The sequence below is a fragment of the Danio rerio genome, chromosome 18 (assembly GCF_049306965.1).
Source record: "Danio rerio strain Tuebingen ecotype United States chromosome 18, GRCz12tu, whole genome shotgun sequence".
In the NCBI taxonomy this organism is placed as follows: Eukaryota; Metazoa; Chordata; class Actinopteri; order Cypriniformes; family Danionidae; genus Danio; species Danio rerio.
In genome coordinates this window covers 31,667,974-31,740,062 of record NC_133193.1, presented here as the reverse complement: position 1 = coordinate 31,740,062, position 72,089 = coordinate 31,667,974, and the positions used below count along the sequence as shown (strand labels likewise).

At 39.6% G+C, this 72,089-nt stretch overlaps 1 protein-coding gene and 1 long non-coding RNA gene across 4 annotated transcripts in view; one reads left to right on the top strand and one right to left on the bottom strand.

The window, feature by feature from the left end:
• Positions 1–27,916, bottom strand: part of gse1b (Gse1 coiled-coil protein b) — a 321,762-nt gene extending 293,846 nt beyond the window's left edge. For 2 of the 3 annotated variants that reach the window (XM_009293638.5, XM_068214812.2), the window contains exon 1: positions 25,429–27,916. In XM_009293638.5, the coding sequence (XP_009291913.2) occupies positions 25,429–27,585 (2,157 nt within the window). In that variant the 5' untranslated portion in view covers positions 27,586–27,916. The remainder of the gene's footprint in view (positions 1–25,428) is intronic. The other variant, NM_001430859.1, reaches the window with a different exon arrangement.
• Positions 27,917–39,182: 11,266 nt separating this feature from the next.
• Positions 39,183–42,093, top strand: LOC101883985 (uncharacterized). Its single transcript, XR_002456087.3, has 5 exons — positions 39,183–39,216; positions 40,171–40,366; positions 40,928–40,982; positions 41,098–41,158; positions 41,267–42,093. It is a non-coding gene; the product is annotated as an uncharacterized lncRNA (long non-coding RNA).
• Positions 42,094–72,089: the final 29,996 nt, after the last annotated feature.

The following is a 72,089-nucleotide window of genomic DNA, read 5'->3' as shown; positions in this document are numbered from 1 at the left end:
GCATTTTTCCTTTAGAGCTCAAGTTGTATTTAAAGAATTATTTAACCAAAACATGTAATGAATTAGGCTGCTTTATTCATGTCATCCACTAGTCAAGTGTTCTGCCATGTAAGTTAAGAGTGTGCCTCCGCCACCGTGTGCGCATTTATATGGGCACACCTTAACCTAGTGTGGGGACCTGGGGCCTCATGTATCAACGCTGCGTACGCACAAAAACTTTGTGTACGCCAGATTTCACGCTCAGAATCGCTCACGTTTGGATTTACTAACGATGAAATGAACGTGGGAATGTGCGCAGCTTTATTTCCATTGGCGACTCCTAGAGGCAGTTGTGTTAAATTGCACTCTACAAAGTGTCTTTGAGCCTTGCAATGGCAGCTGTATGAGACGGGTTCATCTAGCAGGTATATAAAATTTCCATACCATACAGTTGACCAGCCAAACATTAAAGCGCAATTTGCAGCAGTCGCCTGTTTTCCCATTGTAATTCGAGCGATCTACCGCACGCACATTGCTATAAAGGCACCACCTGAAGATGAATTTGCATGCGTGAATCAGAAACATTTCCATTAAATAAATGTGCAAATAAAATATGATGCACAGACTTATTAATGATTCCTACTTGATTCGGCGTACGCAGTGTTACATACATTTGAATTTTTTTCTGCGTACGCACATTTACAGCTTTGTGCATACGCAATGTTTTGGTATGATTTCCACGCAAGTCTTCGTAGATGAGGCCCCTGAACTCTGGTCTATTTAATTACTTTTTCACAATATGAAATTTCGAAAATTGTGTTCTGAAGGTTGGAATGACGGGATGAATTTTCAGTTTTGAGTGAACTAATGCTTTATGAAAACTGAGGGGGCACAAATTCTTTCTGAGGGGGCAATTTTGCATCAGCTAATCAATGACAGAGTTTAGTGTTTATATTTACATCAATTGCAGAGAATATTTTCTCCCAAAAACCTGTGCTTATATACAGTACACAGCAAAAATGCAGGTTTGTCAGAAAGATAGATGTATTTGTGTGTGAATAAACCATAAGACCCTGGATCACTTTTTAGTGGACTGTGTGCTCTTACTAATGCAGCTCTGAGGATTGTCAGATGTGATGGGAATACACTGCCTAATCAATTGGAAAGAATTTCAGGGATCCTAAGACTATTTGATCCCTTATTTATGACTCATAGCACACTGATTCACTCATACACTGAATGTGAGGTGAAGAAAATGCAATGCATGTTTATATTACATTTAAAATTTGAATGAAAGTTTGGATTTTACTAAATTTTGATCATATGTAAGTTTATTCATTTAATCATTTGGACTCTCGAAAAAAGTGAAATAATGGATATTTCCACAAGACAGAACATACAGTTTAATTGAAATGTCAGGAAGAAGAGTTTCACATGGCATCATGCAGCATTCTAAGACATTTTGTTATTTGAATGATGGTAGTAAACAGTCAGTGTTGTATAAAGTATCCAATTATCATAGTTCAGCAGATAAAGATACTTATAGAAACTGAGTCATTTACATTGTCATTTAGCAGACACTTTTGTCCAAAATGACTTACAATTGAAAAGGCATTTAGCGACTCAACAAGAAGATGCAAAGGAACTGTTAGTGCTCAGATAATTAAGGGTGAGAAGAGGGTTTCGACAGGTGGTTTGTCAAACCCACTCACCCCTTTATAAATCCACTTTTTATGAGATGTGGAGTGATTGTAAGAAAATGTTTTGGGCAAATGTGCAAAACTGGTGCAAGTGTCAGTTAAAAAAGACAGGGAGACGAAAGAGTGTGTTTTCAACAGTTGGTGTGTCAAGCCCACTCACCAGTGTGAGGGACACTCAGGCCCCGTTTACACTAGTGCGTTTTAGTTTTAAAACGGCGTTGTAGAATGAAAACGATCCGCATCCACACTCGCGTTTTACCCAGCGTTTCTGAACTGCTCTCCGTCCACACCAAAACGCTGAAAACGCACATCACGTGACCACACAGACACTCTCGGGCAAGCGCTCCAGCATTTCTACCCAGATGAGAGCTCTGCTTGTCGGACTGCTCATCTAGCATCTCCCGCTGGATCTAATCTCACTATATTTGCTAAACGTGATATTTCATTCATGTTGTTGTCTTTATCTAACGACATAGGCCAATTCCCTGACTTTGGTCATTGGAATCTATTAAGTTACTTGTTCACGGGTAACATGTTTTGGTTAAGCGCAAAGATAAGTTAATGATTAATCCAGGTACATTGACTGATCGCTTGCCTTTATTTCCTACAATGTATAAAATTATTGTATGTTATATTTTTATAATTATCGATTATTAAAACTGATATTCAGCAAGAGAGAGGGTGTGTTTCATATTTTCACTGAAATTGAAAGGAGGCAGTTGTTATCGGCTCCGTTTTGTTATAAATATCCACACAGTGAAGATGACGCTCATATATGCAGCACGACGCCTCAACATTTCTGCTGTCGGTTAAGTTGCTAATATTAAAATGAAAATAGGCAGTTCCTTATATCATGTTTACATTTTATTGTTGAGAAAGTGAAACAACGTAGCCAAGGTGATGTGAATGAAGTTATAAAGTACACTGTTCCCTTTGAAGATTTACGCGTCCTCGGTATGTTTTCCATATCAAACTGAGACGGGGGGGGGCTGCAGCCTTGATCAAACTTGCGAAGTCTTAACTTACAAGAAGAGGATGCGAGACTGAACTGTGTGTGGGCTACTTAATATTGAGGAAAAGCCCCAATCAGATAGGCTGTACAGTCTCAACCAATTACTGGAAAATACCCATAAACTCTCGCATTCACACACACACACTTATACACTATGCCTAATTTACTCCATCCAATTCACTTATAGTGCATGTCTTTGGACTATGGGGGAAACCCAAGCACTCATGTGCACCATGCGAACACAAGGAGAACATGCAAACTACACACAGAAATGCCATCTCGCCCAGCTGGAACCCAGCTGGGACCAGCAACCTTGCTGTGAGGCAGCAGTGTTAACCACTTAGCCACCATGCTGCCCTGTTTTTTTTTTTAAAAATACATAGCATAATTTTCAAAATATGACTAAAAAGAACATTTATTTTATGCTGTACTTGGTAATATTTACAATCCTGCATACAAAGCAAAACTTTGGATCAATTATGTTACACTGTGTACCAAACAAAATGAACTGTGTGGTTGAATTAGTTAAGGTGAGAGAGGCTGCAAATGGTTGTCCACTTGCTGGGTAAAGAAAGAAACTAGTTTTCACAGGGTCCATCTTTCATTCAGCAAGAAGGGGACACAGAATACAGTTTTTTTTTCTGGGCATTCTGCCACTAATATGTTCAGTGGGGGTTTCACACAATTACACTGGAGCTGTACAAAAGATCCTAGGCAGGATCTGTGTTTAGAGGCCAAGAGGAACCAGTCAAGATCCTAAATCAGTGTAAAAAAGTAACACAGAACATCTCACTATTTTATTAAGAAAAAAAAGTTTTTTAGAAACAAAAAAGAAGGAGGAGAAAGATGTTCATGATGTTCATGATGCTGCACACTGGTAGTGGTGTGGAGAGACCCCCCTTAAGATTGTGAAGAGCTTTGGGCATATGGCCATACACAATAAATGCGCTATATGAATACACATTACATTACATTACATGTTGCCCACATTCACAAAACACATATTAGATTGTTCCTAGTTACTTGTTAACATACATAAATACATAATTCACAGTTCATGTTTATAACCTTACTGTAAAAAGAGAAAATAACTAACAGCTGATGTGACCAATTCTAAAAGAGCATAAGTGGGTAAGTATTTTTAAAAACATGACTGGTTTTGTTGTCCAGGGTCACAAATATTAATTGTTATCTTCATTTTAAGTTTTAAATTTTTCATTATGATCAACATTCATTTAATTTATTTTGCTTGATCTCTTTTTTATTTTAAATTCAGGAAAACGCAATGCAGAAAAAGCAAAACTTTAATGTACTCTTCAATTTTGGCAATAAAAAAATATAAATACTGACTTAAAATTAAACTAATGTAAAAATTTCCATGGCTCAAAAAAACTAACATGGGGCACATTAGCATGAGACCACAATCCATAAAAACTGGCTATGACAGTGGAAAGTTCATTTGGATGATCTACTGACAATGTGCAAATTAAAGAGCAGGGACATTTCCATGATGAGCAACATCAACTGCCAAATAGCAACAAATTGAAAGTAATGTGGCTTAGTAATTATGAAGTTTAGATAACATTTTCTTTTGGCGTTCCAAATAAATCAACCCTTCTACTACTGTATATCTGTTCTCTGTTGAGCCTCTCCTCATAGCATGCATTACAAAGCGCAAGATGGGTTAAGACATCCTTTTTTGTTCAATAAATAAAGACTTAAATACCAATAAATTGACAACTTCAAAACCCTATTAAACAATGTTTCATGAATTATAAAACAAATATGTCATCTGAAAGAGAAGCTACTATAAATGCATCAGCCACATAAATAACAAATAAGTTTTCTTTGCAATGTGTCATAGTAAATCAGCAGAAGCTTTTAACGCCTAAAGAAGAATATGATTATGGCAGTATTAAAACCTAATATATAATTAATGTTCTGTGATAAATTATGTCTAAAACATGGCAATAGTGTTATTGTTCCATAAAAAAAGCTAATAAAGGGCTTAAAAGCAGTCATGAATGTCTATGAATCACCAAATGCTTATGTACAAATGCCGTTGTGAGATCAATAAAACATATTTCACTTCTTTTTTAATCTTGACTTTAGCTGTGTTAGATATATTATTTTCTGTGTTGTTTAGATATTTAAATGTGTCATGTGAAGATTGTCACCCTGATGTTTTTTATTATTATTTTTTACTTTTTTACCTAATAAAAACAATAAGCAATGAAGTTGCCCCCCAAAAAACTCAAGATTTGTACTGTTTCAGCTAATTTTAAATAAGTAGCATGAACAAACGGCAAACATTGTTTTTTGAGTGTACATGGAATATGATAAACTGTCATTACAGTCAGCAGTGCAACACAGTAAACACGTCTACTCTGACCTAACAAGGAAGACATTGGTAAACAAAGTCATTTTTACAGTTTAGCAAACAGAAGTGTTCTTGGAGCTTCATAAGATCAATTGAACACTGAATTCTTGTGGAATCTTTTGACAATGTTTTTGATTCCTTTTCTACACTTGCATATCAGGAGGGACCATTCCTGTTTAGAGAATAGAGGATGAGGGGTGTTTTGAAGACTAAAACAATCAATGTCCACACTGGCATTTCATCTAGCATTTTTGAAAAGAAGAGTCCACATTGTACTGCTGAAAATGCACATCACGTGACCACAAACACACTTTGTCAAGCGTTGCAGCGTATGCACACGTCTGAGCTCCAGACAGTCAGCAGGTGTTTTGATCACACCACTCCATGCAGGTGAGAAAAGTGCAAGTTGGACAGTTCATCAAGGATCTACTGTTGGACCCTCATCTCACTATAGTTGTTAAACATGATATTTAATTTATCTAGTCTCTAACGACTCTTTGGTATTTTAAATCTTGTGTTCTCAGGTAACATGCTTTGGCTGAGCGCAAAGTTAATATATTTATTTATTAAACTACAATGTGTACTAGACGGATTCTGCACACTGAGTGATTGCTTGCCTTTATTTCCTCTATTTTATAAACTTATAGTATTATTATTTGCCATTGTTGATTATTAAAATTGATATTCAGCAAAACAGAAAGATATTTTTTTAAGGAAAATGAAAGGAGGCAGTTATGTTATAGGTTCTGTCTTGTTATGAAAATGCAAACAGTGAAGATGGCGGTCAAATAAATATGTAGCTACATAAACATTTTGCTGTCTTTAAGGCTCTTAACATCAAAATGAAAATAGGCAGTTTCTTATATCGTGTTTTAATTTTATTGTTGAGATAGTGAAACAACGTAGCCAGAGTGATGCGGATGACATTATAATGTACACTATTCCCTTTGAAGATTTACCTAATGTGTCCTCTGGAGTTTGACTAAACTTTGTTTACTTAATATTGAGAAAAAGCCCCAATCAGATGAATGTCTGCAGCCACACCTCCATTTTCAGATGTCTCCATTTTCCCCCCATCCACACTGACATAGAGCAGCAGTGTTTTAAAAACCAAAACTTTTCTGTGTTTTCAAAATGCTCTGTTTTCAGCGTTTAAAAACTCATGGGTAGTGTGGATGGAAGGAGCAGCAAAACTTATGCATTTTAAAACTAAAACATTAGTACATATATAAACAGGGCCTTATGGTGGGGAAAGCAATGCATCGTCTCCAGCTGGGTCACCTCAGTATATGATGACTCGTCTGACAGCTGATCCACAGAGCCTCTGATACACAACACATAATCAAATTTAGATGTTTTTTAGATGACTTTCTTATCTACATTATCTTATGTTTGTAACATACAGTATGTCTGCCTGCATTTTCTAGGTCAATTCAACACTACGGGTCAGTATGATGCAAACCTTTTGTTCCTTTTCACACTAATGATAGTTAAAGGGACATATCATTGATTAAAAAAAAGATCATTTAAAACTGTTTTTGCACAACATCAAATAAACACCACAGTACTTTCAGAGTGCAGTGAAGCACTCTTCCACAAAAAAGATAAAATTGAGGCAAAATTAAGGTAAAGCTATGTGGTTGCAGGGCACTTTGCAGGGCACAAGAACGCACACAATAGATGTCTGTACCTACAAATGTTTGAAAACTGAATTAGCAAAGTCTATAATACCTCTTGGCTTTTAAAACATTTTTTATTTTCATTTTTTTTTATTTTGCAACAAAAATAATACCAAAAACTTACAATTATGACATACACATCTTAAAAAAAAAAAAAAACAGAAAAAGAATAATAATTCAATAACAAATCAAAAAGAGTATAGGCTACATTAATATTTGCAACAGAAAAAAAAAAGAGTTGTTTGAGTATTCATAGTATATTCAAGTACAGTACATTCTGGTTGCTTTTTATCTTGATCGTCCTTTAAGTGTCCTATCTGTCTATTTATATTTGTGTATAATCACCCTATTAAATTAAAAGGTTTAGCATAAAATAGTTCTTATCTATTTAATATTTTATATAACACACTTTCATTATTTAACAGAATTAATACCTCTATTAATCAAATTCTTTCTATTTCATCAGTTTTGCAATAACCAGATTCCTGATAAATATGTTTGTGAGTTTTGTTTTGTAAGTTTGCTTGAGTGCTATACCAGCATGCAGCAAGTCTGCGTGTGTGTGAGTGTGTGTGTGTGTGTGTGTGTGTGTGTGTGTGTGTGTGTGTGTGTGTGTGTGTGCGTGTGTGTGTGTGCGTGTGTGTGTTAATTTGGGTGTTTATGCGAGGATCAAGTATATGCAATGATCGAGTTTATATGTACTTGCGTGTATTGATGTGGAAGTGTATGCAAGGATCGAATTTATATGTATGTGCGTGTGTATGTGGGTGTATGCAGTATGCATGCATCAAGTATGTACATATATATATCATATACATATATATATACATACATATATACATATGTATATATGTATGTATGTATATATATATATATATATATATATATATATATATATATATATATATATATATATATATATGTATATATATATATATATATATATGTGTATGTTTGTATATATATATATATATATATATATATATATATATATATATATATGTATGTATGTATGTATATATATATATATATATATATATATATATATATATATATATATATATGTATGTATGTATGTATGTATGTATGTATGTATGTATGTATGTATGTATGTATGTATGTATGTATATATATATATATATATATATATATATATATATATATATATATATATATATATATATATATATATATATATATATATATRTRTATATATATATATATATATATATATATATGTATATATATATATATATATATATATATATATATATATATATATATATATATATATATATATATATATATATATATATATATATATATATATATATATATATATATATATATATATATATTAGGGATGCCACGGTTCTCAATATAATATTGAACCGTTCGCTACGACCTCCACGGTTCAATACGCGCTTGTGAATTGCGGTTTTCTTGGTTTCGTGTGTGAATAATTTATGTAAGTTTTATATCTCCCCAAAATGTCTGTGTGTGCCTGTAAGTCCATGAGCTAAGATGAGGAAACTCTTCCCTGCAAGTAAATATCTATTCACTATGCTCTAAAGTTAGGGGGCACTTGACCATCATTCCACACTTTAATATTGTGAGCTGCAGTGAAGTGAGGCTGAGGCAACAGTACAAGAAAGCGGTGGAGAAGTGAGGCAACAGTACGACTAAGCATCAGCATCTTTCAAATCTGCGGTGTGAGGACATTTTGATTTTGCCGATAAGTATAATGCCAATAAAAAAAACGGTGAGCAAAAAATAACTGTGTGCAAGCATTGTTTTACACGTATAACCATGACTGCACATCTGCAGCGCCATCACCCAGCAATATCACTGTCTAAAGGCAGGATAGCAGAGAAGGTAATAAAGTCCTTCTTTCAAGCAAACATACCCAACTGGTTCCGAGAGACACATAAAATAACAAAGGCAGTGCGGGTGTTTATTGCTAAAGATTTGCAGCCGTTTTCAGTGATTGGAGATGCAGACTTTTGTCATCTTATAAAAGCACTCAATCCGTGTTACAGACTACAGTCTGGCATTTTTTCAGCGCTGAGATAATTAAGATGGTTTATTTATGTTTACTTAAGTACAAATATGTTTATTTGAAATGGCCAATTTATCTTTATTAACTTCACATGTGTGTTTGTTTTCAAAATGTAGGATTTTATGTGTTCCCCAGTTTGTACATGGGCTACCAGCAGCAAGGTTATTATAGTTATAGCACGCAGGGGAGAAAGTGTGTTTAATGACGGTGGAATGTTTGATACCGCATGTCGTATAAGAAAAAAAAAAAGCCTCTGCATTTCTCTGTCCCTCAGATGCACTTGGTAGGTCAGAAAGCCGTGTGTGTGTGTAGACTATCCTGTCACAAAATGCAGCAAAAATTCAACACGACAGTCGGCACTGGTTTGCTTACAGTGTTTACGTGTTTACACACAGAGAGCAGCATTTACAGAGGATCTTTCAATATTGTAGTGATATTGTCACCGACTCGGTCCCAGTCATTCCCCTCGTTGGTCAGCAGAGGTACACTGATTGCAGACACATCTGACACGCATTCAGCAATCACGCTCCACACACATATAAGCAGCACACACACACGCCACTTCATTGCGAAGTCTTGTTTAGCCCCGGCTAACACTACTGAGTGTTCTCATCCTTTCTCTCATGTTCTCTCATACTGAGTGTTCTCATCCCGTTGTGATCCTGCTTCGTTTACTGACCCAGTCTTGCCTGCCGCCTGCCTCATACTCCAGCCTGAATCCTCACTTTGATCCTAGCCGCCTGCCTTTGAACTCTAGCCTGATTACGGACTCTGATACTAGCCGCCTGCCTCTGACCCATGCCTGCTAACTCATCCTGTGTTTACCTGCCGCCAGCCAAACGACTACATACTACAGTGTTTGATGTGAGTTTGCGCACGCACAAAGTCTGTGAGCTATTGTTTATTAAACTGTGTTTAATAAAAATACTGCAAATGGATCCCTCTATGTCAGCCACTTCGTTACAGATATTAACATACTGTAAACTAAGTAACTTAGAAATCATTTTGACTAAGGTCTGTCTTTAAACACTAAAAGAGTACTGCTGACCATACGAACTTAAACTTTGCCATCTGAATAAACAAAGAAAGGGCACACTTACCGAATCTGTAGACAGAAAAATCAGCTCATACTGGCCATTGATGAGAGATGCTCTCGAGTGAAATAATGTTTAAAACAAACGCATTTCTGCCGCGAGTCGCGAGCACTGATCCACACGAGTCTAGCAGTGCTCTCACAGAGAGAAAATGAAACAAAACCTGCACATTATGAAAGCAACACTGGCGACTCGTATCTTCAAACAATTCTTATTCTTTTCAAACAACTTTTGCCAACACTACGTGTGCTGTCTCTCTGCCGTCTGAACACTGTTTCAGGTACGGTCTAAGAAAGCTAGCATGCATATTAATAAAGTTGCAGCGCATACATAATGGAGCGCGCTGATTGGTTTGAACCAAGCCTTACTCATGAATGAATGCAACACACTCAGAGACGTAATACGGGACACCCAGGTACAGACGTACAGTCTACACACTGGAATACACGCTAAGATCTCATGGCCGTGACGCAGCTTCAAAAATTTGTTTCAAACCGGAAGTACGAATTTGCTCGAAATAATGCAAAAACAACCAATTTTCACTTTTTAGTGAGATATGTGTCCTAATAGTGTTTTTAGCAGTGTGGGACACATATACGACTGTCAACAGCTCAAAAAAGTGTTTTGGTGTTTTGTGACCCTTTAAACACAAAAAAGATGCACAAAAGGAAGCTGTAAACCTGTAACCACTGACTTTCATTGTATTTGTTTTTTCATACTACGGGTTACTGGCTTTCAGCTCTCCTCAAAATATCTTCCATAGTGTATAAAGAAATACGGAAACTCATAAAGATTTGAAAGTGAGTAAACAGTGAGTAAATTGTTATTTTGAGTGATCTCTTTTACGTCTAATTTTATAATAATTAAAAAAGGAATTTGTATAAGTGATTTTGTTTTTGGGAAATAAAATGTATTTGATAATTAATAAAGTTATAAATCGAACCATAAATATATTTTGAGTCAAAATTAATATGTTTGTCAGTGACCAATTACAATGTTTTTTTATTATTTATCAAGTATTAGATTGTTTTTTCAGTAAAGAGTTTTCTTGTTACATGATATAACTTTAAGAGTAATTAAGAAAAATAAAAAAATAAAACAATAAGCCCTGGTTTGCTGGTGTTAATGAACACTTCCCCAAGGACTCCTGGGTCAATGAGCCCTTCAATTAAAAGCTTAAGAATGTGGAGTATCTGTGAACAGGAGCTCACTGAACTTCAAATAGATGCAAGCAGATAAAACCTAAGAAATATTTCCCAGAGCATGGAATCAAGGGTTTTTGGATACTGTTGCATATGATAAATATGACGCACTGGCCAAATATGCAGCATTCATATCTAGAAGCAGTTTGCTTTGAAAGGTGCTTAAAGAGCCATGTTGCCACATTGACCTCCACCTGCATGATCTTTGACCTCATATGACCCCTCATCTGTTGCCACTTACTAATCCAGTCACACACTATGCTACAGACTCAGTGACTCTAGCATGAAAATACATTACATAGAAGTGTATCAGTTCTTATAACAAACCATTTTACAACCATTCCATACAATGTTTCCTTTCAAAGTTGCAAATTTAACTGGAATACTGATAAATTATGTGTGAATAAAGATACATTGCTTATTTCCTTGGAAACTGGCACAAATTCTTAATAATAAAAATAAAAGTCATTTCATGCATATGCCAAATGCTTTCATTCATTCATTTTCTTGTCGGCTCAGTCCCTTTATTAACTGCCAACTTATCCAGCAAGTTTTTACACAGCAGATGCCCTTCCAGCCGCAACCTATCTCTGGGAAACATCCACACACACTCATTCACACACACTCATACACTACGGACAATTTAGCCTACCAATTCACCTGTACCGCATGTGGGGGAAAGCAGAGCACCCAGAGGAAACCCACGCGAACACAGGGAGAACATGCAAACTCCACACAGAAACGCCAACTGAGCCAAGGCTCGAACCAGTGACCCAGCAACCTTCTTGCTGTGAGGCGACAGCACTACCTACTGCGCCACTGCTTCGCCCTGCCAAATGCATTAGTCTCTTATTTATCAGGGGCGGCCACAGCAGAATGAACCACCAACTATTCCAGCATACAGTATGTTTAATACAGAGGATGCCCTTCCAGCCACAATCCAGTACTGGGAACATCCATGCACCTATTCACACACACACAGTTACTCATTCACTACGGCCAATTTAGTTTATCCAATTCACATTTACCACATGTCTTTGGACTGATAGGGAAACTGAAGGCCCTGGAGGAAACCCACGGGGAGAACATGCAAACTCCACACAGAAATGCCAACTGGCACAGCCGGGACTCAAACCAGTAATTGCTTTGAGGCCACAGTGTTAACCATATAGACCCAATGTGGTGTGCTTGTATGTGATGGCCACAATTTAAACATACTTCTTAGTGATGAGGGAATATAAAAGTTTTGAGGATAAACGTGATGATTACTTTTTTGAAAATTAAATATCATTAGCCTGTTAAATAGTTAAATATTAACCACAATATTTAGAAATGTACAGTTAATCTTCTGTCATGCAAAAATAGCCTGATCAATGCTACGTATCTACATGGTCATAGTTAATTTTTTTTAGGCTACTTAACCTTTATTGATATCTGATTTATTGAAGTGCTTGAAAAAATCAGTTTGTTTTGTTTATCATAGCCACAAAACATTTAATGTTTGTTTTATGTTGTTGCTATCCTGTCAACCTATGAATAGTAGACATGAGTTGATAAGACATAATCATTTGTCAGCACTATTAAGGAGCACTAAACTCTAAATTAGAGATGCGCAAACTAGGGCCCACGGGCCAAAGTTGGCCCATGATAAACTTTGATTTGACCCGTCATCCCATCTGAGAAGGCAAGGCAAGGCAAGTTTATTTATATAGCACATTTCATACACAATGGCAAGAAGAAAGAAAAATGAAGGGGAGGGTTGGGGGAATGCCTTTAGTAGAGATTGCCATTTCTGATTTAATGTAATCTTTTGTTTGTTTATTCTTACGAAAAAGCAAGCATGAAATAAATGTTTTAATTATATGTTGCGAATGAATCAGTTTTATTTAAATGCAGTTTTAATGTGTTTTAAATAAAATTGTTCGCTTTCATTGTAATAAGTTAATTATAAAATGTAAAATATATGTATATTGCATTAGTTTTATGATTTATGTAATTCTTCTATTTATTTTTAAATAACATTTTAAAAATTATCCATGGCAACTTTATAATACAGTTTGATATAATTATTTTTGGCCCACATCCGTCAATTATGTTTGTATTTTGGCCCTTTGTAAGGAAAAGTTTGGGCACCCCTGCTCTAAATAGATATGTAATTTACGTGTCATTCATTCTCAGTACTGGCGGCCAGACAGAAAGTTCACATCCATGACTCAGCGAGTAATACAATGAGTAATATTCAGCGACTAAAACTAAGTCAATGAGTTCATAAAGATCATGTATATTTGTAATGAAATGATAGTCAACATAATATTGCAGAACATACTTCAAAGTATACAACGTAAAATCATATCTGCCTTATTATGTAATATAAGTTATGAACAGAGAGTATTATTTTAAATATCAGATTTATGCAATACTGTGAGTTTGCAGAAAACAATATATATCCTGGGGTCCGTTCTTTGTACCTCGCTTAAATGATCTAAGATGATTTGGCAGATCCTAAATTTTTTAATCGTGTTAACTGATCTCTCGCTAATTTGGTTCTTCAAACAAGTTTTTGAATTGGATTAAAATGTCTGGATAAACTGATCTGAGATCGCTGCGCGTGTTGTGAAGGACAGCTCTATCGATCCTCTAAATCTTGATCAGCAATGAAACGACTGGCTGACAGCACAGAAGCGTGATGACATCATCTGATTAATATTCAATTATCCATGTGAGCAAAATTATATAAAATTTGAAGTAAACGTTTTGTTAAATATGATACGCAGTAACTTTCCACTTTTGTTGTGGGCTCCGGGGCTTTACCCTTTCATGTGTCAAGAGTATTTAGAAATTTATTTAGTTTTACAGTTAGAGCGGATTTTCTTTATTATAGTAGTATTAATATGTAATAGTAGCTACCATACTACCATAGTAGTACTATTGTGGCCGGTTTCTTAATCGATGTAAAGAATAACTGTTGTTTACAAAAGCATTTTAATATTGGTAAAGGCATCTACAACTTTTATGAAGCATCATATCACCGTTATATTAACTGTCAAAACATATTAATGACTGCATAAATGTTTTATTGCTTTTTTTAAAAAGTTACATATTGTGCATGTCTCTTATACACACATTGTAAAGCAATCTGAAAAGTTCATATAAATAAATTTGGCAGTCTGGCAGTCTAATCCTGTTTACATTAAATGAGCCTGCTGCCTAGCAGGTTTGAGCTACCAAAACCATTGCTATGACAACATCTCTCGGATCAGTTTTAAAGAACGAAATGATCCTTGATCGTGTCAAATCTTTAATAACCAAATCCAGCTAACTGAGTGATCCACGTACAAAGAATGGACCCCCGGGGTCCGTTCTTCGTACATGGATTACTCAGTTAGCTGGATTTGGATGTTGACGATTTGACACGATCCAGGATCATTTCGTTCTTCAAAGCTGATCCAAGACTTGTTGTCATAGCAACAGTTCTGGTAGCTCAAACCTGATCGGAAGCAGGTTCAATTCATATAAACAGGATTGGATTGGGTCAGTTCATGCAAAGAAAATACTGAAAGTATGTACCAAATGCTGATATTTTTCTTACAGTAGTAGTTATATACACTTGGGAAAATAGTAACTATTTTTAACTATATATAAAATTATATATTTATAAAACTTAGGCAATCTGCACTCCGAAATGAAAGTACAAAGACTGCCACCTGGTGGTGCAAAGAGAAAACTTATTGATATGAACTTTTTAGATCGCTTTAGTATAATTTGTGTATAATAGAAATGCACAATATGTCACTTTTCATTTAAAAGCAATAATACATATGCAGTCATAAACATGTTTTGACAGCTAATATTACAGTGATTTTATGCTTCACAAAAGTTGCAGACACCTTTACCAAAATCAAAATGCTTTTGTAAACAACCAGTTATTCTTTACACCGATTAAAAAACGGCTACTATAATAAAGAAAATCTTTTCTAAATGTAGAACTAAATACATTGATATTCATTGAAATACATGATAAATACTCTTGACACATGAAAAGCCTGCAGCTCACAACAGATATGGAAAGTTATTGCGTATCATATTTAACAAACCGTTTACTGCTAATTTGATGTAATTTTGCTCGCATGGATAATTAAATATTAATCAGATGATGTCATTACGCTGCTGTGCAGTGAGCCAATCTTTGCATTGCTGATCATGATTTCGAGGATCGATAGATCTGTCCTTCACAACACACGCAGCGATCTCAGATCAGTTTATCCAGACATTCTAATCTGATTTGTGAACTTGTTTGAATAACCAATTTATCGAGAGATCAGTTATCAAGATGAAAAGATCCAGGATCTGCCAAATCATCTTAGATCATTTAAGCGAGGTACGAAGAACGGACCCCTGGGCTTAGGTAAACATGGTTTGCCCTATTCAGTGTAAATGTTTCCTTTTTGATTGTATTGGTGTTATCCATTGACTACGAACAAGCAAGTCAATCAATCCCAAAATAAAGATGAATTTAACATGCATTATTAAATAAAAACTACATTTTTGTAAATTCTTGCATTATTGAAGACATTTTTAGCAACAAAAAACAAAACTATTTGAATGTTAACTGTGCAGGAAGCATGCAGGCTTATTCTACAGTAATTGATATGACAATTAGTGAGAATGACATGTAGAATATGCATTTATATGTGTAGTATATGTGAGGGGATTATATATATATATAAATGTCACGCTGGTAGACAAGGAAGACAGATATGGTTATCTTTTCACTGTATTTATTTAAAACTAAGACCCTAATCACAAAGGGAATTCAGAGGGTTTATATATATATATATATTGTAGTGATCTTACAATGCTCTTAGTAAATGTTATCGATCTCACTTGAAGTTCCCTCGTAGGAGACACAGTAGGTGAGCATACAGATGCACAGTTCATATCAATACTACACAAGTGTAAACATTCCTCATAATCAGTGAGAAAGATCAGAAAGCATGTAATGGTCATCCGTTGATGAGTATACAAGCACAGTTCATCAGAGTGATAGCAGATCTTCTAGTAAACATAAAATAAGATTAATCACTTCCCTTGATCAGTATGAAGGACTCGAAGACTTATAATGAACATCCATGGATAAAGGGGAGAAGACGAAGGAGCAAAGATAAAGACAACCATCCAACTTCAATACCAGCCACCGACTATTAGGAGAAGTTAGGCTTTTATGTTGTCCTTGATTAGGAGGGAAAGCTGCAGGTGATTGGAGAGGGAGAACGGTGATTGGGAGAGTATGAACAAGCCGTGGGTGTGACAATATCAATAATCATGTTTCAGCCTGTGGCATTTTAACAGATTTTTTTATTTTTATTGAATGGAACCACCACTTTGTTATTGAGCAGAAACAATATAGAAATATCAATTGGGCATTATTATATTTTCTATTTATGTCGGATTCTTATTTTGAAAACTGGAAGAAGTCAGCCATGCATGGCCAAGGAGAACACTGTCTCATCTTTTTACAGCTCATCATTATAAAAAATATAAGAAATATTGATTACACATTTTTTCAACGACACCCAAGATAGACATAGGGTCTATTGTTTAACTTTCTCTTTTGTTAGTTTAGCATGCATATTGTTAACTTTGCAGCATGCATTTGTAATGAGGCAACAGAAACATGTAAGTTTGTAATGAGGCAACAAGCACAAGTAAACTGTGCAAATATGTTTTGACAACTGAAGAAATGTTTTTGTTTGCATGTGTATTCTGGAGTATAAAATGCTGTGTGACCATCAGAGACATGAGCTCAGAGCAACATTAGAGCAAAGCTCATTAATATTCATGATTCTTCCAAATAAGGTAATAACTGAGTTTTTATTTTAAAGGCATATTCTAAAGGATATGAATGTGCTTGTAAAACCATTTCTGAATATGTTTTACTTTTACCTTAGCCACATACCTTCCATGTAGATATTGGAGAACAATTTAACATAACGTATCAATATATTTAACTGTGAAGTGTATTTTTAATGTAACCAATTACTAGTAATTGTTGCCTTACATAAAATAAAAAAACTCTATATAGCCATGTGCCTATGCATATAAAATGGACTTGCAATGTATGCTTTTATTCTTATAACTTGTGCATTAACAATTTTTTCTCAACTTGCTTCAGAATTGGAGTGTGGCATTATGTTTTGAAGTGAATCTTTAATTTGTGCTGCTGAATGAATATACAGTGTATTTCATTTGTAACTTTAATAAAGCTACATTTTAATTGATTATATTATACAATGAAGTATATATAAATATAAATACAATGAAACACAATGCTGTGTTGTTTTACATTTGATTATTCAATTTCTGTACATAAATAGGGTATATGCAGAGGTATGTGGAATGACTTAATTTTCAGTAACCTGGATCAAGGGCTTCTGGTGAACTGTATCCTGTTACAAAATTGGCCCGTTTAAAGTCTGTTTTCCCTTAAATCTGTTTTCCGATCTTCATTGTCTGCTTGATATATAATATAAAGTGGATCTCAGAATGTACAGGAAGAACTGCGTTAAATTGCATTTTTTCCACACCATGACTTTAAAATAAGAATAAGGTATTTTCAATGGTGTTTCTGCACTCACCTGCTCATACTTTTCATCTAATTTTTATGCATAAATGAATGAATCAGATTATTCATGAATTTGAATGAATGAATGAATGAATGAATGAATGAATGAATGAATCTAAAGGAATTAACTCTTTATAAATAAAGCTATTCAAGCCATCTGGTAAAACTGTATTTGTATTGCAATATATATCTCAGAAAAACAAAATATCGCAATGTCAGATTTGTCCAATATCATGCAGCCCTAGCCTGAAGCAACTGGCTTGTTGTTTGCTGGATAACAATCTTATCTGCACTGGATGAAGTACTAAAGCTAGGTCTGTTGGGACTCAGTGATGCTGTCTTATGCTGGTCTGATGTGTTTCTGATAATATTAGAACAGAGCTCAGGTCTAAACATAGACAGAGTCTGTCACCCAAGAGGCAGGTCCTGATACAGCTCGCATTACACTAGCGCTATTTTAGACATACGCAATTCTGCATTTTAGCTCATCTCTTAGTTCCAGAGACAGGGAAAAAAAAAAGTTGTGGTTAGAAAAAAAACAGAAACACTATTAAGAACACCTGATAGTAAGAAGTCCACCTCCTTCAAAGGCATATTATTCTTGACAAAAACAAATAAAAAAGCAACATTTGTACTATTCTGCTCTATGCTTTTCAGTGGAGACGAGTCGTATACTTATATAACTGTATACAGATCCCTAATAAGCAATATTGTGAGAAACTGGAAGATATATCTCACATTCCTTAAAAGCATGCCTGAAAAAAGCTGTTTATCACCAAAGCCCTTAATGGAACTGTGACAATAATTGTTTATCTGGGTAAACTAAATGCTGGACTGAAAAAGATTCACAACATTCACTAATCCGAAGCACTCAATGTAAATGTATAATACTGGTCAAACATTGGTCTATTATTGTAGTTGCACTGAATAAAAAACTACTATGAATGAACTATAGACTTTCTGCCATTAGTCTGAAGTTCTAGCTACAAAAGACTTGCGCTTCACCTAAAGATGCCAAAACTTTTTACACAAAACTGTCATCCAACAACTAGCAGGCTTAATTTTTGGCCATGTTGTCACCTTACATCACCTGTGTCTGGGCCAAAAGTTTGCACTAGAAAAGACAGCAATGACTGTCGCTATTGGCAAACTAACATAAGTTGGACATTGGACAATGTTAGACTGTCAGGCTAGTTTGTTTGGTGTGTTAAACACGTCTCCTCTAATCGGGCTCATGTTGGATGGAGTTTGCCTGATTCAGCATGTAGAATCGACATCAGCATTTGATGATAGAGAGCACTCGGATTGTTGTTTAGCAAAAATACAAGTAAAACCAAGGAAAGGATGCAAGTCAATAGAGAACACAAAGAAGTGGGCTGCCATATTAGCTCATCAGCATAGCATTTCATAAGTATTTGCAAACAATATGAATTCTTAGGGGCAACGCAGTGGCTCAGTAGGTAGTGCTGTCGCCTCAGAGCTAGAAGGTCGCTGGTTCGAGCCTTGGCTGGGTCAGTTGGCGTTTCTGTGTGGAGTTTGCATATTCTCCCTGCGTTTATACTGATGTATGGATCACTGTCTATTAATTATCCTGTTAAGCATGGCAATGTGCTTTTGGAAACAACTTTTAAAGCAATTGAAAAATATATATTTTCAAAAGACAGCTGGTGTGAATTGTTCTTGCACATCTGACAGCATTTGGTGAGTGTGTTTATTGATACTTTATGAATTTTACACAAAAAGGAAGAAAAGTCAATCTACCTCACAGTCTCGATCATAATTTTGGCTTGGGTCACTATATAAAACAGCTGCTATCTTTGAAATCATTCTCTCTATCGTACACTTTTGCATGTGCACTCTCTGGCTCGTGTATACACAGATGTTCGCTCTGACATTATATCCAGCACTCTAACACCTGCTCGACCATAATCACTACCATACTACCACAAGTCAAAAATCTTCCATGGCTCAGATGACCACAGGCTCTCCATCTGTTTTTTTCTTACAAGGCCGCCTTCTGACCACAGTTGACCTTCGCCATATAAATACTGTATTGCCTTTTAATGCATATATGCATAATAGATAAATACACACACATTTTAGAAAATTTCATCCTCACCAAGTGTCTGCGTTTGTCTCCAAAAGTGAAATGGTTTGGTTTAACGTAAAGAAAAACATCTTTTAATCCCTAATACAAGACCTCATCAATGCTAAAGCAGTCTATAGTTCAGCTCTTTTGTTAATCTCGTAATGTTTTGTCTGTTTCTTTACCGATTATGAAACAGCAACAAACAAGGTTGACACATTGTAGACAAACTAAGTAGCGCAAAATGCCACACGAGATCTGTAAAATCTCTATTTAAAGATTGAGTATTTTATTAGGGATGATCTGATCAGGTTTTTCAGCCCTTGAGTCTGAGTCATTTATTTTGGGCATCTACAAATACCGAAACCCTATCCAATACTTCTATAATACATAAAAAAGAATAAAGATGAGAAAAGAAACAGACCCAGGATGTTCCTTATATTTTATTTTATTTACCTTATTTTAACATTCAACAACTCTATAAACAAACAGAGCACTTTTGTTAGGTAGCCTGAACAATCAAGTAATAAATAACTTAAATCCTTCACTTTTGGGCCACAGTAAATATTTTTTTAAAATCTAATATAAAAACAAATATCACCTCAACATAAAATACCCAGCAGGCAATCCCAGGTTTACAAATCTGACTGTTTGCTATGGCAATGTTGTTGTCATCAACTTTATAATACCTCTAGACCGCAGACATACTCATGCTCCGCTTCAAGCTGTTTCTGTTCTACTTTGCTGGCATTTAACCAATAGTGACACTGCAACAAAGTGGTGTCATGCTGAAATCATGCCACCACATAACTATAGATGTGTTAAAAAATAATGAGAATATATATATATATATATATATATAGTATTGATCGGGCGGTAACTTCCGATTTCGATCGAGTCTGAAACTGCATGATCGGGCCTGAATCTGGACAACCCTAGCAAATATCTGTACATTAATATACTAGACATGAGTTTTATTCAAAATGAGGGAAACCCACTTCTAAAAAAGTTTAGATGGTGTTTTTTATATATTATCTTTGTATAATGCATGGGTAGTGCTGTCGCCTCAGCAAGAAGATCGCTGACTCGAACCTCGTCTGGGTCAGTTGCCATTTTTGTGTGGAGTTTGCATGTTCTCCCCGAATTCATGTGGGTTTCTCCGGGTGCTCCGGTTTCCCCCACACTCCAAAGACATGCGGTACAGGTGAATTTGGTAGGCTAAATTGTCCGTAGTGTATGTGCTTCAATAAGTGTGTATGGATGTTTCCCAGAGATAGATTGCAGCTGGAAGGGCATCCGCTGCGTAAAACATATGTTGGATATGGAGCATATTGGAGGCTCGATTTTGTTATCGTTTGTAATATCTGGCTATAAAAATCTACAGTGAGCTGTGATAACATGATGGATTTTGCTGGATGTAATATCTTGTTGTTTTCTGTATCCAGACTTGATTTTTGCATGATCATACATTCAAGAAGCATGATTCCAGCAAGCAGTTTAAATGAAAGTTTCAGTTTATAAATTTGACTGCTTGTATTTAATGATGTCATCAGGGATGGGCAGTATGTATGATACAAGTATTTCAAATACAAAACAAGATTTTGTCATTTGTATTTGATAGGGATAATGAAAATGGCCTAATATTTTGTATAAAAATACTTTAGTGTCTTGTATTTTTAAAATACTGTAAAATACTATGTAAGAAGTCTACATCATGACATCATAAAAATGCGTGCTCTGATTTGCGTTTTCTCAGTTATTTACCAAGGCTTGAGATCAGAACAGAAAATTCACTGGCTTTTTAAATTGCCAGTAGTATAGTTAATGAAGAGGAAATATGTCTGCCTAAAGATGTCAAGTGGGACAATATATAAAACACAAACATTTATTAATACATCAATTCAGTTTCTACAGACTATTCAGAAATAGCTGACTCGGGTTATACAGCATCAGCAGGATATATATGAAGAATTCATATACATCCTGAATGACAACTTAATTTTTAGTAATTTCATGTTTTTAATGTTGCACATTAAAGAAACTATATAGAAATTACATATGGAAATGACTAAAACTGGAGTTTTGAGTTTTAAAAAATCATGTATTGCATTGAATAGGCCTATTGAAGAAAAATAGACTCAAGAAAAACTCTGTGAAGAAAAAATTAACACTTCATATCTCACCCTTTTAAATATATGAATGTTAAAATATTGAAAAATCATTGTAAAGAGATTTTGGCAATTTTACTGGCCACACAATGGGTGAAAACATAATAAACAGATATAGTATATTTTAATTTATTATTTGCATTGAACAAGGCTTCCTGTATGAAATTTATATAAAAAATTTACTAAATGAATAAAAACCAGTAAAAAAATGTACAGATATCTAGCTACTCATGTAAATTGTAGAAGTAGAGTTGAACGAAATGGCAGAGAATCTGTTAAAACTTGCTCAGAGAAAAGCTGTTGCTAGTATCAAATAAAGTTTACTTCAAATTTATCAGTAAAGGGATTGATCGAATAGGCCTATTCATGGAAAGTTTGCAGTAGTTTGTATTTCAATAATGCATTAGTAAATGATGAACTATGATTAATAAATGCTGTACTGTACAAGTCTTGTTCATTCCTAGTTAATTTGAGTAAATACATTAACTAATAAAACCTTGTGAAACTAATGAAACAATTACCATCCACCCGGTGACATTCACCAGGTGAACCATTGTTCATCACATTTTGGAAAACAAATTGTGTTTTTGTCCTCTACCTGGATGTTGTTATTTTTAAAAGATAGATTTTAAGAAATTAACTGAAATTTAATTAACAAGCATAATATTCTCAAAAAAAGGATTGTTGACTCCAGTAGCCTCATGGGCAGTACTCTGACATTAACACATCCTAATTACTGTCATATCACGATATACAGTATAAATATATTTGTGGCACATGTTAAGGACGGGCATTTTCAGAATTATTCTTTCTAAATATTTAAGGTCATTAAACAATTAATATTTGACTATTTGTTTATGCAAATTCAGTTTTTTCTTTTTGTTTAACAATGTATTTCCAAATTTGCTATAAGCGTATGCATATTATACTGTGTTTTATTTGAAGACAAAATGTGTGCAAACAAAAAAATGTAAAACATTTATACATTAAACAAGTTTAAATTTACCTGTTTAAATTCACTTGTTGTTTTTGAAAAAAGCACGCAATTAATACCACTGGGTGTAAGTTGGCTCGTTATTCAGTGAACAATAAGGCTCACTTCACCATGACATGCAATTAAAGTGTAAAGTTTTTTCTTGATAGCTCTTTTTTTACCTCAATATACTGTGATACTTTTATAAAACTTTCATTAACGTATAATGCAAATGAAATTTACTTATAAAAGTAAGTCTTATCATAATGCATATGACAAGATGAGATCCACCAGCCTCTGGTGCGTGAAGCAAACATGCGTGAAGCAAAACATGCGTGAGCGACACATTGCCATTGTTTGGATTAGAATTACAAAAATTACAAAAACAAACAAACAAAAAAGTACAAAGACATTTGCTTTTGGACAGTTGCTTAAGGCTTTTTCAAGCTTTACACTCTCACTTTTACTTTTAATTTTAACACTTCCTTTATGTTTCTAGTCTTTCACTCAAATTTTTTAGTCAATTTCCTAAATGATAAATAGCCCTTGTGGCTAACTCTGGCTTATTTGCAGTTTTACTGTTTATTAATGAGCATTAAACAAAATAAATTCAAAATGACAAATAGCAACTTGTGCTTGACATTTTTCTTGAAAGATGTTGACCAATGACACACACTTCCTCACAAATGACTGCCACAGCCAGAACTATTTATCCATGACAAGCCCAGAGGCTCTGCATACAACTTCCAAAGAACAGCTTCCTGTCTGTAAGGAAACACCAGAGCATATCATGGGGGAGTGTTACAGGAAAAAGGAGTGAGATAAATAAAAGCAAAACGTGCTTCATATTAGCAGGTCTCCTCTCCATTTTTGTTGGTCCTAAATAAAGTTGGTCATCTCAGTATGATTAGACTATTTCTGTTGCATAGGAGAAACATTAAAAGTCAAACACTGCAAAGTGTTAAAGTTGAATGAAACAATGTTTCATTTTTGAACCATCCATCACAGACTATGTAAAAAGCCTGAAAGAGCCGAGCAAACTTTGACCACACAATGCTACTATTAAACAGTCTTGTGAGACACTGTACAGTGAGAAGACCTTGAACTCATTCATAAACATTGACTCATTCTCAGCAGCCCTACGAAAGTAAAATCAGAGTATCACATTTAAAAAAGCTTAAAAAGATTTCAGCACATTGGTAACTTATTAATATTGTATTTACCAGAGATTAATGATGCATGGTTAACTGCATTAACCATGAGATTTTAGCTGAAACTTTGTAGAATTATATTAAATACACATACACCAAAGTTTTATAAGAACCATGTAACTATAATTTTAGCTTTACGTTTCACCATGGTAGAACTGCAGTTATGGTCTAACTTCCAACAGGTATGGAAGCTAGCATAATGGTAGACTGGAGAAACCAAAGTAGAAATGAAATCAGTGCTGTACTCCCAAACATGAAATCTACCGAAGTGAAGTTGCTAAATAAGATGCTAGTGAGCTGTTTTGTGTCTCATATGTTAATCTAGACACATACATAAACCTATAAACTCAATTTTATTAGCTTTTGTTTTAGCAAATATTTACCATGACACTGACCACGTTTTACAGACATGTAAACACAGGCATTTACAGCTTTAAAGTGATAAATCAGACAAAAATGAAACGTTACTCACTATTTACTCACCCTCAATTGGTTCCAAACCTTTATGAGTTGCTTTCTTCTGTTGAACACATAAGATATTTTGAAGAAAGCTGAAAAACAGACTTCTTATGTTAGTCAATGTTTACAGCTTTCTTCAAAATATCATTTTTTATGTTCAACAGAAAAAAAGATGCTCACAAAGGTTTGAAACAAGTAAAGATTGAGCAAACGATCACAGACTTGACATTTTTGGATGAACTATCCCTTTTAACTAACCGTTAACAATACGTGCTTTTAACATCCTCAAAACAGCCTGCTCTGTCTCTCTGAAACACAAACATGCATACAATATTTACACACTCACACCAAGAGACCAACAAAAGCTTGAGTTGGCCTCTGGAAGAATGTTATTAAAGAGAGCTTACAACTCCTAGACTGTCTGCGAAATGTTTATTTTTTTAATGCGACAGGCTCCATACTTTATCTACCCCCTGCCTGCGATGGCCATCCCACTCACTAGAAAGAACAGCAGCGTGCCATAAAACTTCAGTTTCAACACTTGGCTCACTCACTCATCAGTGCATCAGATGAACTTTTGCATGCTGGCCCAGAAACAGCTCCAGCCAAAGCTGCCTAATAAACCGTGCTAACAGAGGCCCCAAGAGACTCGAAAAGACCATGTAATAGTTTCAAAAAAATGAAGAAATAAATTAACACAAAATAAAGAAACAATTTGAAACTGTTGTAGTGGTGAATGATTACTTATAGTATAACCAACTGGACTGTTATGGTGAAAAGTAATGTGACCCGCAACTTTCTTACCTTGTGTTGTGCAATTCCACTGACCGGCTTCATGTTCTGTCCAGCCAGAACCATGGACTTACATTCCACACAGGAGCCAATTGTTAACTGCTTGCCATTGTCAATTACCAGGGTCTGGCTGACTCTTGGAGCATAGAGAAACACAGGCAAGCGATCAACACACACCGCTTTCAGCCCAAGAGGTCTCTTCTTCTCTTTCCTGCAGAAGAAGCAGATGAAAGTGTTGCAGTTATACTGGCGTGCCCAGGGGCTGCTGGACGGGCCTGATCCTGAGCCTTGACTCTCATGTTGGGACCACTGGCCCATAAGGTCATGGTAACACAGTGCACAGGCAGACACTAGGCCCGTGGCATCAGCAGGGCGGGCACGGGGAGCGGGAGGGTGGACTGTGAGAAATGGGAAAAAGGGCTCCCGTTCTCCACAACGCCCTGGAGGGTTAACGTGAAGCTGATACTCTGTTGCTCCAGAGAGCTCCTCCCCACACAAGTAACATATGGAGGTGTGGCTTGCGGTTGTTGTGGAAGTCTGAGATGGGGGCAACAGGGGTCTTTTGGAGGGGGATACCACGGATTCTCCTCTTCCCGTGGCCAGGTGGTATCTCTCAAGAAAAGTGTTGACGGACATTATGAGCTCCTCACTTAGACAGAGGCAGTATTCTGCCCATATCCTTTCCAAGATGCTGTGACACGCCACACAGCAGCGTACCCTTCCATTCCTCACACTCTGAGCATTCGGGGGGCACGGTAGCAAGTTTATGAATGGAAAATACATTGCACTGCGGGATTTACTTGCACCAGCATGGGTGTATGCCATCCTGACCTCTCGACTGCAGTCATGCCCACACAGATAGCAAGCCTCCCTATTATTCTGTGGCATAGAGGGGAGCGGGTGAACTTTTGGTAGCACATCTACACATTCGTTCATGGCAGGTGGAGAAAGAGGGGTTGCCGCACTCGTGTTTAGAGGTACTACATAGAGTCGCTGAAGGACAGGCACATCTGCCAGCTCAAACCCTTGCCACTGCTGCATGAGGGAAGAGTGGCAAGTGGTACACACCAAAGTGTATCCACCTAGGCTGAGGGGCACAGCACCTGCTGGAGGGGTGTGGAGCCACAGAAAAGGAAAGAAGGGTTCACTGGATGCTCTCTCCTGCTTCTGTACAAACACTTTGAAGCGGCCTCCTGCTGAAAGACTGCTTCCACAAATATAACAGGCACATCCATCAGCAGAAAGACTGGCATGGCTCTTGACGGTTTGGCTCCTCTGTACATCAAAGTGAGATGATGCTGCGCACTCTCTGTCGTCATCGCTGGTGATGTTGATCTCACAGCTGTCCGGTGCGTCAGAGTCACCAATAGATGCATTCATCCACTTACCACACGCAATGGTGTCGTTATCCTGAAGGGGGGTGCGCACAGATCGACAGTCGTACTGCTGCAGAGCCATGGACACAGATGAGCTCGATGTGTGATTGATAATTTTAGTCGTGCGACGATCTGATTGGGGTATGTCCTGACTTGGGTAAACTCTGGCTGGATATCGTACTGACTCGGGACTGCTTTTAACGCTCTTTCTGCTGCTTTCTCTTGATGCTTTATTAGACCCACGAAAACCTGTAGTACTGTTACTATTTATTATACACGCTGACAAGTCCAAGTCCTGCTCGGACAGGTCATTATCAGAGAACGAGGAAATGTCAGAGTCGTTGCCGTCATAATTCCCGGCGCTCATTCTCCGCTCCAGATCGTAGGTTATGTTTCGTAAATCGCACTGGTAGGGTCTTTTGAGCCAGTACATGCGCTTCTCGATGGGTGTCCTGTTGCGCTCGAATGAGTTCCACTGTTCGCGCAGAAAGCAGTGACACACGGCGCACACCAGAGCTTCCCCATCCGGACCGATCTCCGGCGCGCCTGGAGCCGGGTCCTGGCCTTGCAGGAAAGGGAAAAACGGCCCATCCTTTTCTCTCTGGTATTTTACCTGCAAGCTCAGCTCTTTCCCCGCAGTCACCCCGCTCCCACAGATGAAACAGTGGACGAAGAAGATCCCGTTGCGCTCGGGTCTGCACACGCTGCCGGGTAGAGAGCTCTCCTCCCCAGACAGACCTGAAGCCATGCGCTGTTGCGCATTGGAGGTCAGCGTGAGCTCCGAATCGTTCATAGTTCCATGTGTAACAGCTTCAGAATCACAAGCAGCGTGATTTCAAAGCCTGAAGCTATCTTTTTTGCGGTTTCTCACTTAAGTAACGCCATTGATCCCGCGGAAAAAACTCGCTCCTTCCGCGAACTCACTCGCTCCGCAATAACACAATTTTAATTGTGTATTTATCCAGAAAACACACCAAGAAGTCGTTAGGAGTCACATCCTCATGGCTAACTTTGTAATCCGTGTGCTGTTATAGAGCAGAAAGTCTCATTGAAGTTGCCTGGCGAAGTTTCCTTTCCTCACATTGTGGCTGTGAGCTGAACACAGCGCCATCTCTCTCTCTCTCTCTCTCTCTCTCTCTCTCTCTCTCTCTCTCTCTCTCTCTCTCTCTCTCTCTCACTCTCTCACACACACACACACACACATACACACACACACACACACACACACACACACAACATTAGTTTCACTGCATTCGTGAGAGGTCCTGTTCATTAGTCAGTGCTGAACTGGTTTAATTATATGAGGACATTTTACTTCAGAAAAAAAAGTCAGAGAGGGAGAGAGAGAAAAGTGTGCGAGAGAAAGTGTTTGTCACTAATGAGTACAACTCAGAAAATTCCATTGCACCTATATCAGGTTTCTCCTCTCTGTTTTTTTTTTTTTTTTTTCAAAATAATGTTGTTAAATTAATAATAACATTCAATAATAATTGTTGATGATGTCAAATTTAAACATGATTTGGACAAAATAACTAGTTCAAAGGCCAGTGTTCAACAAATTGCAAATGGCACTAATATGCAGTATAATGCATCCGTCTTTCGGATGAGACGTCATCGGATGAGACGTTAAACCGAGGTCCTGACTCTCTGTGGTCATTAAAAATCCCAAGGCACTTCTCGTGAAAGAGCAGGGGTGTAACCCCGGTGTCCTGGCCAAAGACCCTCTATCGGCCCTTACGATCATGGCCTCCCAATCATCCCCTCTCCACCGAATTGGCTCTATCACTGTCTCTCCACTCCACCAATAGCTGGTGTGTGGTGAGCGCACTGGCGCCGTTGTCCTGTGGCAGCCGTCGCATCATCCAAGTGGATGCTGCACACTGGTGGTGGTGTGGAGAGACCCCCCCTCATGATTGTGAAGCGCTTTGGGTGTATTGCCATACACAATAAATGCGCTATATAAATACACATTACATTACATTTTACATTACATTACATAAACACAATGTCCTGTAATCGACAGAGACTAAGTAACCTTGAGTTTTTTAAAGCTTTGATTAAATGTGTGATATGGATAAACAATGCTAATAAACAGTTGCTGAGATTCTTGGGCAGTTCTGTATGTCACAACCTTTCGAGCAGACATACAGCAGAACATTTTTTTTTTACAAAAATATGAAACATTTGTTATGTGTGCATATCTATGAAAACTCATTTAATACTTTTATTTAAAAAAATAATGATTCAAGATGAAGTTGCATACATTGTTCTGGTGTGAATTTTTCTCTTAGTTTAACACCGTTCAAATCTCATGGTTCTATGGGCCTCGTCGATCAACTCTGATATTTAGTTCTTATTTTCTTTTGGATTCAAGTCAGTTGATTGGCTGGGCCATTTGAGCAGCTTTATTTTCTTTTTTCTGAGACTATAGTCTTTCTTGCCTGTGTTTGGGATCTTTACTTAGTCATTCATCTTCATCTTGCTGAAATGTCCACCCTGGTTTCAACTACAAAATCTGTTTTTTAACTACTGAGACTTTATAGCGGCTGTGCACACTTTCTTTATGTTTTCAATACTAGTACCCTGTGTCATTTTATTTTATTGCCCATCACCATGGGCATTGATAATTTTAACTTCTTAAAAAAATGTTGTCATAGGATCCGTACCGGCCAGCAGGGTCCCTGCCCATCACTTAATTTCTAATTTAATTTCACTTTTTTTTTTGTACAGTGTGTATGGATTATAAAAAAGTAAATTAAGGGATTTTTAGGTTATCTTGGCTAAATTTTGCCTTAACTTATAGTTGCATGAAATTCTTTGCAGCTTCAGAGCATGCTGACAACCAGACTAAGACCAATCCTAGTGATTTATGTTGGTTTCATTGTCAATGCTACAATAAAATAATGTGATTTTTCAGTCACTCCATGCTCTTGGCTATTTACATATATTTTTTATCTATTAGAATTAAAAAGAAGCATGTTTAATTGTATTAGCAATCATTTTATATATGTTCATACTGTATATATCCACTTCAGATTTAAATATCGGGGATATAGATAAGAGAGATAGAAAAAAAGATTAATGATTAATAAAAACAATACGAATACAGTGCTCAGCATAAATGAGTACAGCCCCTTTTTAAAATGAATATTTTTATTAATTTCTTTGTGAATGTAGATAATAATTTTTGTTGCATTTAAACAAAACAGATTTATGTTTTGAAATGGTGCGTTATCAGCTATCAAAAGATGGGTACACTGTGGTCATAAAGGAATGGACATGGTTAGCAACAAAAATGGCTGTGGCACTGACACGAGGTCAATTGGTAAATACCCCCCACACCATCATCGATTCAAGGCAGGATGGATCCATGCCAAATCTTGACCCTATACCTACCAAATGTCGCAGCAGTAATAGAGACTCATCAGATCAGGTGACGTTTTTCTATTCTTCTATTTTATTCTCCTGTGTGAATTGTAACCTCAGTTTCCTGTTCTTAGCTGACAGGAGTGGCACCCAGTGTGGTCTTCTGCTGCTGTAGCCAATCCCCTTCAAAGTTCAACATGTTGTGCGTTCAGAGAAGCTCTTCTGCATACCTTGGTTGTAACGAGAGGTTATTTGAGTACTGTTGTCTTTTTATCAGCTCGAATCACTCTGGCCCCTGTCCTCTGACCTCTGGCATCAACAAGGCATTTGTGCCCACTGATATGCTGGTCTCTGGATATTTGAACTGCAGCAGATAGTCTTGAGCATGTCTACATGCCTAAGTCCATTAAAATGCTGTCATGTGACTAGCTAACTAGAAAATTGCATTAACAAGCAGTTGGAAAGGTGTACTTAATAAAGTAATATATATAGGGTGAGGCAGTGGCGCAGTAGGTAGTGTGTCGCCTCACAGCAAGGTCGCTGGTTCGAATCTCGGCTCAGTGGGCATTTCTGTGTGGAGTTTGCATGTTCTCCCTGCCTTCGCGTGGGTTTCCTCCGGGTGCTCCTGTTTCCCCCACAGTCCAAAGACATGCGGTACAGGCGAATTGGGTAGACTAAATTGTCCATAGTGTATGAGTGTGTGTGTGGATGTTTCCCAGAGATGGGTTGCGGCTGAAAGGGGATCCGCTGCGTAAAAACGTGCTGGATAAGTTGGCGGTTCATTCCGCTGTGGCGACCCCGGACAAGAAAATGAATGAATGAATGAATGAATATATATGTGTATATATATATATATATATATATATATATATATATATATATATATATATATATATATATATATATATATATATATATATATACACACACACACACACACACAGGACTTAAGACAATGAAGGGGCACATGACACAATTATAAAACTGAAAAATATATATTTTTTTATTGTGACGTTTAAATCACAAAAGTAAATACAACTGTCTTTATGCCCAGGACAGCTGTATCATTACTCTTGTATTTATTAGGTGCTAAATAATACATAAAGCTTTTATTTCAGTAAAATACTGCAGCTATAGCTGAAGTTGAGAAGCGTGTGGCACTTACAGTAAAAGTTTCACTGCGTGTTGCTATTGAGGGGGGAGAAAAAGCCTCCCCATCGCCCTCTGGAGGACATAGGAAAGAACGACGCAGCTGGGCTGTCCCTTGCTGCTCTGAAACAGACAGAAGTCAAAAAGAAATGCAAGTAAAGAAGAAATAAAATTTAAGTAGATACTAGCTGGGACATGGAGAAGTGTATTAGCTGACAAATGAAGGAGAACCAAAAGCTTACAGCACCTGGTATTTACAGGTGGTCTCCCATCCAAAGTACTAACCAGGGCCAACCCTGCTCACTAGTATAGTATTTGAATGCAGCCTTAATGACGCAAGCTGAGATTGCACATCTCAAAAATGCAATATTATCACACCGTTTGTACAATATCGTACATTGTAAAAACGGTGTGGTAAAAAGTTAAATAGAGAGTTGAATAGTAGATAAAACATGACAAAACCTTTGGTGTAAAAACATAAAAATATGCCAACCTGTTTTCACCTAATAAAATAAAATAGCTTTTAAATGTATCCTTTCACTTTTCCCTTGAAAATACACCAAACATCTAACAATATTTTTTTCACTGTGATTCTTTTCCATATTGCCCTTTTCACTAAAATCACCAAAGATTTCTGCATTTTTTAATTTTGCTTTTTGTTTCCCAACCATCCACACTTTGTCCCACTCTATAACATTCTCATTCCAGTGTTCACATACTTCTTTGATTAATTCTTTGATTTTTTCTAAAATCTCTTTCACTTAATTGCAGTATAGAAACAGATGTAACACTCATTCATCTTTCACATAACAAGCTTTACTCAAATCATTCTGTTTCATCCCTACTTTCTTTAAAACACATTCTGTAAATATAGTGTTATGTCTGATATAACATTCTAAAGGGGGCGTCACAGTGGCGCAGTGTATAGCATTATCGGCCCACAGCAAGAAACTTGCTGTTTGACATTTCTGTGCAGAGTTTGAATGTTTACCCCGTGTTTGCATGGGTTTACTCCAGATGCTCCGGTTTCCCCCACAAGTCTAAAGACATGTGGTACAAGTAAATTGAATAAGCTAAATTAGCCATAGTGTGTAAAATATTGTGTATGGGTGTTTCCCAGTGTTGGGTTGCAGCTGGAAGGGCATCCGCTGTACAAAACGTATACTGGATAAGTTGGCAGTTCATTCCGCTGTGGCAACCCCTGATAATAAAGAGACTAAGCCAAAAAGAAAATGAATGATTATAATCTAGACATTCCAGTTTGGTTTCCACACACAGACATTCTTTATTTAGATTTTGGAATTTTCCTATCCAGTATTCATTTACAATCGGTACTTTAAAACACATCTAAAAAACAATAAAACAACTTTATACTACACTCTTTAAAATTCTACCAGTTTTCTTTAATTTTCATATAAAATTTTTCTTCTTTAAGCTCTTCTTCTCCACATTTTACTATTTTTAACCATTTCACAGCTATATAGGGTGTTAACAGTTTCATATTAGTTTGTTTGTTATCTCTACTGTACTGTATTCTTTTGCTTCATCCATGGCATCAATTACAAATTGCATTGGTAATAAAGCCTTTTTTTATCTCACATAATACATCTCTCACCCTCATTGTTCTAAGTTTCAACCACTTTTTAAAAAACTATTCTTTGCTTTATTTGAAAATATTGGTGTTTAAGAACAGGGGGTGATTTTAAATGTTTTCTCTTCTTTGAGGATCATAAACAACACTCATTACAATTTTACCCCAAGCACTTAACACTTCTCTATTAGATTCAGGCAATTTTTCTGCCATCCATATTTTTATCCTCATCCATAAAGTTGCATCTCCTATAATAAAATCCCCACTGTTGCTTAAAAAAATGTTTAGCTGTATTTTTCCATTTTGTTTGACTTTAAATTGTGGGTATTTTGAACTACTCGCTTTTCTACCTCTCCTATAATTGTGTTGTATGCTAATCTAGCAGGTTTCCCATCGCTCAAAAATTGGGAAACATTTTTTCAACCTCTTTTTTGTCTGTAAATGCATGTCTGACACATATAAGATGTACCATAATGTAGACTCCATTAAAACATTTAAAAATCAAGATTTTTTCCTTCAAATTGAAAGTTTACAATTTCCAGAAATTTAACCTTCTTTCTATTTCTGTCATTAGTTGTTACCACATTTCATCTCTTATTTTTACCATTTTCCCCATTAAAACTCCTAACATCCTTATTTTCTCTGTTAAAAATTGTTGTATTGCCAAATCTCATATACAGTTTCTCCCTCACTAATTTTATTTCCTGATCCTTTACAAAAAATTGTTTATCATCTTTATTGCTTCTCTAAATACTTTCCTTCCTTTTACAATTAGTGTTGTGTAATCAGCATATTGAAGTAGTTTAACTTCACTTTCCTCAATTTTAGTCTTACATTTACTTTTAGAGTTAATCCAAGTGGTTCTGAAACTGAGTTCTGAGTATAAAAGAGATGAAAGGGGACACCCTTGTCTTATTGATCTGGAAACTTTAAAAAAAAAGCCATTGCACTTTATTTTTGTCAAGGCCTTTTTGTATAAAATCATGACCCATTTGATAAAATTTTTTCCAATGTTTAAAGCTTTTAAAATATCAAATAAAATGTCATGTTCTACCCTGTGAAAAGCTTTCTCAAAACCTATACTAATAATGTATCCATCTTCCTCATATCTCATGGGCCATATTGTATCTTATATTCATATTAATGTCTGCGATGTCTTTACTTTTTATACTGTATGACTGATTTGTTTGAATTATGCTTGATACTGTTTCTTTTAGCCTATTTGCTAAAATCTTTTAAAATCAGTGTTTAACATTGTGGCTTTTTTATGTATTAATTTCATTAAACCAATTCTCATCATGTCATTTATTTATTCCTTTTATAAATTTCTTTGAAAACAAAACCTCCTTTAAAATTTAAATGAAAAATTCAATAAAACAGATATAAAACTATTTTCCTAAATCATTTATTCCTGGGTTTTTCAACAGATTACTCTAAACCTTCTGAGCTAGACGAATCTGCAAGTTTCGTACATTAAGATATTTTCTTTTTCTTTTACAATTTCTCCATTTTCCCTTTTTATCTCTTTAATCATGTCAGCTGTTCCTTGTCTTTTTTCAGAGCTTTGTGCGGTTTTCTTCTTCCACCATATATTTTGCTTTATTTCTTAATCTTGCTCCCTTATTTTTGTGTTTTTCCCCCAGATTTCTTCATTTATTTCTTTTTTTCTTCTGCTTTTTGCATCGGTGTATAAGTTTGCAATGACTTTGTATACTTTTTGATTAAATATTTTACATTCTCCCACATAATCCTCTTGTCTTCTTTAAACATTTCTTTTTCTTTTTTTTCTTGTAATTTATTTATTTTTTTACTAGAATTATTTTTATTTTTACAATGTAATTTTTATTTTTTAAAACATCTGTTATTAATTCCTGGTCTATTTTGGACTTGCAAACAAACTGTCCAACTATTTATCTTGAAAATTCCTTTTCTTTTTCATTTCTTTCCCTCCACTTATCAATCATCTGCTTCCATCAAGTTTTTAAATTCTTTTTTCCATATCTGTTTTAAAAGCCATCCCATCTGCTATATCTTGTTTACTAAAAACTGTATTAAAATCTTCCATCAATTATTATTTCCTTAAGTTTATAAATAATATCTCTTAAAATATAAAAAACTCCTTAACTTTCCTTTTCCTTTGTGCATGTACATTGATTAAAATTAGTTCTCTTCCATAATGTCTTATAGATATCATACATTTCCACGCATTGTCTTTGTATAGAATTGAGCTTGTTTCATAAACTTCATTCTTTAATAAAACAGAGACCCCTCTCTCTGACCGCCCATCTCCTTTGTTATATAAAACACCATTTTAAAAAAAAATGTCCACAGGGTAATTTTTTCCAGTGTGTTCAACAGTACCCCTTCGGATGGGGAACTTCAATGCTATTAGTGGATTTTAATCCACGAAATAGGGGGATTTCGTTTCAGAAAGCCAATTGTCTGAAGGAGTATATAACGGGCCAATGAAATGCCAAATGAGATGGCTGCGTAAGCTTGTGAATGTGTGCCTTATTGCAATTAGCTCCGCATATAAGCACAGGGAAAGCAAGGAAACGCCATCCTTTTCGCTTCAGAGACTATTACAGCCTTCAGAGAGAGTCGATGAAGGTTCCTCCTGCTGTGATCCAGCAATTTTGAGCGAACGAGAGCATTCTCCTGGTCCAGAGTGTGTACACGCAGTGGCAGACAGTCGAGCTGGGTTTCTCCCTTGGCTGGCGTTCTTTGGGTCCGGTCCTCCAGAGCCGTGAGTATAAAGTTGCAACTTCACAAAAAGAGCAACTCAGTCGTGCAGCACGACCTTTTCAGGATGTCGCTCCGACCATGCATTTCTGGGTGCGGTGGTTTCCTGTCCCCGGATGATGGGCACGAGCACTGCATTGCATCTCTGGAGGTCCAGCATGTTAATGCAATGCTCGCGGGTAGTTCATGTTGTCATTGCGATGCCATGACTGTTTAGCAGTTAAGATCGCGGCTAGCCTTTGCAAAAGGGCAAACCACCCCAACTGTCCCCTGCACTGCAGCGGGCCCTCGGGCAGATCTGAGGGTTCCAGTGGGAGAATCCGTCGCCTCCGGGCCCGCGGACTTCCTGCTCCTCCAAGCGCTCCATCCAAGCTTCGAGCGGAGGAAGAGATCCGTCTAAACAGATGGTAGCCCTTACGTTCGATGACACCGGGGACCTGACGTCCACTGCTGCATCGGAGGGTGGGCTTTCATTGTCCTACAGGAATCCAGGCCCGCTCGCCCCCCTCGGGCAGGTGAGCGCTGTCAAAACGCATCCTGAAATGGACATGTTAGCCGTGCTTTACCGGGCTGCTTCGGATCGACTAGATGGGTGTTACTTAGAGGACCAGAGGGCGAAGCCTTCGAAGCCTCTCGTCCCCTTCTTCCCGGAGGTGCACAGTAGGCTCACGCAGTCTTGGAGGGCACTTTTTTCTGCCAGTGATGCGTGTCCTTCCACCCTCACCACTCTTGATGGTGGAGCAGCCAGGGGGTATGTGGCAATTCCTCAGGTCGAGTGCGCGATTGCGGTCAATCTTTGTCCGCGTGGCGCCTCTTCTTGGAGGGGTCCGCCTCGTCTCCCGTCCAAAGCCTGTAAGTTATCTGCCTCTCTCGGAGCTAGAGCTTACAAGGCTGCGGGCCAGGCTGCTTCCGCCTTGCACGCGATGGCCACCTACCAGCGCTACCAACGCTACCTACTGGCTCTCATCCAAGTACACAGGCAAATGCATGAAAGAAACAACATAGTGTCTCTCTTTTGCAACTATTTAACTTTACATGTCTCACCCATAATGTATAGTCCTTCCATCAATTCATCAAACATATGTAGCTTCCTTTTCCAGTTCATTTCCTTTTCCATGTCTGGGATTAACTGCTAGGATTTTCCCTTACCCAATCTTCTCCGTCACTGCTCTAATAATGTTCACAGCTTTTGTATTGTTTGCGTTATCCACATTTACAATTACCGTTGCTTCCTTTATATATTTTCTTTTATATATATATATATATATATTCTTTTATATTTTTCTTTCCTTTTATCCACATTGTGTTCATTTCCAGCTCATTGTTCATGATGCAGTCCGTAGTCATTCCCTTTGCGTGTCTCTCTGTTCATTTCCATGTCCTTCACCATACGTCCATCAATAAAAAAACGTCAAAGTTAAAGTACAGTAACAAAATCGGGAAAGCCTACCACTTCTACCTGCTGCCTTCACTTCCTGGTTGACCTCTAGCGTTCTCAGGCTCTGTTTAATACGTTTTAGTTTTGAAAGGCATAAGTTTTGCTATGGTTAGGCCATCCGTCCTCCTACACTGGAGTTCTCGAGCGCTAGAGTTTTAGAGTTTTTTGAAAATGCGGAAGAGACTCTTTTCATTCTAAAACATTGCTACTCTGTCTCAGTGGGAATTGGGAAAAACAGAGACATCTGAAAACAGAGACGGGGCTGCAGACATTCATTTCCAATCTGATTGGGGCTTTTTTCTCAATATTAAGTAGCGTACACAAAGTTCAGTCCTGCATCCTCTTCTCCTCTCCAAAGGACATGTCAAGTAAATCTTTAAAGAGAAAAGGATAACCTCATTTACATCACCCTGACTACGTTGTTTCACTTTCTTAACAATAAAATGAAAACATGATTCAAGGAAGGGCTATTTTTATTTTGAAATTAGCAACTTAACAGACAGCAGAAATGTTAAGGTGTCATGTAGCTACATATTTATATGAGCGTCATCTTCACTATGCAGATTTATAACAAAACAGAGCCTATAACATTACTGCCTCCTTTCATTTTAATTGAAAATACGAAACATACCCTCTCTTTTGCTGAATATCAGTGATAATAATCAATAATGGTCATTATATAAGTATAACATACAATAAGTTTATACATTATAGGAAATAAAGGCAAGCAATCAGTCAATATACAGAATGAACGTTGTTACATTAATTATTAACTTATCTTTGCACTCAGCTAAAATACATTACCTGCGAACAAGTAATAGATTCAAAAGACCAAAGTCAGGGAATATGTTGTTAGATATAGACAAAAAGATGACTTTAACTTATAGTTTAACAATTATAGTGAGAATAGATCCAGAGGTAGAACAGTTTGATGTGCACAGCTTTCGTCTGGGTAGATATGCTGCAGTGCATGCCAGAGTGTGTGTGTATGGTCATATGATGTGTATTTTCAGTGGTGTGGTGTAGACACAGAGTTGTTCAGAAACACTGAGTGACACGCCAGTGTGCAACATTTTTACAGGATGAATTACATGATGAACATTACATCATTTTAAAATAATAAAAAGCCATCTTTTTTCATGAGTACAAACTGCACGGTAATTGTAATTTTATACCTTTAACATTTTATCACAAACACACATTGAAAGATTCAAAACAATTACATTGTCACCTTTTTAGAGGATGAAAGTTTTAAGCTATCACAATCTCATACCAGATGCATAAACTCAAAAAAATAGCTGCTTAAACATTTTAAAACATTTTATGAAACAGCAAAAAAGCTTAATATAATTTTTTTTTCAACACCAGTACATACAGCCCATTTTACTAAGCATTTTTACCAATGTAACAAAGTAATTTTTCCAAAACAGCACTAGACCTCATGAAGTACATTTTTGCTAGTGCACTGCATCCTACATTTTCTAAAAGTAGAGAAGCACTTTAACATCGAGACCAGCAGCCTGTAAGTACATTTAAGACTTGTTTCGGTTGTTGTGTATGGTTTGAGGACTTGTTTTCAGCTGTTTGTGTAAAGTTGTAGGACATTTAAACTTGCTTTCAGTTGTGTATAATACTACAAGTGTTTAGCCACTGTTTCCTTGGTTACTATAAGAGCTTGTGTAGCGAACGCGGTCGGTTTCGCGTCGTCCGCCTCAGTTTCGGCCCTTGTTTTGACTCGGGAGGCGTGTCCAAACGCCAGGTAACCACTATATAGTGAGCACGCTAGCTTAGTCGGCAGGAGAAGCACTTTAACATCGAGACCAGCAGCCTGTAAGTACATTTAAGACTTGTTTCGGTTGTTGTGTATGGTTTGAGGACTTGTTTTCAGCTGTTTGTGTAAAGTTGTAGGACATTTAAACTTGCTTTCAGTTGTGTATAATACTACAAGTGTTTAGCCACTGTTTCCTTGGTTACTATAAGAGCTTGTGTAGCGAACGCGGTCGGTTTCGCGTCGTCCGCCTCAGTTTCGGCCCTTGTTTTGACTCTCGAGGCGTGTCCAAACGCCAGGTAACCACTATATAGTGAGCACGCTAGCTTAGTCGGCAGGAGAAGCACTTTAACATCGAGACCAGCAGCCTGTAAGTACATTTAAGACTTGTTTCAGTTGTTGTGTATGGTTTGAGGACTTGTTTTCAGCTGTTTGTGTAAAGTTGTAGGACATTTAAACTTGCTTTCAGTTGTGTATAATACTACAAGTGTTTAGCCACTGTTTCCTTGGTTACTATAAGAGCTTGTGTAGCGAACGCGGTCGGTTTCGCGTCGTCCGCCTCAGTTTCGGCCCTTGTTTTGACTCTCGAGGCGTGTCCAGCTGAATTCAATCAGCTAACGTTAGTGCTTTGGGGTTATATAAACAACTAGTTCACCGCGGCAGCGGTCGCGGCAGCCTCGTGTGAAGACCGCCTCGTGTGAAGACCGACGAGTGTAAAGACCATCGACTCTACCTGCGCGACTCCACCGAGCAAAGACACCGACTTTATCTTTTGTTGTCAGTGCACTTTTATTATGTGTTTTCTAATTCCTGTTGTTACTAACACTCGCAAAACACGGGAGGTACGCTGCAGGCGTAATCCTCACAACCTTCGTTCAATACATGTATCTGCTATTTCACAACTCTCTCTCTCCGTGGGCCTCTGGAACTGTCAATCAGCTGTTAACAAGGCAGATTTTATTACCTCCATAGCTACATATTCTGACTATAATCTCATGGCTCTAACTGAGACCTGGTTGAGGCCGGAGGACACTGCTACACATGCTACTCTTTCTGCTAATTTCTCTTTTTCCCACACTCCTCGTCACACAGGGAGAGGGGGTGGGACTGGACTACTACACTCAAAAAAATGAATTTTGGCTTTTGTTGGTCCAAAGAATATAACTATGTTTAAATTAAACAATTCGCTTATGTTTGTGTACTAAAAATAAAAGTGTTATGTTGGAAAAAATTAGAAAAAGTAAGTTTTCACATTTAAACAGCTTGCTTAATTAACATGAATTGTGTTGCTCCCATTAACATGGGAGTTGTGTTGCTTCTGCAGTACTGCATTTTGGTCAATAGGTGGAGCAATATCTGCACATGCGCAGTTTCAAAACAACACAGGAAGTAAGAAGATTCAAACCACAACGATCACTCTCAGCTCGTTTAGATCGGCGCCATAATAAGGGAATCAAAAGATGAAGATTACAGTACAAATTGAGAACGTGCACAGAAAGCTTTCCTTAATGTGGACGCAGGTGAGATTTTTTTACTTTGTATGTATTCATACTGAGGCTGTGACAACATTTGAATCACTAATGAACTTCCTTGTAATACTATGTTGTGTTTGTGTATAGTATTGTTATGAAATTGTCATGTTTCCTGTGTCTTTTTCACATTAAAGGCAGATTAATTTCTAGTTTTTTTGCATTCCTGTGAAATTTTATACTTGGTATATATTAACCCCAAAATAAAGTTGCAAACGTTGGTAGTAAGAAATAGTCTAATTTTAAATGAGTGTCAAGCAGTTTGTCAAGTTTTAATGCCAGTTTTGATAACTTACATAATATTAATTAAAAGGTGGTGTTGGCACAAGCATATGTGACACTTAAATAGGATGACATCTAGCATGATGATATATTTAATGTAAGCTTATTTGTTTGGTCATCTAACACATTTAAACTTTTAAGTTTAGTAGTTTGCAGTTTTTTTTCCATTTTTATTATTATAAATATATTATTCTAAATGCTAAATATTTATATGATTAAATTTTATTATTACAAATCTTTGCTCACTCGCATCTTTTTTCTCCCTCACAGGTTTACAGCTCAGCCTCTGTCCCATATGTGGTTGAGGAGACTGTGGATAATCCAGGTACTATGCCTTTAGATGCCTAGACACACATTAAAATGATGTACAGTAAAAATTACTAGCAATTTTAACTACAAATTTTTTAGTAAATTACTAATTGTCATTTCATGTCATTTAGAACATCACCAGTGGAAAAAAGGTGTGAATGCATCCTCAAAGCCCTTGTGAGGGAGTACACGGTAAGCCATTTACTTTTTTTTACATTTTGCATTTTCCTCTTAAACTATTTCCTCCTTTCACCTTTGATCTGTTGGTAAACTTTTTATTTGTTTACTTGACATTTTTAGGATGCTGGACATGATGAAGCACAAACCTTGATGTGCAACACCACCTTATTAATCTACAGTAGTTACATTAACATTTATCAGACTCTTTTGTCTAAAGTGACTTACAATTGAGGACACATTCAGCAAATCAACAAGAAGAGGCAATACACCCAAGATGTGCTAATTTTACAAAGAATGTTAAGAATGCTTCTACATGTGGTTTTTCAAGCCCACTCACCTGTGTGAAGCAGACTTCATGCACAATGTTTTTTTTGTGTGTGTGTTTGTTTTTTTAGATGTAGGGAGTGGTTGTAAGAAAGTGTATGGTGCAAATGTGCAGAAATGGTGCCCTGAGAGATGAATGTGTGTAGCTATTGCATGTTCTGTGATGGTTGGTCTAATTTATGATGTAATGCTGATTGTGTTACATTGCTTTAAAGTGGTAATCTTTCTTTGAACAACTGAAGTGTTATCTGCTTTTTCAGTGTAAAGAAGGTACAGCATAGTTTACAAAAGAAGACTTAATTTTTTTAAGTATATTTTTGTAACTCATTTAATGGCAGAATATTATTTTTAAATGTTTTTTGTAATATATGAAAAGTATCATTTTGAAAAGTGTATTTTATGATGTTTTTGTAAGCTTATTTTTGTAAATCATTTATTGTTTTCAATTTACTTCATACTTGTATTAATATTAATTTAATAGTATATTGTACATACAGTATTTAAATTATTGTAATAAGTGAAGATACAGATAAAGACAATATTTGGATTTTGATAATCATTTTATTGCTGGACAATTTGTAAAACTGTAAAAATGCTATTGAATAAACTCAATAAAACGGAAACTGTTTTTTTATTTGGTTAAACATAACAATATCAATTTTAGAATAATTGAACTTAAATAACTACTTTGATTAAAGCTAAATTATGAATGTTACATTGATTGAACTAAACAACATTACATTACCTTTATGGAACTAAAGTTCACTAAAATAAATATTCTTTCTTAAAGGTAACTTAACTCAGTTACGTGGAACCAGTGGACAAAAAAAAGTTAATTAACGCCAACATGTCATTTTTTTGAGTGTAATTTCCAAAGAATGGAAATTTACTCTGATACCGTCCCTGCCAACACGTTTAAGTCCCTTTTTCTAGGGGTACGGGGACAAAGGTAACCAAAAAAAATTTAATTAATTAGGATAAAAAAAAGATATCAAATTTTAATTGGATCGAATTAATAACAAATTAATATTTAATAATGTGCGTGGAGAATCTCCTTTTTCTCTATCCCAGCATACGTTCACTTTAGATATAATAATAACAAAAAAAAAAAAACTCTGAGAAGAGATTTCAAAAGAAAAATGTTATCTTTTATTCACTGTTTAACAAAATCAATATTTTGTTTTTTTACATTTCCAGACAGGGTAAACAAAAACAAAGAGATACTTAAATGAAAATTATCCTAACCAAAATCATTATGAGAGGGTAAGGCCAAAATAACCAACAAAACAAAAACTTCCTAAATTAACAAAAAGTTCTAGATTTCCTAATATATATAAAAGAAAACTCAAAATCAATGACAATGCTCTTACCCCACAACCTGGCTAAATCCAGAAACAGGAGGAAACTTAAAGGATAAACCCAAAATAAATCACCACTTGTCTCTTTACACGGCTTACTTTACACATAAAGTTACATATCACTCTTATTCACACTATAATCTCACAAGATTCACAAACTCACAGTTCTAAATATCCAGCCAAAATTTCTATCACACTATAATCGCTGGGTTAGGGAAAACAGGGACTCTCTCCGTGCTTTGCCGCTCTGCCTCTTTATAAAGCCTGGAAGCTCAATCAACAGCAACTGATCCGATTTGCTCTGATTGAAAACAGGTGCGGCTGGTTTGGAACGCTGCTCAATGAGAGAGAGAGGCAGAGAGACAGAGAGAGAGAGAGAGAGAGCGATTAATAAAACAAAAGGGGGGAGCAATAAGCTGCCACTCACACCAACAACTTATTACCTAAATACATCATTGGATGTAACACCCCCACAGTTAAAATTATAAACAATAAGAGTTGTTTATAACAACCAATATACATTCACCTTTTTTTCTTTTATCAGAATATCACTTTTTTAAAGTCTTGATAATGCATCCGCAACTACATTGTCTGAACCTTTTTTGTAATGAATGTCCAGATTATATTCCTGTAGTGCAAGAGACCACCGCATAAGTCGTTGACTTGAGTTGCACATTCGGTCAAGAAATATCAATGGATTATGGTCCGTGTACACACACAAAGGGGTTATACCACCACCCACGTATACTTCAAAGTGTTGAAGTGCCATTAATAGTGCCAATGCCTCCTTCTCAATCACACTGTAGTTCTGCTGACACTTTGAGAACTTTTTGGAGAAATAGGACACTGGGTGTTCTACACCAAACTTGTCTTCTTGCAACAGGACCGCACCAGCTCCTGTGGCAGACGCATCAACTTGTAGTTTAAAGGGGACATCAAATTGAGGGGCTTTAAGAACTGGTGCACTACAAAGCAAGTCTTTTGCAGCAGTGAATGCATTTTGACAACTGGGTGTCCAGATAAACGGTTTTGTCGTACTTAGCAGATCAGTTAAGGGGGTCATGATAGCTGAAAAGTTTGGGCAGAAAGCACGATAATATCCACACATTCCAAGGAATCTTCTCAGTTCACGTTTGTTAGTTGGAATGGGGTACTCAAGTATTACAGTGATCTTTGCTTCTACTGGCTTTACCATCCCTTGGCCAACTTTTTTACCCAGGTAAGTGACCATTCCTTTCGCAAACTCACATTTAGCAAGATTCAGTGTCAGTGAGGCATCAGCAAAGCGCTGAAAGACTTCTCTGAGGGTGGAGAGATGTTCTGCCCAAGCTGTTGAATGTATGACTATATCATCTATGTACACCTCACAGTTCTTCACACCAGTCAGCACAGATTGCATTAAACGTTGGAATGTGGCTGGGGCATTACGCATTCCAAAAGCCAGAACTGTATATTGTAGGAAATTGTCTGCAGTGACAAATGCTGAAATTTCTGATGCTCTTGTAGTCAGGGGCACTTGCCAGTAACCTTTCAGGAGGTCCAACTTGGTAACAAATTTTGCATTACCAACTCTGTCCACACAGTCTTCTACTCTGGGCAGAGGGAAGGAATCAGCTTTAGTTACCTTGTTGACTTTGCGAAAGTCAGTACAAAAACGATAGGTGGAATCTGGCTTTGGAACTAACAGACAAGGTGAACTCCAGGGACTCTGGCTTGGGACAGCAAATCCATGCTTCAGCATATACTCCACCTCACTCTTCATGATTTCACGCTTTTGAGGGTTGACTCGATAAGGATGCTGCTTGATTGGGGATGCATCTCCAACATCAATGTCATGAAAGCACACTGCAGTTTTTCCAGGCACATCTGAAAACAGGTCAGGAAACTCATGTAACAAATCCGACAATTGGTTGGCTTGATTTTCGTCAAGATGTGCAAGATAATCTTTTAGGTGACATAAAATAGTAGAGTTTTGTAATTTTGTAGAAGAAACTTGAACTTCTCTATTATATAGCCCATCTTCTTCCATAGTATAGGTTGACACCAATGCCACAGTGGAAGTTGGCACACTTACAGTTTCACACTTTTCTTTTGGAGCTATATTACTCTTTTCAGTGTTACACTCTGAAGTCACATATTTTTTTAACATGTTGATATGACACATACGACTTTTTCGTTTACGGTCAGGGGTGTCAATGATGTAGTTTGTATCACTCACTTTCTTCTTGACCAAGTAGGGACCAGTGAATTTCGCCTGGAACACAGAACCAGCAGTAGGTAACAAAGCCAAAACAGACTCACCAGGCTGGAAAGACCTTTTAACAGACTTCTTGTCAAAGTGGGCTTTCATCTTGTTTTGCTGTAAGATGTTGTTTCGCTACCTCACGAGCACAATGGAGTTTCTGTCGAATAGACTGGACATAGTCAGGTACTGTCATGGCTGTTGGATGCTCAGTTAACAGCTGTTCACTCAACAATTTTAAAGGTCCTCGTATAGTATGGCCAAATACCAACTCCGCTGGACTGAAGCCTAGAGACTCTTGCACAGTCTCTCTTACAGCAAACAGAAGAAATGGAAGACCTTCTTCCCAATCCTTTCCAGTCTCAACACAGAAACTGCGCAGCATCGTCTTGAGCGTCTGATGAAACCTCTCAATGGCTCCTTGTGACTCAGGGTGGTAAGGACTAGATAACTGGTGATTTACTCCAAACTCTTTCAGAACTTTCTCAAACATTTTTGAAGTAAAATTGGTGCCACGATCTGTTTGAATTATTTTTGGAAGGCCAAATATGGAACAGTACTTAATCAACTCTTTTGCAATTCCTTTTGCTTTTATATTACGCAAGGGAACCGCTTCAGGAAAGCGGGTGGCGGCACACATGATGGTCAAGATGTACTGATGTCCGGATTTAGACTTTGGTAAGGGGCCAACACAGTCAATGATGAGACGTTCAAATGGTTCATTTATGACAGGGATGGGAGTAAGAGGAGCAACAGGAACTTTTTGATTAGGCTTTCCTGTGAGCTGGCAAACTTTGCAAGACTTACAGAATGCTGACACTGCAGATTTAATGCCAGGCCAGTAGAAGTATCTTGAAACTCGATAGAATGTTTTCGTCACTCCTAAGTGACCAGACATCACATGTTCATGAGCCAGTTTCAACACATGGGTGCGATAATCAGAAGGCAAAACTATTTGCTGAACTTCCTGACAACTCTCATCATCACTGTCTGGTTTCCATCTCCGCATCAACAACTCATCATCCCAGAAATACATTGCTCCTGACTCTGGTATCTTCCCAAAATTGGCAAGTTCTCTGCACTTTTCTAGTGTTAAGTCTTCTCTTTGTGCACTTATCAAATGGTCACGGCTCACCTTTAAAGGGGTTTTGAACTCTGCACTCGGGTCAGACTTGACATCAGGATCTACCGACAGCGTACACGTCAGTGGAGAAGATCCAGGAACTAGAAATGTCTCAGATAGATCCACTACTTCCTTGAACTTTTGTGCTTGTGCACGAGTCACTGCACATGCAGAGAAAACTGAGGGGTACAATGAAACAAGGTCAGACTGTTCTTTCAGCATGGGTGTGTGTGTCACAATTGGGGTAGGGAACACTTCACCACCTGCTAAATCATTCCCTATGATTAAATCAACACCTTTCACAGGCAATTGTGCACGGACACCCAGTTTGACAAGTCCAGTGATAAGATCTGATCTTAGGTGTACATTATGCAAAGGCACATTAACACAGTGCATCTCAATGCCCCGGACCAACACATCATGTCCAGTGTAGGTGTCAGCAGAAAAAGGTAGGACACTTTCAAGAATAAAGGACTGGCTTGATCCTGTATCTCTTAACATGACTACCGGCTTAAAGTTAAAGTCTGGGAAAACAGAAACCATCCCTTTTTGAAGAAAAGGTTGGTACCCATTTTCTTCAGCAGTGCTCGACTCTGGCAGTGACTGAACAAAAGCTACACTTTTAGTTTTTGAGTTAGAATTTTTCTGTTTCCACAACAGACAGTTTGCAATTAAATGGTCAGGACTCAGGCAATAGAAACATTCCCGTTTCTCGCCAGCTGTAGGTTTATTTTGAGAAACATTCTTTGGAAAAGTTTCTCTTCTATTGGGACGCACATTACGAGGAATAATATTCCGCGAATCAAATGAAGTAGGCGGGGTAAATTTTGGCTGCCGCACAGAGGGAAAAACAGTGCGATGTGTCAATACAAATTCATCCGCCAAAACGGCCGCGTTCGCCAAGCAAGCCACTTTTTGTTCATTCAGATGAACCACTAAATTTTCCTGCACACAATTCTTAAAATCCTCTAGTAAGATTAACTCTTGCAACTGCTCCAAAGTTGTTATCTTACTAGCTAGGCACCATTTATCAAACAACACTCGTTTCTCCCTCGCAAACTCAACATATGATTGACTGGCTGTTTTCGTGTGCCGCCTGAATTTTTGGCGGTATGCTTCAGGGACCAATTCATACGCACGCAGCACTGCAGTTTTAAGTGTATCGTAATCGAGAGATGATTCAACAGGAAGTGAAGAACAGATTTCTTGCGCCCTTCCGGTGAGACTACATTGTAACAAAAGGGCCCACATATCTTTCGGCCAGCGTAATTTACTTGCGACTCTCTCAAACGCAACAAAATAAGAATCTACTTCCGCTTCTCTGAACGGCGGTACCAGTTTAATGTATTTACTGGGATCGAACGGAATATCCGCAGACAACTGATTATTTGCTCCCAGCAAGGGACTAGTAACTACCGGGGAAGAAACTGAAATTTTGGTTCTCGGAGAAGGAACTGGTCTCGCCGCGGCCAGCTGGGCATCTAAAGCTAGCTTTTGAAGTTTAACATCTCTATCAGTCTCTGCTTCAATAACTTTCAGTTTAATCATTTGAGCTTCACATTCCTGTTTTTTTATTAACAGATCTAATTCTTTCAGTCTTATTGTTAACCTAGGGTCTTGTAAAGTAACAGACTCAGAGTCAAACTGTTCCACATCCTCAACATTAATAGCAGCTGCGGCTTCTAACTGCTCCACTCCCTCACCCTCATCAGTTTGTCTTGGCAAAATCCCTTCATTTACCAATTTCTCATACAACTCATTTTTGATCACATGTTTAGTTGCCTCTCTAGGCACGTCAACTCGAAAGAAATCTGCAATCAACAACAGATCTTTCTTTTTACACCTGTCAAAGACTTCAGTCGTAGGCGCAAGAGTAAATGATATTAGATCAAAATCCATCGTTTAAGTTATTCACTACTCTCTATACTCTCTCCCAAAAAACGAAAACAGCCAGTAATCAAGAAGAGAAAAGATGTACTCACCAAATAGTTGTTTTGCTGTTCAAAAAAAAAAGTGAGTTTAAAGAAAAATGATGATTAATTTACAGACGAACGCAAAGGACGAGCCCCCAATTGTTACGTTTAAGTCCCTTTTTCTAGGGGTACGGGGACAAAGGTAACCAAAAAAAATTTAATTAATTAGGATAAAAAAAAGATATCAAATTTTAATTGGATCGAATTAATAACAAATTAATATTTAATAATGTGCGTGGAGAATCTCCTTTTTCTCTATCCCAGCATACGTTCACTTTAGATATAATAATAACAAAAAAAAAAAAACTCTGAGAAGAGATTTCAAAAGAAAAATGTTATCTTTTATTCACTGTTTAACAAAATCAATATTTTGTTTTTTTACATTTCCAGACAGGGTAAACAAAAACAAAGAGATACTTAAATGAAAATTATCCTAACCAAAATCATTATGAGAGGGTAAGGCCAAAATAACCAACAAAACAAAAACTTCCTAAATTAACAAAAAGTTCTAGATTTCCTAATATATATAAAAGAAAACTCAAAATCAATGACAATGCTCTTACCCCACAACCTGGCTAAATCCAGAAACAGGAGGAAACTTAAAGGATAAACCCAAAATAAATCACCACTTGTCTCTTTACACGGCTTACTTTACACATAAAGTTACATATCACTCTTATTCACACTATAATCTCACAAGATTCACAAACTCACAGTTCTAAATATCCAGCCAAAATTTCTATCACACTATAATCGCTGGGTTAGGGAAAACAGGGACTCTCTCCGTGCTTTGCCGCTCTGCCTCTTTATAAAGCCTGGAAGCTCAATCAACAGCAACTGATCCGATTTGCTCTGATTGAAAACAGGTGCGGCTGGTTTGGAACGCTGCTCAATGAGAGAGAGAGGCAGAGAGACAGAGAGAGAGAGAGAGAGAGAGCGATTAATAAAACAAAAGGGGGGAGCAATAAGCTGCCACTCACACCAACAACTTATTACCTAAATACATCATTGGATGTAACAGCATGTTCTGTGATGGTTGGTCTAATTTATGATGTAATGCTGATTGTGTTACATTGCTTTAAAGTGGTAATCTTTCTTTGAACAACTGAAGTGTTATCTGCTTTTTCAGTGTAAAGAAGGTACAGCATAGTTTACAAAAGAAGACTTAATTTTTTTAAGTATATTTTTGTAACTCATTTAATGGCAGAATATTATTTTTAAATGTTTTTTGTAATATATGAAAAGTATCATTTTGAAAAGTGTATTTTATGATGTTTTTGTAAGCTTATTTTTGTAAATCATTTATTGTTTTCAATTTACTTCATACTTGTATTAATATTAATTTAATAGTATATTGTACATACAGTATTTAAATTATTGTAATAAGTGAAGATACAGATAAAGACAATATTTGGATTTTGATAATCATTTTATTGCTGGACAATTTGTAAAACTGTAAAAATGCTATTGAATAAACTCAATAAAACGGAAACTGTTTTTTTATTTGGTTAAACATAACAATATCAATTTTAGAATAATTGAACTTAAATAACTACTTTGATTAAAGCTAAATTATGAATGTTACATTGATTGAACTAAACAACATTACATTACCTTTATGGAACTAAAGTTCACTAAAATAAATATTCTTTCTTAAAGGTAACTTAACTCAGTTACGTGGAACCAGTGGACAAAAAAAAGTTAATTAACGCCAACATGTCATTTTTTTGAGTGTAATTTCCAAAGAATGGAAATTTACTCTGATACCGTCCCTGCCAACAATCAGCTCCTTTGAATTCCACGCAGTCACCATTATCCACCCCTTCTACATAAATGTGGTTGTCATCTACCGCCCACCAGGTAAATTAGGTCACTTCTTAGATGAACTGGATGTTCTTCTCTCATCTTTTTCTAATATTGACACTCCCTTGTTGGTGCTAGGTGACTTCAACATTTACGTTGACAAACCGCAAGCTGCAGACTTTCAGACTCTGCTTGCCTCTTTTGACCTAAAAAGAGCACCTACCTCTGCTACCCACAAATCAGGTAATCAGCTAGACCTTATTTACACACGACACTGCTTCGCTGATCAAACAATAGTAACTCCACTACAAATATCGGATCATTTCCTTCTGTCTCTCAACATCCACATTACTCCTGAGCCGCCACACACTCCAACACTGGTTACCTTTCGCAGAAACCTACGATCTCTCTCACCCAATAGACTATCCACCATTGTTTCAGACTCTCTTCCTCCATCTTGCAAACTCTCTGCACTTGATTCGAACAGTGCCACTAATACACTCTGCTCCACACTAGCATCATGTCTAGACCAATTATGTCCTCTTGCATCCAGGCCAGCCCGTGCCAGTCCTCCTGCACCCTGGCTCTCGGATGCTCTCCGTGAGCATCGCTCAAAACTTCGAGCTGCAGAAAGAATTTGGCGGAAAACTAAAAATCCTGCACAGCTCTTAACATACCAAACTCTTCTGTCCTCTTTCTCAACTGAGGTTACTTCTGCAAAGCAGACATATTACCGTCTGAAAATCAACAATGCCACTAATCCTCGCCTACTTTTTAAAACATTTTCCTCCCTCCTCTATCCTCCTCCTCCACCCGCATCCTCCACACTTACTACTGATGACTTTGCTACATTCTTTTGCACCAAAACTGCAAAAATCAGTGCTCAATTTGCTGCACCTACAACAAACACGCAAGGTACACCACCAACACCACACACACTCACCTCTTTTTCTCAGCTCTCTGAGTCTGAGGTGTCCAAACTGGTGCTATCTAGCCATGCAACCACCTGTCCACTCGATCCCATTCCCTCTCATCTCTTGCAAGCCATCTCTCCTGCAGTCATACCAACACTGACTCACATAATTAACACATCTCTTGACTCTGGTTTATTCCCCACTTCATTCAAGCAGGCTAGGGTAACCCCACTGCTAAAGAAACCCAACCTGGACCATACGCTACTTGAAAACTACAGACCAGTATCCCTGCTTCCATTCATGGCCAAGATTCTGGAGAAAGTAGTGTTCAATCAAGTCCTGGACTTTCTTACTCAAAACAATCTCATGGACAACAAGCAATCCGGCTTTAAGAAAGGCCACTCAACTGAGACTGCCCTGCTCTCGGTCGTGGAGGATCTCAGACTGGCTAAAGCAGACTCTAAATCATCAGTCCTCATTTTGCTGGACTTGTCAGCTGCTTTTGACACTGTCAACCACCAGATCCTGCTATCTACGCTCGAGTCACTGGGCATTGCGGGCACTGTTATACAATGGTTCAGATCTTACCTCACTGACAGATCATTCAGGGTGTCTTGGAGGGGTGAGGTGTCCAACCTACAGCATCTAAACACTGGGGTACCTCAAGGCTCTGTTCTTGGGCCACTTCTCTTCTCCATCTACACATCATCTCTAGGACCAGTCATCCAGAGACATGGATTCTCCTACCACTGCTATGCTGATGATACCCAGCTATACCTCTCTTTTCATCCTGATGATCCCTCGGTTCCAGCTCGCATTTCAGCCTGCCTGTTGGATATTTCACACTGGATGAAAGATCATCATCTTCAGCTGAACCTCGCAAAAACGGAAATGCTTGTAGTTTCTGCCAACTCGACTCTACACCATAACTTTTCAATCCAGATGGACGGGGCAACCATTACTGCATCCAAAATGGTGAAAAGCCTTGGAGTAACGATTGATGACCAACTAAATTTCTCTGACCACATCTCTAGAACTGCTCGATCGTGCAGATTCACACTCTATAACATCAGAAAGATCCGACCCTTCTTATCTGAACATGCAGCTCAACTCCTTGTTCAAGCTCTTGTTCTCTCCAAACTGGATTACTGTAACTCTCTACTAGCTGGGCTTCCAGCTAACTCTATCAAGCCTCTTCAACTGCTCCAGAATGCAGCAGCACGAGTGGTCTTCAATGAAACTAAACGAGCACATGTCACTCCGCTGCTACTCCGTTTGCACTGGCTGCCAGTTGCTGCTCGCATCAAATTCAAAGCTCTGATGTTTGCCTACAAAGTGACTTCTGGCCTTGCTCCTTCTTATCTGCTCTCGCTTCTGCAGATGTATGTGCCCTCCAGAAACTTGCGTTCTGTGAATGAACGTCGCCTCGTGGTTCCATCCCAAAGGGGGAAGAAATCACTTTCGCGAACGCTCACGCTCAATCTGCCCAGTTGGTGGAATGAACTCCCTAACTGCATCAGAACAGCAGAGTCACTCGCTACTTTCAAGAAACGACTAAAAACTCAACTATTTAGTCTCCACTACACTTCCTAATCTGTAATTGCCTCTCTGAATATCACACTAACTACACACAAAAAAAAAAAAAAAAATACTAATACTACTAATACTTCCCTTCTTAGACTTTACAGACCTGAAACTTGCTTATAGCACTTATTCATTGTTGCTCTTGGTTGTGTAAAGTGCTTCCTTGTCCTCATTTGTAAGTCGCTTTGGATAAAAGCGTCTGCTAAATGACTAAATGTAAAAATGTAAATGTAAAAATGTAAAAGCATCAAGAATCTCAAAGCAATCTTTTTCTGTACAGTAAATTGCAACATGTAACTTACTGTATACCCTTTATCATTTTAGATCTCAAAAACACATTTGATCAAACAGTATTACGCATTTGATTTAAAATTTCTAAACATTCTTAAGGAACAGATTATCAGCATAGTTTGCATAGTTATCAGCAAGGGCCTGAAAGTCTGTCTGTCTTGGTTTATAACACCCCATTCAAAGTCAACTCTTAATATGAATCATACAACACCAGTATTAAAAACTTGCTACACAGAAACCAGTGCAGTATTGACATTTAAAATGTATTTCATTAGGAAGAGTCATCAGCAGAATTAAGGCTGCACAAAAGTCAGAATCTATTGCAAAATAAAATCATCCATTTATTTATTTTATTTTTGGCTTATTGCCATTATTAATCTGGGGTCGCCACAGCGGAATGAACCGCCAACTTATCCAGCACGCGTTTTACGCAGCGGATGCCCTTCTAGCTGCAATCCATCACTGGAAAACACCCATACACACTTATTCACACACATAGTGTCAATTTAGCTTACCCAATTCACCTGTACCGCATGTCTTTGGACCTGTACCGCATGTCTTTGAAACCGGAGCACCCAGAGGAAACCCACGCCAACATGGAGAGAACATGCAAACTCCACACAGAAATGCCAACTGACCCAGCCGAGTCTCGAACCAGCAACCTTCATGATTTGAGGCGATCATGCTACCCACTGCGCCACCGTGACACCCTAAAATAAAATAAAGACAAATAATGAAGTACAAATAATGAAGTACTCTTAAATAATTTAATAATATAAAGGACCTGTTTTTAAAATAAAGAAAAAAAAAATACGTTTAGCAAATGCTGACTAAAAGATATTGATGTATTTTTTTGAATTACATTTTTTAAGGAAAAGCATTGAGGAATGTTCTCTATATAAAGGGTTTTTATATAAGGCCCATGAGTTTGAACTTGCTAAATGCAGCTTGAAAAGGCACTTAATGATCCCAAGAAAAAAGGTTTTGATCTAGCAAAATTATTATTATGTACGCTTTATGTTAATACCTGTTAGATCATCAGCAAACTTCTATTCTCTTGCTTTTTTGTAAACTTTGGCCAGTGGAGATGCTTTTTTTCTTAATCAAGCTCAGGCACCTTTAGCACAAGCTGTCCTTGAAGCTCTGACTTGGTTGGAGATGGTTGATGAATGCATTCAGTCAGGTTCATCATGACTATAATAAACAAAAAGGAAATTAGTGACTCACTTTAACAAAACATTATCTAATATTATTTGTTGCCATTTCCCTTTAGTTATCACTGTACAAATAGTTGTAAGATTGAATGGACATATGTGTTCATCACAAAGCTTGAAAATTAAAATATTTTTACAATAGTCATAACAATTTTAATAGTCATTTGATCCTACAGTTTGGCTTATACTGACATTAAACTTTTAATTTAAACTGAGAACTGATTTAAGATGTGTGATCTCACTGACCAGGGTGTTTTTAATAAAGGGTCACACACCTTATTTCACTGGATATGCAGGACATTCGCATTACTCTCAAAAGATGATGCATCCTCACTAATTGCAGCAATCACCTATTGGATCAAATATAAGTCCATAATAATGACAATCATAAAAATTCTAATTTAACTTTAACACTTCACCTTACAGTTTCATAGAAAAAGGGAGATTAAATTTAAGACTGCACAATGAATTCCTAGGGAAAAAGTATACACACACACACACACACACATATATATATATATATATATATATTATTATTATTAACTAACAGATGAAAGACAAAATACTAACTTAAATACTTACGTTATTACACTCTACTGCTTCCTCGTCCACTTCATTTTCTGAAAGAGAAAAAATCATGATCGGTGTGAACTTGAGGTTAACAGCAAAAAAAAAAAAAAAAGCTTTAAATTAGCAACTTAATGGTTTGATAAACGACCTGCACCTCGATCTGAAACGAAAGATGATTAGGACTCTTTTGCACATGTGTTTATAATGTTATCTAAATATGTAACGTTGCAAAATACAACTGCTATAAATCAGCGTGGGTCGAGATATGCATAAACTAAAGTTATATTGTTTCAGACACAAAGGTGACAGGCATTCACTTCACTCCTGTCCGGAGTAAACATGGATGTTAGCATGAACGTTAGCTTCCCAACACTAAGGAAATTCCGAAATTTTAAATAACATATGCAATAAAGGATTAACAACATTATCCAAACAAAACGAATTGTGTTCGAACTGTTTCTCTGGACGTTTCACCGCTGTTTTGTCAGCGTCTCGAGCCCTGCCTCACGGCCAGGTTATGTGAAAAATCATATCTTTATTTCTGGTTAACCTTAAATTACAAAAGGGTCCCCTCACGCGGCCGGCAGGTAACTCGACGGTAATCTTAACTACATACACAAGGCAAAGTAAAATCAAATATGAATTGAATATGACCCAACGGATATTTACAATAAATAAATTAACATTAAACATACCTGCAAATGTCTGTGTTTCGTCTTCATGAGCGTATTCCAGCTTCTTTGAGACCTTCAAGTCCATCCTCCTTCGGCGTCGAGAAGAACGTCAGAACAGCAATGCAATTGCTGGAGATTTACCGTCGCACGTAATCAGCTCGCATTATGAATGCACGGCGCGGGCAAAAATCCTATTGGACAACACAAATTCAAATTTGCTGGCTGCTAATGCGCTAGGCGAAAGTCAATGGACAATACCCCGCTGTGCAGACCCGCAAGTTTAAAAAAAAAACATCTAATGTGTCACAAAATGTAGTTTTAAGAGTATTTCAGGCGAGAATGTAGTTGTTTTAAACTCGAATCTGCAGTTTATTTACAAAGACAGCGCTTCTTTGACAAAGTGCTTCAGTGAATGCGAACTCTGTCAGCGGGAGCTTTATGATTCTCTCCCCCGCCGACAGCAGCTTTACTTCAGCCAGTCAATCTCGGATCTGCCGCTGGATTCAATCTCCCCCTTGTAGTTAAAACACGATATTTATTACATTTTGTGTATATCTAACGCCCAGTTTCTGGTCTTTTAAATCTATTATTTGTTCTCAGCAGTATTATTTTGGCAGTATTATTCTGTTACGTTTTAAAATTGTTTTATTAATTTATTTATTTATTAATGCTACAATGTTGTTCTCTGTCTTTGTTTACCAAGCTGGTTACCTTTAATTCCTATTGTATACATCTACTTTATACTTGTATGTCCATTCTAGTAGTTTATTAAATCTAAATATTATAAATATAATAAGCCATTTTACTTCACAGTTAGAGGAATTTATGTTAACACTTTCTTAAATCAAAAATATTAATTTATAATATTTATAAGACATGTTTTATACAATTAAATAATTGTAATGTTAATGTACAGTTTTTTTGTGCATTTCTTTCAAATAACCAACAACTCATGACACAAATGAAGTACCATTTCATACACGTTGACTTGCTCCTTTTTCACACAAGTGATTGTACCTTTCTTTGGACCTTAAATGGCCCAAACATGGACCCTTTGACAGTTGACATATTTGTACCTTTTTTACCCTTAAATGGTACATATAAGTATCTTAGGGTGCTACTTTGAACCATTGAGGGTACAACTTCACCATTTGTACCCCAAGTGTTCACAAATGTACCCCAACCGTACCCTTTTTTTTTCTCTACAGTGTGTGGATGTTATTGAGCTTGTAGAAATCGGAAACAACACTAATTCTGCGACACAGATGAACCTTTATTGATATCTCTATCAGACAATGCCTATTTTATATGCCAAAAGAAACAACAGGCAGTAAAAAATATATATATATATCTTAATGTAAGCATAGGCTGTAGTCGCATGCTTTGGCAAACAGTTGAAAAAAAAAAAATTGTCATATCGTAGCTAAGCCTTATAGGCTCAGTCACCCCCACAATTAGAAATTAATTGGCTATGTGTAGCCTAGATAACATAGGCTAATTGGATTAATATGCCTGACCTTAGGTCTAGTTTGAATTTTTCTTGGTACTATGCAGGAATAAAATAGCATCTACAGTGTCAGTATTCAGACGAGAGCGCCTGGCCTCTTTAACGCGCCCTGCTGCACTGAAGGAGCGCTCGCTCGCAGCACGTAATGCTGTAATGCATAGAATTCTCTTGGCAAAGTGCTGTAGTCATGGGAATGACTGGCCTTGTTTCTCCCAAAAGGAAAGTAGATTTTCCTCTGCTGATCCGTCTATATGTAAGTTTGTAGAGGAATACTTCTGTACTTCATCCAGAATTAGTGTATTCGATTCCTCCTCCCATTCCCATTCAAGTCAGTCCTAGGCTTTTACGTTGGTGCGCCAGCTATGCCTACAAAAGACAGATGAAATCTTAATAATTGATCCACGTTAATAATTGATCCACATCAGTATACACAGCCTAATATTTTACACTTAATGAAAAATAACCTACACAATCGAGAATAAATTGGTTAATGAAACGTGGAGTAAAATTAAGATACAATTAATACAAAATGAAATTCGCTTTTTAAAAAAAGGCTTTGCCTTTGTGCTTTCTGTTTGAGGTCTTTCTTGAGGAAAGTTTGAAAGTCTTTTAGTGCCGCTTTTTAGAGTGGTCGAGTCATAATGGAGAACTGTCACATGACATTGTTTTTTCCTCATAAATGCAAACACGAAAAATAAATGACAAAAGACTTTTAAAAAAGGACAAACCATACATTTTTGGAAAAAAATGTAAGATTTATAGCATTTTTTTTGGGGGGGGGGGGGCAATGTTTTAAAAAAGGAAAAAAACATTGAATTTATCATCAACAATATTGTTGTTTGATTTAATAATCATTGTTTAACATGTTCAGACTGAGTCAGACTGAGCAAAAAAAAAAAAAAAATTCCAGGATAAATCGAATATTCATAAAATGTGTGGGTATAGGTAAAAAATGTCATTTTCCTGAAACCTATTGAAATTAATTTATTGCGTTTTGTAAAAGAGCTCCTCAATTATAAATTATTTTTAAGTTACAAAACAATTAATCAAAAAAAGTTATACTACATATATGGATTATGGCACAGTGATGAATTTGAAAACTTCAAATGGCACTTTTTAACGAAAAGGTTGCCGACCCACCTTGTTCTGTTGCTGGCATAGGCTCAGTGTCGTGGTTGCTGTCTTCTCCATCCTGACTTAGACGAACGCCTTCTTCTGGTAGAAGTTCGCAAACTTGTTTAATCACTTCTTATCTGTCCTCTTCTACCAGCTTTTTCAGGGACTTAAATTTCGGGTGGAGAAAAGTGGCGATTTTATGAGTAGCATTAGGGCACATCTTCTCATCTAGGAGGGCAGACACGCGAGAGCGCATAATTTTCATGTAAGGTGGGTCTCCAAACTTGGGCTCAAAGGGTTTTTTGAGTTTAAAAAAACATAGCAACACCATGTGAATGGTTAGGTAATGTTCCCCTTCAAGCTCGCAAATTGCTACCTTGAAAAGGGTGTGAAAGTCGATCAAGTGTGTGAGTTGATCCTGGTGGATGCCACCAAGGCGATGTTCTTGGTCTCTGTTCTTTCGCAGCTCTCTTATGTCTTGGTATTGTTTCTGTATCGATTCTAACATAGTGACTTTGCTGTTCCATTAGACATTACATTCTTGATTCACAGTGTGCTTTAGGCTGGCGATAGCACCGGTTCTCTTTAGGTATGCAACGTGCTCTTTGCAGTAATCGCTCATGTCGACTATATCTTCAATGCCATCGGACTCGGAGTCATCCTTTGTACTGAATGTATGTCTTAGCACCCTGTTAAGGATGCGTGCGGAGCACCGAATCCAGTGGTATGACTGAAGTGCGGCCTTTATGTTCAGGCCCTGGTCACTGACAAAAACTGATTTGTCTGTCTGTATTCCGTAGGACGTTAACACACTGGTCATCTGCTCATAAAGGTTTTTGCTGTTTGTTTTCAGGGTAGGGTCAAATTCCACTGTTGCCAAAATACAATTTTCCAGTTTCCACTGACTGATGTAGTGACACGTCAGGACTGTGTATGCCTTCTTTTAAATTTGCTTATCAATGGAAGCCTGCTTCTTTGCCGAATCGCACACTGTTTGCCAATGGGGTAAGATGGCACAAGCGTCAACAGCACCGAACTTAGCTCCTATGTAAATGAGTGTCTGGGTCACTTGGTGGAATCCTTTACCAGAAACAATATTGAACGGGCACATATCAACAGAGCACAGGTTCACACATGCATCTGTCAGCTTTGATTTTATATCCTGTGGTACTATATTGGGATCTTGACGGACAAAACTTGTCAAGGTGTTTGTGGAGGTTTGAGGCTTAGCAGCACACTTGTGATGCACCATGTTAGAACATACCCGTCTTGTGGCTGTCATAAACATAAACTGTTTCGCAGGTTTTGCAAATTACATAGCCTGCACTGGTGTCATCCTGATTTACCACTTTGTAAAACTTATTTCAGGCAACACTTTTCTGACCTTCTATTTCCTTTGTTTTTTGAGTTTGTCACGTACCTCCTTCGCCGGCGTTGCCATCTCTGATAATAACAAGCAGTCGATTTGCATAGATTTGACCAGCCATATTACTGCCTGATGAAAATTTGACTATTTCAAAGTGTGCTCAATTTTTTTTGATGTAGGCAGTCAGATCATATTTAACAATTTATACATATATATTTTTTTTTATTTGATTGGTACAATCGCCCGCCACCCGCCTGAATTTAATTAAAATATTATTTTTTGTCACGTCATCCGCCCGATCCGCGGAGTCCGTTGCTGTAACCGCCAATCGCGCATCAATAAAAGAAATCTCTAGCCCTACTAAGCATTTTAGCATAACTGTGATGCCCAACTGAAGGATTGCCATGAACCTGAACAAGTACATCGGGGATCAAAGACGTCAGTATGACTACTTGTAGAACATCCTCAGCCATAAGAGGTGCATGACACTTTACATAAGACATTGTCATGGAAAGTCAAACGATTGAACGTTCGCTTTGGGACAACATTTTTCTGACATAACGTGATGAGTTTCGGATCATCCACAGCAGGGGCTTGTGACCTGATTCTACCCATGAAATTAGGTAAGTCAGAGTCAGACAGTTGTTGATCGGCCATTTTTCCATTGCTCTGAATTTGTATTAGATTCACGGAGACTTGATTTGGAAGCGGCGTAATTCCGAGAGACTTATTGTTCATCTTATGTGTTTGTGTGTGTGTCAGTGCTGGCACCAGAGTTACTTGGAGTTCGGAAAACTCAGATTGTGTTGCAATTGAAAATGTGACCGAGCATTAAATATTTAGCTCCTTCGGGGAGGCGCACGCACCAATCAGAGGTCTAATTTGACTGCCCAACATGCTTGTCTACCTGTTTGATTATGGTCCAAAGGCAACTTTTTGAGTCCGACCAACGGTTTATGATCAGTGATGATGGTAAAAGGGTGGCAATAAGGTAATGGCGAAAACGGCGCACTGACCACACAATGGCAAATAACCACTCTTTCTAAAGCTGACAATACATGGCTGGCATAAGCAATAACATGCTCCTTACCGTCCACATGTTGTGAGAGGACTGAACCGACTGAATGTAAAGACGCGTCCCTGTAAAGTAAGAAAGGCATGGAGGTTAGGAAATGCCATAACGAGTGGTGATGTCAATGCTTCCTTTAAGGCACAAAATGAGTTGGCTGCATCAGCAAACCAACTGAATGTGACTCCCTTGTGTGTTAACCGGTGTAGCAGTTCTGCTGTGTGAGCAAATTGTTTGATAAATCTTCGATAGAAAGCCTAACGAACATAAGCCTAAAAAGGCCCTGACCTGCAGCACAGACGTTGGAATTGGCCATGTCCTGATTTTCTCAACGTTTGATGGATCAGGCTCAACTCCTGCACTGGACACTTGGTGACCCAAAAATTTACCTGAAGCACATGTCAAATGGCATTTAGATGGTTTCAGTTTAAGTCCGGCGGAACGAAAACATCCAAAGACCTCATGCAAGTGTTTTAGATGTTGTGTGAAGTTCGCACTATAAACAATTATATCGTCAAGACAAATTAAACAAATGCTACAATGGAGACCGAGGAGTACTAACTCCCCATTGGATATCTCCATGGGCATCATACAAAACAAAACAAAAAAAATTTTTTCTTTGTCTGTTGGGTTTAAAGGTATTTACAAGTATCCCGCAGTCAAATCGATCGTGCTGAACATTTGAGGTCCAGACAACCTATCTAAAGTGTCATCTACAGGGGGAAGAGGATGTGAATCTTTAACCGTAACCACGTTGAGTTGTCTGTAGTCCACGCAGAATCGGTGTGTACCGTCCTTTTTACGACTGAGCACAACCGGGGTTGACCATGAGCTCTGGGACTCCTCAATGATATCATGTTCCAATAGTTTATACACTTCATCCTGAAGGATGATCTGCATTGCTGGTGAGGTGCGATATGGTCACAATTTAATTGGCGTGGCACTACCAGTATTAATGGAGTGCGCAATTAAATCTGTCCTGCCGTAATCATGTGGGTGTGTGCTAAAACTATCTGAAAATTCGGTTAACAGATCTTTCAGCAATGATTGTTGGTCTGCATTCAAGCAGGTGTCCATTAAAAGCATGTCTTGAGCAGCATTACATTTATTAACGAAGGTGGTTAAAGATTAAATTATTGCGTATTCATCCTGCGATTTCCCGTATACAAAAAAAACTGACCAATTGGGCACCAAGCCCCCAAGGAGACCGGTTGGTTTGTAGCAGGGCCGGCCCGTGGCATAGGCAGTATAGGCAAATGCTAAGGGCAAAGTACTTCCAGAGGGGCCCCAGAAATGGGGGAAGAAAAAAAAGTAACTTCCACTATACTTAAAACTAGTTGGTATGACTTCAGAAAAGAATGAGCCCACATTAATTCAGTATAATAATAATAAAACCTACTACCTTAAAGACAGCTCTAAATATAAATGATAAATGATCTTAAATAAAACAAATACATGTATAGATATGGTAAATAAGTATATAAAACTTTACTCACATGAAAAACAGAGGCCCCGTGAATGGTTTGTGAGCACAGTTAAGTGCCCTCAGCATGCCATGCCATATAATAATTGTAGGAAACAAGTCCAAAAGGCAGTTGACTGTGTAAAGCCACATAAAACAACACAGAAATACGATAAATATGCCGAGTTCAGTGGCTAATCTGCAGGATTCAGCTGAGGTGACGGCGACCAACGAGACCTAGCTGTCACTCAAGTGGCCACTCCCTTAATAATGCAAACTTAATATAAAGGAAACGGATGAGTTATAAAAAAATTCACCCCCCTCACAGTTGTCATGAAGGGTAATATTAGCTGTATTGAACAAAATATTTTTTGTACCAGGCTGTAAACACCTTTTTTTTCTGCTGTACAGTTGGCCATTCTTATAGTGGGCTCAATTGAAATTTGCTCTATTTTGGAGCCAGGAGCGGCCAGGACTAGCGGAATTTCGGATGAATTGCAGTTTTAGTTACTTCAGGATTGGCTTCCTGAGGGAGAGCGGGAGGTTGCCGCTTGGTGTATGCATGCAGTCTGACCACTGGACGTTCTCTGTATGATAAACTGTATCGCTTCTGTACACGCAATTTAAAGAGGAGCGAAAGTTTGGCATACTTTAGGGATTTATGTGTGTTTAAACACATTTGATAATATGTAAACATGTTTGTTCTGCTTGTATTATTTTAAACCTCAACATTTTTTCTTAAATGAGCACAAACAGTAACTAAACTAATGCTTTCATTAGCCTATAGATCTGTGCATTTTTACAGTGACACCTCTGTTATCAAAAAGCAAAATGAGAGATTGCTGCTCTTCACTAAATAACTGTAGCAATGCTAATCAATATTTAATCAATAATCAATTCACATTCTGTTCAAAGTTTCTCTTATTGCTTGCTTTTGCCGTTTCTTTTTTGTTGGGTTTAGCCAAAGTAGAGTAATTTGCATATTCATACGGGAGAGGAGGCAGGGAGGGGTTCTGTGCTTGTGCATGTTGCACTCAGTTTCACGTTCATTCAGATGTACAAAAGAATATGCGTGAGATTCGGCGTACGCAGTGTTTAAACATCTGAATTTTTTTCTGCGTACGCAAATTTACAGCTATGTGCGTACGCAATGTTTTAGTATGATTTCCACGCAAGTCTTAGTACATGAGGCCCCTGATGTTTTCCCAGCTTGTAGTAGTCAATCAAAATGCTCTTGATTTTAACCATAGTCGTAAGCTTTTGTTGTGTTACAGTTCATAGTGTATAAAGTGCATTTATTAAAAACTTTACATCAGTGTTAAAGTGCACATCATTGTTGTTAGAGCATAGCTTAGCATTACCACATGGTATATTATGCTGCAATTAACTCATTTTTTGCATTCTGCTAATTAGCATTTCACTGTAATGACAATAAAATTTAAATTGTTACTTATATGAGAAAAAAATATATATATAATAATATATATATATAATCAGAAAATGTACATAGTGTATTATACAGTAGTCTACATCATGCTTGTATCTTTAGGTTTTTCATTTATATTATTTCATCTTATTTTATTTTTGAAATCATGTGTTTATTTTTAGACTGGTGTCGCATACTCTTCTTCTGTCTTCAGATGCGCTGCTGAGGTTTCTCAGTCCTATCGGTGCAAATTCTTCTTTATAAGTATTGTAGCGAGGCAGAGGGAAAACAGCGACACAGTTGGATAAGTTTACAGACAAGTCCCCGGAGGGTGCTTTATTTACAAAGTGAAGGGTGTGTAAACGGTGCTCTTCTTCAAGATGAGGTGCTCTGGTGCTCCGGGAAGTAAGTGAAGGACAGTGAGTAGTCGGGTGTGGGATCGTCACGAGCTGGAGTCTGCTGTGGAGAGACAGACAAGCATTAGCGCGTGGAGTCATTAGGTGAATGAAGCTCATCTTCTCCTGGCGTGGGCTTGGTTTATATGCCTCTCCGCTTGATGACGTCCAGCTGTGAGCGATCCTGTGTTGATGATGGTCCAGCTGGGTTGGATTAGCGACCAGGGCGACGTGGCATGTGTGCGCTCGTTACATTCCCCCCCCCCCTTAGCGTCGTCCTGGTCCTGGGTTTCCTGCGGAGGAAAGGTAGAGTATTGAGAGGGGGGGTAGAATGTCTTGACAGACCTGCCCATCTTGACCAGAGCCTTGAGAGCCTGTCGGCGTTTCCGTGGGAGGCCCCGGCTCGATGTTGCACTGTGAAGTTGAAATCCTGGAGCGACAGGGACCACCTGGTGACTCGAGCGTTGTTGTTTTTAGCTGTAGCCATCCACTGTAATGGAGCGTGGTCGGTCACCAGGGTAAATCTTCTTCCGAGGAGATAATATCTGAGCTCCAGGATTGCCCACTTAATCGCCAGGGCCTCCTTTTCCACTGTTGCGTACCGGGTCTCTGCAGGGAAATTAGGAATAAAACATCTATAGTAGCCCGCTAACCCCAGAAATGCACGTACCTGGGTCTTTGTGGTGGGTTGTGGAGTTTCTTGTAGTGCTTTGATCTTGTTCTGTTGTGGCTGTATGAGACCTCTACCAATGTGGAATCCGAGGTACTTGGCTTCTGCTAGACCCAGGTGGCATTTCTTGGGATTAGCTGTGAGCCCAGCCCTACGAAGATCAAGGAGCACCCTCCGTAACCGGGATAGATGTTCCTCCCATGACTCGGAGTGGACGATCAGGTCGTCGAGGTATGCTGCTGCATACGGCTGGTGGGGCCTCAGCAGGATGTCCATCATTCGCTGGAATGTGGCTGGGGCCCCGTGGAGCCCGAAGGGAAGAACCTGGTATTGCAAGTGCCCACCGGGAGTGGAGAAGGCGGTTTTCTCCTTGGCGCTTTCACTAAGTGGTAATTGCCAGTAGCCTTTGGTGAGGTCGATCGTGGATATGAATCAGGCTCCACCCAGCCGATCCAGCAGCTCGTCCACCCGAGGCATGGGGTACCCGTCAAACTTAGATATTTCGTTTAGCTTCCTGAAGTCGTTGCAGAAACGGAGGGTGCCGTCGGGTTTGGGGACCATCACTATGGGGCTGGACCACGGGCTACGAGATGGTTCGATGATTCCTAATTTCCTCATCTTTTGGATCTCTTCGTTGATAGCCAGCCGGCGAGCTTCTGGTACTCGATAAGGCCTGGATTTTTTCGTGCTGGATAATGGTGGTTCGGCCCGGTTTCTCTGAGAACACATCCTTGAACTGACCGACCAAGGCTTGCAGCTCCGCCTTCTGATTCGGTGAGAGTTGCTCACCTATATGGACAACGGGAGAAGTTTCTTCTGAGAAGGCAACTAGATGACCTGGAGCTGCAACCCATTTCTTCATCAAGTTGATGTGATATAGTTGTTCTTCTCTTCTTCGTCCCGGCTGACGGACTCGATAGTTTACCGGCCCTACCCTTTCTACCACTGTATATGGCCCCTTCCAAGATGCCAAAAACTTCGATGTAGTGGTAGGTATGAGGATCATTACCTTGTCCCCTGGGTGGAACTCTCTGGGTTGGGCGGGCCGGTTATATAATCTCTGTTGGGCGCGCTGGGCTTCGGTCAGATGTTGATCCCAAATAGCATGTACGGGATCATGAGGTCCCAGTCGCGCCCATCCTCTGCCACCACCCTGCGGAGCATCTGCTTCAGTGTCTTGTTGAATCGCTCTACCAGGCCATCAGTCTGTGGATGATAAACAGATGTTTTTATTTGCTTTACCTTTAGGAGGCGGCAGAGGTCTGCCATCAACCGGGACATGAATGGGGTGCCCTGGTCGGTCAGTATCTCTGCTGGTATTCCTACTCGGCTGCATAATAGAAACAGCTCCTTTGCGATCGCCGATGACGTGGCTTTCCTCAGGGGAATCGCTTCCGGATATCTGGTGGCGTAGTCGAGGATGACAAGGATGTGCTCATGTCCCCGGGCCGACTTCGGCAAAGGCCCTATCAAGTCCATGCCAATACGATTGAAGGGCACCTCGATGATGGGTAATGGTATCAGAGGGCTGGGGGTTTGGTCGTTGGGGAGACGTTCTTTGGCAGATGTCGCATGCCTGACAATACCTTTTTACTTCTCCATCCAACCCAGGCCAGTGGAACCGATCTCTGATTCTTTTAATTGTGTTGGCCGCTCCTAGATGTCCTGCCATCGGGTGAGTATGTGCCAGCTCCAGAACTGTCTCCCTCTTGGTCCTCGGGACGACCAATAGTGTCTTCCTTTCCCCCCGCCTCTCTGCGACACAGTACAGCAGACCATTTTGTGCAATAAAATGTGGGAGGGGGTGAGGGCTGGGAAACCGTTCGTTACAGTCAATGATCCTGACTTGTGGCCAGCAGTGTTTCAATGTTTCGTCTTCACGTTGTGCCCTTCCGAAATCGCCACCTGCAGTTATCTGTTGGAATAGATCAAAGTAAAGGTTAGCCGATGATGACTCACCCCCTCTGTCGCTCTCGGTGGCCATCAGCGCTGATTGGCGGTCCCGCTGAGCCCGTCCTTTGTTGTTTTTCTTCGGACGAGCCGATCGAGCCTGATGGTGGGTGAGTAGATCATCGAACCCCGGCCAGTCTCTGCCCAGAAGGAGGGGTACGGGAAGATCCGGAACCACTCCTACTTCGATGCGCCAGCTGCCCGACTTTGTTGCGATGGTCACTCTCTGTGAGGGTACGTGGCGAGTATCCCCATGCACACATGTAATTGGGATTCGGCTTTTTCCTTCATGATGGGTCTTTAATGTTTTTGGATGAACTAAGGTTATGGCGCTTCCTGTATCCAACGTGGCTGTTTGCGTTTTCCCGTCTAAGCACACTCTTTGGGTGGGAGCTTCGGGAGGGACGTTGCGATGTACCACGCACCCTGCCGTCCAGGCCGGGGTCGAGTGTGATGTGGGCTCTGTGGGCATCGGCTCGTCGACTGGGCTGGGGACCGCCGGTCTGCTGCCTGGTCGTGCTGTGCCCTCCACCGGTCGCCATGGCGCATTTACCCTCCGGGGTGGCAGAGCCACTCTCTCCCCAGTCTCCCGGGCCACGTGAGCTTCCGCCAGCTCCACCGCCTCCACCAAAGCGGCCAGCGAGTCGGGGTTCCTCATGCTGGTAAGTGTGCGGAGCCGTCTGGGTAACGCCCTCATCATCTTCTCAATCATCACTTTCTCAGCGACCTGGACCGCGGTAGGATCTCCTCCCAGCAACCATAATCGCCCCAATCGAGATAAGTTAGCTGCTTGGGTATGTACCGGCTGCTTTTCGTCGTATGACCACTGAGAGAACTGTTGTGCTGCGCTTATGTTGGAGAGTCCCATTCTGGCGAGTATCTCCTTCTTCAATGCTTTATAGTCATCATTTTTCGGTGTCTCCAATGCAAAATATGCTCGTTGAGCTTCTCCAGTTAAAAATGGTGCCAACATCCTCGCCCAACTTTCCTTCGGCCATCTCTCTCTTTCAGCAATTACTTCGAAAGTGTGAAGATAAGCATCTATATCGTCCAGGTCGCTGAGTTTAGTGATAAAACGGTGAGCGCTCACCTCAGGGAACTGGCTAGAGCCGGCCGCTTGGCGGAGCTGTTGTTCCATTCGGTCTTGTCTGGCGGTGAGCTGTTCAGTTATCACTTGTTGTCTTCTTGAAATTTCCGCTAGATGGCGTACTACTTCGATTGACATGACTCAGGAGAGGATGACAGCTGAGCAAGAGAGTGTGAGTGAGAGAGAGAGAGCGGATGCCTGTCTGTAAACACAAGAAACAAGAAAAAATTCAGCGATTATTTCTCCTTACTGGTAAGTGCTGTTTTCTGAATTTTTTCCCTCTGAAAGCGCGCATTCTCCACCAGTTGTAGCTAGGCAGAGGGAAAACAGCGACACATTTGGATAAGTTTACAGACAAGTCCCCGGAGGGTGCTTTATTTACAAAGTGAAGGGTGTGTAAACGGTGCTCTTCTTCAAGATGAGGTGCTCTGGTGCTCCGGGAAGTAAGTGAAGGACAGTGAGTAGTCGGGTGTGGGATCGTCACGAGCTGGAGTCTGCTGTGGAGAGACAGAGAGACAAGCATTAGCACGTGGAGTTATTAGGTGAATGAAGCTCATCTTCTCCTGGCGTGGGCTTGGTTTATATGCCTCTCCGCTTGATGACGTCCAGCTGTGAGCGATCCTGTGTTGATGATGGTCCAGCTGGGTTGGATTAGCGACCAGGGCGACGTGGCATGTGTGCGCTCGTTACAGTATTTTGAATGTGCAATTGCTTAATTTAAATAAAAGAATGTGCAAGACAAAGCTATTTAGTTTCTTATGAGTATGAATCTACTGCGATGCGACGGGGCAGCACCTGAAATCTTGCCTAGGACGCCAAATTGCTTGCGGCCGGGCCTGGTTTGTAGGATAAGCTATTCTAACGACACCCTGTGAGTGCGCTGAATCGGGCTCAAGCACGGTTCACTTGGCCGGCCCTGGCCCGGTTGGAAGAGGTGTGCCTGAGCGCGGATCACTTGGGTTTTGGCGCAGTACGCTTGTGTGTGAGTGCAAAACGCGCCAAAGCCCGAAACTGAAAGCGATACGTGACTTTTAAGGGGTTGTTTCATATGGATTTATTAATCATTCCTACTGTTCAGTGATCGCAAACTGCCGTAGTTTATTAAAGACGAGAACTCCTCACAGCATGACAGCTGCACGCCTTCAGCAGACCTCCTCATTCCTGCAGCACGAGAGCATTATGATTGTTTATGAGCGCCAAAAGTGGCGGATCTGTCCGGTGAAATATCTGACTGCGTGTCACCGCATCCCTAAGGACTGTTTGGCGAAATATTTGACTGCATGTCAATGCATATCAAACGACTGAAACGATATTAGTAGAGAAAGTAAAAAAAAAATTCATTTCATTTTTTTGCTGTTTGAAACAACTAACACTCATTTGGGGGATGATGGCACTCTAGCGGGGGGGGTCTTTGGAACGACCGCTGGGAAACGCAAACACTCAATTGGGGGATGGTGGGTCTCTAGCAGGGGTGGTCTTTGGAACAACCGCTGGAAAACGCAATGGATGCGCTCACCGGGGGCGTTGGTTAGACCAGGGGAGAGCCCACCAAGCCATGCCCGGATAGAGACCACTCTCCCCGGCATGACCCGCGCCTGGAGGTGGTAGCGCCACCCTGGGATTCGCTGACCTGCCGTCGAGGTTTCGACAACAGACAGAAAAAGAGGACTTAGTGCAATTTCTGATTTAGCGGTTGAACGAACCAGGGGGGTCTAAAGAAGGGGCCCGTTGCCCCAAGACAAGCGATCGAACCCGGGCAAGGCCAGTGGGCTGAACACCATGGGAGTCAGGGGTCCATGGCTGAGCTGCTAACCCGCCTCCCAGCGCTCGTCCCCCCGCAGGCCAGCGCGAGCGCGCCCCTGGGAGCCAGGGGTCCATGGCTGAGCTGCTAACCCGCGTCCCAGCGCTCGTCCCCCCGCATGCCAGCGCGAGCGCGCCCCGGGGAGCTAGGGGTCCATGGCTGAGCTGCTAACCCGCCTCCCAGCGCTCGTCCCCCCGCAGGCCAGCGCGAGCGCGCCCCGGGGAGCCAAGGGTCCATGGCTGAGCTGCTAACCCGCCTCCCAGCGCTCGTCCCCCCGCAGCAAACATGAGATACCATCGGTTACGGAGGCTAGAACTACGTGCCGCTGGTGCCCCATCCACGAGTCACAGGCCGGTGGTGCCCTATTCAGAAACCCAAGACCGATTGGGCCACCAGCGGTACGTCTTGGCCAGTTGGGTCACCAGCAGCACGTCTGTCTTGTCCGTGCGGTTTGGTGGAGTTAGTGTCCCCGGGCTTAATAGTGGGGTGCCTGGGCACTGCTGGTGATTAGGTGCAAGTCTGGAGGGTCCTTTCGAACCAGCGCTTGCCCCCGGAGGGTGTGTGTACCTCGGGCAGTGCGCGCAGGGCACAGGGCCCCCCACCACTGGATGTCAGAGGCTCCAGGCCAGGGAGAGGAGCTGGGCTTGCCCCCCAAGGAGAGTGTGTGTACCTCGGGCAGTGCGCGCAGGGCACAGGGCCCCCCACCACTGGATGTCAGAGGCTCCAGGCCAGGGAGAGGAGCTGGGCTTGCCCCCCAAGGAGAGTGTGTGTACCTCGGGCAGTGCGCGCAGGGCACAGGGCCCCCCACCACTGGATGTCAGAGGCTCCAGGCCAGGGAGAGGAGCTGGGCTTGCCCCCCAAGGAGAGTGTGTGTACCTCGGGCAGTGCGCGCAGGGCACAGGGCCCCCCACCACTGGATGTCAGAGGCTCCAGGCCAGGGAGAGGAGCTGGGCTTGCCCCCCAAGGAGAGTGTGTGTACCTCGGGCAGTGCGCGCAGGGCACAGGGCCCCCCACCACTAGATGTCAGAGGAGCTGGGCTTGCCCCCCCCAAGGAGAGTGTGTGTACCTCGGGCAGTGCGCGCAGGGCACAGGGCCCCCCACCACTGGATGTCAGAGGCTCCAGGCCAGGGAGAGGAGCTGGGCTTGCCCCCCAAGGAGAGTGTGTGTACCTCGGGCAGTGCGCGCAGGGCGCAGGGCCCCCCACCACTGGATGTCAGAGGCTCCATCAATGGTTCACCAGCGGCTCCATCAATGGTTTACCAGCGGCTCCATCAATGGTTCACCAGCGGCACATCTTTACGCATCTAGTGCCAAGGTCCAACAGGAAAACGTTATGCCTGGCGCTCACCTGGGCGTTGGTTAGACCCAGGCCCGAGCCCACCAAACCATGCCCGACGGTAGACCACCCTTCCCGGCCTACTTGTCGGGACGTCCCGCGCCTGGAGTTTTTTGCCCGACACCCACAATCTCTGACCTGCCATCAGGGTTTCGGGGAAGGCGACAATTTACGGACTTAGTCTCTGACAGTTCAGTTGCCAGACCCCACGGTGACTGATCGATAGGAGCTAGTGTGGCGCCCCAGGGGCTAGGCCCCCACCCAGGCCCCCCAAAGCACCAATGGGGTCGGCCTCTATGGGTGTGGCAGATCCTCCCCGTCCTGGGCGTTCTATCAGGGAGGCGTGGGGGTGTCCCTCCGCACACAGCGCCCCCCTTCCCGCCCCGATCTGTGGGTAAGGACCCAGATGGCCCGTCTGGCTATATTGACCCAGAGCTTGTCTGCTGCTCGGCCCGCCCGACAGCCCGCCCCCCTGGACTCCGTTTCCCCCGCGCCGATACTCAGCCCGTGCCCCCGCCCCACGCCCCTCGCCCAGCGAGGGCTGGGGGATGTTCGGTGGGTTCGGTCGAGTCACCCGGCGTGGTGAATCGAGCCCCCAGGGGCAGCGTAGGGAACGAGCTGGTGTAGGCTTCGATTCTACCCCCGCCCGAGTGTGTGCGTCTGCATCCCGTCCTTCCGCCCGCAACGCCGCCCACCCCCTGGGTTTATCCTTGCTGGCCCCCGGCTGACCCCCACCCCACCTACCCTGCTCCCGGGGGGAGTGAGGGTGGTTGGTTGGGGGGAAGCTAGTGGACTCCGGCGAGGTGAAACGTGCCAGGGTCAGTGGTGCCGGGGTTACGAGCTGTCTGGACCCCCCTTTCGATGGTTGGTGCGTATCCATGTTGGTTGTAGCAGGTCGTAAAAGCAAAACAAAAGCTCCCGCGGCTGGCGCGTGTGGAGCTGCCCCCCCCCCCCCCCCCCCAAAAAAAAACGGCGCATGTTCGATGGGGCTCAAACAATCCCCTTTTTGGGGTGGAAAAAGTGAACGAGAAAGGCTGTGGAAAAGCTCCCGCTGGCCAGAACAGCAATGAAGGGGGGATAGGGAGTGAGGTGGGACACCCCTTCCCCAACTCGAGTCGTAACAAGAGAGAGAGGTGTCGAACCGCTGGCCGGGGCAACGATGAAGGGGTGAGGGGGTGCATTGTTTAACGGGACACCCCCCCTCTGGTTCCTTTGAAAAGGGGGGAAGGGAGTGAAATGGACACCCCTCTCCCCCCTACTTGAGCGTCGTAACAAAACAAGGCTTGAACCGAATGGATCTCCGTAGGGCATCGGCTTACACCCCCTGGTGTGAAGAAAGAAATACGGGTCCACCAGCGTCATGACGCAGAAGTGGACGTCGCCTCCGACCGCTTATCAACCGCCGCACGTGGCGTGTGAGCCCCTTTCCCCCTCTGCATTGGTTCTAGCACGGTCATGGCTGAATGTGCCCTATGCTTCAACGTCAACAGCCGGCTTGCACCTCACCTGACGGCTGTTCACAAGGTGACCAACTCGGACGAGAAGCGGCTGCTGCTTAGACAGGCACTTGAGGCAGCACGTGGAGCTCTCGACCTCGGGCCGGAAAGAGGCTATGGGGAGGGCGAAACGCCGGAAAGTAGCTCGGGAGTTGCAGTGGCTGCGGTCCACCCAGCCTGCAATCCCCGTCG